This window comes from Salvia hispanica, chromosome 1, assembly GCF_029641045.1.
Source record: "Salvia hispanica isolate PSC_SH4W2 chromosome 1, Shi_PSC_v1, whole genome shotgun sequence".
Lineage (NCBI taxonomy): Eukaryota > Viridiplantae > Streptophyta > Magnoliopsida > Lamiales > Lamiaceae > Salvia > Salvia hispanica.
The window spans coordinates 62516457-62588545 of NC_142692.1; the positions used below are offsets into that span (position 1 = coordinate 62516457).

The following is a 72089-nucleotide window of genomic DNA, read 5'->3' on the forward strand; positions in this document are numbered from 1 at the left end:
CGAAAACTTATGATACGGTATTGTATTGTACCAAAAATTTTGGTATACCGAAAATTTGATATTTTTTAGTAAGATGCGATCGATAAACTGTCTTTCGGTTTATTTATCAAGCCCTAGATTCAAGGATAGGCACTTTAGAAACACTTGGAAGATCCCAGGGCTCTTGTTTTGGCACTATTGTAGTTGGCATGAATGCCACCATTTGTAGGTCAAGCTTAGTCATTGGAGACCCGACAAATTATCGTCCAACTATCTCTATTTTCTTTGTGTTTTTTTTTTATTTCAATTAAGTCAACATTATAATATCTATATTGTTTCTAGAGATTGTGTTTAGAGCATCCACAATAGTGGACTAGCGCCAACCCTAGCCACCGGCTAGCGGCTCAGGAGTGGCGTTAGTCCACTATTGCGTTAGGCTAACACGACAGACGAGCGGGCGACGAACGAGAGGTTGGGTGCGGACCTCGGGCGTTAGCCGATCGCTCGCCACCTATTGTACAACGAGCGATCGGCTAACGCCCGTAATTAATTTTTTTTATTTCACTTCATTTCATTCCGTATCACTTTTTTTAACGAGTATCTTTTCATTCTCTTTCATTATCTATAGAAAAAATGGATCAAGACAGTGACTATCCCATAATTGGCGAATCACAAACGCTAACGTCGTTCCCCTAGGGGAAACGGCGGCGACATGGCCAGTGGATGGGGAACTCTAGCAACATGGGAGGCTGGGGCAACATGGAACGCTAGGGGGAATTCTGGCAATACTCTGCGTAATATAATTAGAATTTAGAGATGGTAAAATCTGGAGTATAGGATTTTGGGCTGGGTATATCTAGGGGTGTAAGTTTGGGTACCCGCGGGTACCCAAACCCAAAAATTCGGATACCCGAATACGAAATCTCAAAAATATCATACCCGATACTCGACCCGTATGTGAATTCGGGTACCCTAATACCCGATGCGGGTACCCGAACCCAACTAATCGGGTACCCATAAACCCGAAATTATTATGTTTAAAATTTATTCTTTTATATAAATTAAATTGTGATGAGAATAGAAATTATTAAAATAGACCTTAGACAAATAGACACTACTTAATTTTAAAATAATTTTTTTTTGGTATAAATTGAAACATAAAAGGGATTATAAAAGAGATTAAAATAACTTTTTAAGACATTAAATGAACATGTAAATAAAATGGAGAAAGCATAACTAATTAACTATATATTTCAAAAGATAATAAGTAAGAACATAAATAATGCAACATGAACCGAACACGAATGTAAAGAAGAGAGCAAACGGCAAAAAGAGAGCAGCAGCAGCGGCGTGAAGGAAACTTGAAAAAGTGAGGCATACGAAAAATTTATAAATCTACATGTGATTAAATAAAGTTACCCTAGATTTACCTTACGGAGCATAGGCCCTATACTAAATAAAAATATTTATCACAAATACATAATTAATCGGGTTTAATCGAGTACCCTAATACGGGTTTCGGGTACCCTAAACCCGAAAAATCCTAACATTAACTATCCAAACCCGTACCTGAACCCATTATTTCGGGTTTCGGGTACCCATAACCCGTCGGGTATTGGGACTGGATCGGGAATACCCAGTGGCGTATCCAGGATTTTGGATTCGGGGGTACGAAAAAATATCTGAACTTTTTTTTATTGTCTTAAATACAAATGTCTTGTATAGACGCGAATATAACGACTAAACAAGAAATTATATAGTTTAGAAATAATTTTTTTGGACATAAAATATTTGAGTAACGTTTTAATCACTTTTTATAAGATAATAGTACTAGTTTTTAAAAGTGAACCTTGTGAAAATAAATACTTTAAGAAAAATATCTATTATTATAGAAAATAAAATATATAGATATTTTATTAGTTATAAATGTTTCGTATAGATATGAATATAATTGCTACACCATTTTTAAAATAGTTTATAAGTAATTTTTTTATTAGTTGAGAATTAAATTAAGAAGTATATAAACTTATTATTTCTGTTGATTTAGCAAAAAAAAAAAGTAGACATCTATTCTTTCAATTTTTGAAAAAAACTAAACCAAAAAAATAAATCCATTATTTTTAAAGTAAAAGGCTATAGAACTTTTTTTAATTGTTAGAATAAAAGAAAAAAGAATTGAGAAAATAAAAAGTATAGAAATGAAAGAATGAAGAAAAAAACAAAAGGTTAGGCAACAGAGAAGATTTGAACAAGATTTGAACTCTGACCCTAAGCTTTGAAAATGGGAAGCACAACCATTTGGCCAAATGAGCCTTTCAATAAAAGTATCTCAATACATGGTATTAGTATTCTAATTTGGGGGTACAGTTGTACCCCCTTGTTCCAAGGTACCCGAAACCCGCCGATTAAATTTTCAGGCCTAGGTATATCATTGGGCCGCTTGCAGTAAGAAGCTAATTCTGCGAATGATACCTTTATGTTTCTGTCCCAAAATCTCGTTAAGTGATTTTTAAAATTAATTCAGACATTTGCTGTTTCTTGAAATCAGAAATACCGATATTAAGTGATGCAAGATTTGGTAATTGTCGATGCACAACAATGCGATATAAATTAAATGTGGGTATGAATTAAAATGGGAAATACTATATGCATATAATTTGTTTTGCATTAAAGCAGCACAAATTGTTTAAAAAGACAAATCTAATCTCTAGCAAATGTAAATATTCACAAGTCAGAACTCACAGCCACATATGTCAAATTAATTACTTGCACATCATAAGGGAATACAACCACAAGGTAAAATCTAAGGATTAGAATATGATTTTGTGTAACATTATGAAAACTGGCCTGATTTGTACTATAATTTTGTTTCGTGAAATGGACTAGCCACATGGGAAAATGTTAAATTGTTCATTCGTTGAAGTAGTCGTATAAATACATCTAATATAAACTATGTAACTAATTAAATGAAAGAACGAAACAAGTCAAAATTGAAAAACCATTTTATTAAATTGCCGTCCGACCCGGCCAATGCAGTAGTAGAGACCATGTCGGCTTTTACAAATATATTTAAGGAAAATCATTATATTATAGTCGATTAATTTTGAATAAAGCCGGGGGGGGGGGGTTAAAAGGACAAAACCTCTTAATATAACACCATACCACCATTTATATCTAATAATTTGTACACGTGGACGAATAATCAGCTGCTATGTGGCAATCATAAAAAATGTTCAAGAGTAAATTTTCTCGGCCGACAATATACAATACACTAGACAACAATATCCAATACACTAGACAACAATTTACAGCAATTTTTTCTCGGCTAGCAATATCCATAGTAATGGAGGCGTTTCTTTTCGGCACGGAGATTAAGAAAAATTGTGTTAGGTGAGTTAAGTAAAGGGAGAGTAATGTGGAAAATGAAAAAGGTAGAGAGATAAATAGAGAATAAAGTAAGAGAGAGTAAAGTAGGTGTGGAAAAATGTGTTGACTTTTACTAAAAAGGGAAATGACTCTATTACTATGGAACGTACCAAAATGACAAAATGACTCTATTACTATGGAACGGAGGGAGTATTATTCGCCAAAACTTTTTCGCTGGTAGGAAATAACAAACTAAGGTAAAGTTCGTGACATTATTTGTCAATTTAAAAGTTAGTGAGAAAAACTCATTTTTTTGAAAATTTAATGATATTAGAGTCTAATATGTTGGAATCAAACATCACGTAAATCATACATGTCAGAATACGATTGATAAACATAAAGTGGAAGCGTACATGGATTCAGATTCATGATGTTGGTGATAATTCTGAAGTATGAAAATTAGTCTTTCAAGTGACAACGCTGTCTCACAGATTCTCTGTAATATGTAGAGTCTTGATATTATTTTTGATCAATAGGAATGAGAATCTATTTAACTATTTATAGGTTGCACTTGGGGACCATAGCCATGTATTTAGAGAACAAGTCCCTAACTTTATTATAATTTTAATTTCATCCATAACAAAATTAAAGTTATCCAAAGTAGTATCTGCACAATAGTCTTCATACTTTATTATCACGTACTCGTGTCAATCAATAAATAGCCATAAATATTATACAATCTTTCGACTATTATGTTGGACCATATTAAAATGTTCCAACATAATATCCCTTTTATTATTTGGATTCTAAACATAACTAATTAAAGACTTAAGCCTGTATTTGTTTTATAGTAGTGTAGGAGTGCTATTTATTTGGGGAAGAACTAGACGTCGCCAAACCGAACCGGCCCGGAACCGTCACCGGCGGTTCGGAACCGTGAACCGGAACCGCGGTGGCGGTTCGGAACCGGATAGGAGTCGGCGGTTTAGGCGGGCTGGTTCAGGTTCGCGAAAAATCAAGAACCGTAATCGGCGGTTCGTAACCGGCGGTTCCGGTAGCTTTTCAGTATTTAGGGTATAGGCATGCAGGCGTAGGCATGCCGACTAAGAGTATATATATATACTATCTATTTACATTTATAATTTATTGTTTTTTACTTCAACTTTTTTTATTTAAGTGTTTTGATTCTTATGTAATTTCAATTTTCAACATTTGTATTTGTAATATCGACATTCACATATCGTTCAAATTTGTATGATTGTATGATTGTTTCAATAAAATTCCAATTGTTCAAACTCCAATGTCGACTTCTACTCCATTTGTCATTTGTCATTCTTGTTTTATTTATTTATTCGATAGTACAAGACTACAACTACACCTACAACTCTACAATTAGTACTATACCGGAATAAAAAAAAAAAATTCGGCATTGAACCGGCGGTCCGAACCGGAACCGCCACGGAACCGGCCCGGAACCGTCTGGAAACCGCCGGTTTTGAATCGGCTTGGAACCGTGACTGAACCGGAACCGGAACCGCCTGACCCTGGGCGGGCCGGTTCAGGTTCCATATTTTTTTGAACCGGAACCGCCGGTTCCGAACCGGGAACCGGCGGTTCATGAACCGTGGTGACGTCTAGGAAGAACTATCGATTGGCTAATATGTTTGGAGAGAGATATATCATAAAAGATTGTTGTATTATTATAAAATATTAAAATCACTTGAGCAATTAACATGATTAATTAATTAATTAGTGATTATGTTGATGAGAGCATCCGCAGCGGTTGAAAAAAAGTCGTCCGTCCGTGCTGGCGGCATGGTGCTGCTCTTAGAACATGTACAACGGTATTACAGTATACAGTAAAAGTATGGTATACCGTAATACGGTATGGTATACCGCATTAATGGTATGATAATGGTATTGAAAATTATCATACCGAATTTTCGGTATACCAAACTTCGGTATACCGAAAATACGGTAAGGTATCGGTATAGAATTTTGTCATACCGCTACTTTCGATACGGTATGCGGTATGACACTCCCTGTACGGTATACCGTACCGATCCACCCCTAATTTTAACACAAATCTAAAAGATAAATATACATAAATCGTATATGTACATAATTCCCATAAACGTTAAATTCAAGTGAATTCTATAAGAATAACAAAGAAATGATATGAAAATTTATACAAATTTTAATGTAATTTTGAGTCTGATTCAAATAATTATATAATACTAATATTCAATAAAAATTTAATGTTTTCGTAGATATATAATTTAAAATTTTAATATGTGCCTAGATTGTGGCAATGATTAGTATGCCTGCTTATTCGGCCGGTTCCGGTTCTAATTGAACCGGTTGACCGGTTAACTGATTTTAAATTTTCATAAATCCTAGGACTGGAACCGGAACCGATCGGTTTCGGATTTGGAACCGGCCGGTTAAGAACCGGTGGATTCCGGTTCCGAACCGGAACCGATGTGTAATTCTAATCCGAATTAATTTACAACTTCAATACTAAAAAAATAATAATCCAACATCTAGAAATATAACAAATAATAACTAAAGTTCAAATAAATACAAGCCAACAATACAATAATATTCATATATGGATAAGAGTTATGTCAAGTGTAGTAGGTCAGACTAGTTTATGTTAGCAATTTTTTAATACAAAAATAGGAGTTCTAAACTTTAGCAATTTTAAAAAAAAATGAGTTTTAAAATTGAATTCCATTTTCCCTTTTTTGGCTAAACAAATATTCAATAGAATTTCCAATACTAATTAATCTTGTTGTAACTTTTTAGTTTATAACGGAACAGTTAATAAATTATTCATAAATAGGTTAAAATCGTATGTTAAACGAATTGTTACATAAATTTGTTATAAAGTTAAATTTCTATCATATGAAATGATATTGTATTTGTATAAGTTCTTTTGAAAATTAAAAACAAACTTATGATGTCTACTCATTGTAGTTAGTTCATCAAAAATAGATTGGGGAAATAATTGTAGATTCAAAGTATCACGGTTTAAACATTTTAAATACTTCAGAAAAGAGCTCACAAATCTAACACTGTTTAAATCTAAAAATCACTCAATGTTTCAAATTATTTTACTTTATTTCAAAATTAATTCAATTCAATTAAATTTATTAGTATATTAAATTATAAAAAAATAAAATTGAATAATAATCCGGTTCTCGGTTAAGAACCGATCGGTTCCGGTTCGAAATCGAAACCGGTTTTATTTAAAAAGTTGGAACCGGTACCGGAACCGAACCGATTTTTCCGGTTCCGGTTCCTCAATTAACCGGTCGGTTCCGGTTAACCGAGAACCGGAAGACCGTTTAAGCACCCCTAATGATTAGAATGTGTTAGAACAACATCGATGTCCATTCTTGTCAACGGATCACCGACCACGTCGTTTTATCTGCAGAGGGGCTTGAGTCAAGGAGATCCACTTTTGCCGTTTTTGTTTCTTCTGGTAGCAGAAGCCTTCAATAGATTGGTTATCAAAGGAAAAAACTCGGTGAGTTTGAAGGAATTTTAGTGGGGAGGAAACAAATTCCAATTACCCACCTCCAGTTTGCCGATGACACAATCCTTTTCACACCGGCCGACAAGAGAATTTTGGATAACTATAAGAAATTTCTTAAGTGCTTTGCTCTTCTGTCCGGGCTTAAGATAAACTACCAGAAGTCTACCCTCATTCCTTTGAACCGTGAAGATGGGTGGATTGAGCAAGTTCAAAGATCTCTTGGATGGTGTTTCAAAGCTTCTTATTACTTACCTTGGAATTCCTCTCGGTGCAGACCCACGCAAAGCTCAAACGTGGAAACCAGTCATCGATAAGGTGGAAAAGTGATTGTCACTTTGGAAGGCAAGAAGCCTATCAAAAGCTGGCAGATTGGTGCTTATCAAATCAGTTCTCAATAGCATCCCGATGTACTATCTCAGCTTGTTTCATATGCCCAAAAAGGTGGCCAATCGCATTATTCAACTGCAAAGAAGATTCTTTTGGGGTAAGAAAGAAGGAGAAAAAGGGGGCTGCCTCATTTCGTGGGAGACTATTCAAAAGCCGAGGAGCCAAGGAGGCTTGGGAGTAGACGATATCCTAATTAAGAATGCCTCTCTTCTTTTCAAATGGTGGTGGAGGTTTGCTGACAACCGAAGAACACTTTGGAAAGAGATTGTTGAATCTAATCATGATACCACACACCTTGAGGATTTTCTTAGAATGAATAACAAGAACCGATCATGTGTTTGGGGGCAGATCACCGACTTTAGAAGCTTTAGTAAGGAGGTACAAGAAGTGGCTTCGAAAGGCATTCGGATGAAGATCGACAATGGGGCTCACACGAGGTTTTGGCTTGATAATTGGGCAGGGTTGAATAGCCTTCGACTTAGCTTTCCCAGATTATTCATGTTGTCTACATAGAAACAAGATCTTGTTCGAGAACTGGGTATATGGGTGAATGGGGAGTGGAGATGGGCCTTCAATTGGAGGCGAAATCTTTTTGCGTGGGAAGAAGAATCTTTTAGAGACCTCATCAGCATCGTGAATCTTACAAAGCTGTATGAAAACGTAAATGACAGGAGGGTGTGGTCGAGTGACTTATCAAATTCCTTCTCGGTGTCTAACTTTGGTCTGCAGGTTACCAAGATCACGGAGGACGAGAGCTCACCACAAGCTCAAGGGAGGCTCACATGGAGAAATATTGCTCCTCCAAGAGCACAACTTCAAGTTTGGTTTCTCCTTCAAGGAAAAATCAACACTAAGGAGAGGCTTTTCAGATTGGGAGCAGCTAGAATTGAGGATGATCGATGCATTTTGTGCAAAGAAGAGACTTAAACTGTTGAACACCTGTTTTTTTGTTGCAAATCTTCGAGCAATCTCTGGTATCACAGCTACAAATGTTGGGATTTATCTTTTTGTTTTCTCAAAGATCCAAAGACATGTCTGCTTTTTTGGGTGGGTACTCCGTTCAAAAGATTTGATAAGCGTTTGTGGACCGCCATGTTTTATGTTGTCGCGTGGAAAATTTGGAATATTAGAAACAAAATGGCATTCCAAGATTTTAAACCTAACTGGGAGTTCGAGAAGAAGCGACTCTTTTGGCGCCTTGGAACTCGGGCAAAAGGATGGTGCCCGGATTTTCCCTTTGCACCGAGGTTGTTAGAGGATGACTTGAAGGCTGTCAGAGGCTGGGCAGGAGCTCCACGAAGGGGTAGGTTGTGCTGAATTTTTATGTTTCTGGGCTCTTGTTGTTTTTTCCTTCTTTTGTGGCTTTGTTATGGGTTTTGGCTCGGTGAGAGGACGGGTGGTTTGATGCTTTTTGGGGCTGCTTTGTTTGGTAGTTTTTGCTTGTTTTGGATCTCTTTTTTTGGGAGGTAGGGGGTTTCGCTTTTGTTGGTGGTCTCGCCATTGGGCTTGCCTCTTTGTAGCTCGCCGTATTGTGGCTCGAGCATTAGCTATTTATAAAAAAAATTAGTATGTAATGTATTTTAAATTAATGAGTAATTATATATTGATTTTTAATGTAAAATATTTAAAAATTTAACTATGCATGTACAATCTAGGTATATATCCGACATTTTATGGGACATGGGATTGTAGTACATGATTTTGTGATAGTTTTATGGCAATAAATCCTTAATACAAAATTCTAAGTATGAAGTAATTAAAGAGATACAGATGCAGTTTGATTTTCTGATAATTTTATGGCAACAAATCATTAATAAAAAATTATAGGTATGAAGAAATTAAAGAAATACAGATACAGTTGGAACCGAAGGTAACTTCTTGATAAGTTCTTCCCTCCAAAAAATTAGGTTGAGATTTCTCAATTCCACATGATATAACACTAGTTTTAAAAATAATTTTTTTGTACACTTTTAAAAGTTTTCATACACATATGACTTCCGAACTCATCTGCCAATTGTGTTATTGACCAACGCCAATTTCGTTGTGATTTGAGAAATCATACACCTTTTGTTGACTCTAAGCAATTTCATTTTCTCCTGCTATGTTGGCAAATTGAAATTAAAAAATAGTAATATTAGTACTATCTTACATCGATGTACAATGAAAACTGAAATTAGTATATAAGTCTCATGGGCCCTCCTCTTATCACTAATTGATTTTAGGATGAAACCTATGAATTTCTATCATGGTATCAGAGCGGGTCGCCCACTGTGGGTCAAATTTAACTGACCCAGTAGTATATCTAGGCCGAAACCGAAAAAAATGACTGACCCAGCAGTATATCAGGGCTTAAAATTTGGGCCAGTGGTCCAACCGATCGGAAAAAAAAATTGGGCCAATCGTCCAACCGATTAGAAAAAGTCCAACCCCTCCAAGGTTCACTTTGAAGGGTTTGAGGGAGGGTGTTGGCAATTGAAACTAAAAAATAGTAATATTAGAACTATCCCATATCGGTGTACAAAGAGAATTGAAATCAGTATATTAGTCCCATGGGCCGTCCTCCTATCACCAATTGGTTTTAGGATGGAACCCATGGATTTCTATCATGCTAAATATTCACATATTTAAAAAAATTAATTAGTTGTCACTTTTAAAGCATAATATTATGAGAACTGACCTCTAATATCATGGAACTTTCAAAAAGTTGGGTTTTTTCCACCAATTTTCAAATTGACAAATAATATCACAAACTGAATTTGTTATTTTCCACTAGTTAATAAATTTTGGCTATATTAATTGATTTAAAAACAATTTTGGAGGGTGTGCTTTAAGAAAAACTATTCAGAGATTGAAAAATTTAAAGCTCTTGAAGTTGTTGAGCAATTACGAAAAAAAATCCGCATCTTGATATTCCCTCCGTTCCATAGTAATGGAGGCGATTCTTTTCGGCACGGAGATTAAGAAAAATTGTGTTAGGTGAGTTAAGTAAAGGGAGAGTAATGTGGAAAATGAAAAAGGTAGAGAGATAAAGAGAGAATAAAGTAAGAGAGAGTAAAGTAGGTGTGGAAAAATGTGTTGACTTTTACTAAAAAAGGGAAATGACTCTATTACTATGGAACGTACCAAAATGACAAAATGACTCTATTACTATGGAACGGAGGGAGTATTATTCGCCAAAACTTTTTCGCTGGTAGGAAATAACAAAATAAGGTAAAGTTCGTGACATTATTTGCCATTTTAAAAGTTAGTGAGAAAAACTCAATTTTTTTAAAATTTAATGATATTAGAGTCTAATATGTTGGAATCAAATTAATGATTCACATAAATCATCACGTAAATCATACATGTCAGAATACGATTGATAAACATAAAGCGGAAGCGTACATGGATTCGGATTCATGATGTTGTTGATAATTCTGAAGTATGAAAATTAGTCTTTCAAGTGACAACGCTGTCTCACAGATTCTCTGTAATATGTAGAGTCTTGATATTACGTCTGATCAATAGGAATGAGAATCTATTGACCTATTTATAGGTTGCACTTGGGGACCATAGCCATGTATTTAGAGAGCAAGTTCCTAACTTTATTATAACTTTAATTTCATCCATAACAAAATTAAAGTTATCCAAAGTAGTATCTGCACAATAGGTCCTCATACTTTCATAGATAATTGTTTGACCCTATAAATTATAAACCTTAGTAGATCACGTACTCGTGTCAATCAATAAATAGCCATAAATATTATACAATCTTTCGACTATTATGTTGGACCATAATAAAATGTTCCAACATAATATCCCTTTTATTATTTGGATTCTAAACATAACTAAGAGCATCCACAATGGATGCCCGATCGCGCACCCGATCGGCCGAGATCGAGCTCGGGCGTGGTCGGGCATCCATTGCAGCCCTCGGTCACGCCCGAGCGCGACCGAAAGTTCGGTCGTGACCGATCCCGAGCCCGATCGATCGGGCGTGAGCTCGGGCGCCCATTGCAAAGGCGCGCCCGAGCCCGATCTAGAAAAAAAATTATAAAAAAATCAATTTTTAATTATAAAAACCGATTTTTAATCCTAAAAAATTATTTTTTAGAATTAGTGAGCAAGTTTTACATTTCTTGAGTAAACCTTTTATAGATAGGTTTTCAACTCTAACTTTCATTGTGACTTCGATGTGGGACAAATGGTAGTTTTATAGATAGGTTTTCAACTCCAAATTTCTTTGTGATTTCGATGTGGGACAATTAGTTTTACACTTAAAAGAGAGTTTTTTTTTGCTTTATGTAAAAATTTGTTTGATTTCATTACATAATCTAGGTTAAGCCTAATGGTAAATGTATCTTGTTAAATTAAAGAGTTTGTGTGTTCAAGCCCCAAACTCAACATATTTTTTTTATTATACTTTTCTCATTTTATTTGATTAATGTAAGTGTTTTATTTAAATTTATTGTGTTCTATAATAGTGTATTAATTTTTGCTATTTTTTATTTGATTAAAATTAAATATGAAATTTACAAAAAAAAAATTTAAAATTAAGTAATGCATGATTTTCATTTAATTTAGTATTTAATTTTTTTTATTTATAATATGTGAAAATATAAAAAAAAATATTAAACTTGAAATGAGAAATGGATAAGAGATAGGGCATCCACTAGGGCTCCACCATTGTAGAAAGATAGGGCATGCTGATATGGCAACCACTAGGGCTCTCACTAGGGCTTCCACTAGGGCATCCATTGTGGATGCTCTAATGAAAGACTTAAGCATGTATCTGTTTTATAGTAGTACTGTAGTAGTGTAGTAGTGCTATTTATTTGGGGAAGAACTATCGATTGGCTAATGTGTTTGGAGAGAGATATACCATAAAAGATTGTTGTATTATTTTAAAATATTAAAATCACTTGAGCAATTAACATGATTAATAAATTAATTAGTGATTATGTTGATGAGAGCATCCGCAGCGGTTGAAAAAAAGTCGTCCGTTCGTCCGTGCTAGTGGCAAGGACGAGCTCGTCCGCCGGTGCAAGTCGTCCGTCCGTGCTAGCGGCACAACGCTGCTCTTAGCTAAGAGCACGTCCGTGCCGCTGAGCACCCTTACGTGGCGTTGTCTGATTGGCCAACGGCTTAGCCGTTGGCATATTCAAATTTTTATTTTTTTTTATAAAAATTTGAAATTAGTTTAATAAAACATTTTTAAATAAAAAAATATTTTCCCACTTTCCAAAAAATTATATCCGTTTTCTACCCACTTTTAATTTATTTTAAAAAATTTTCCCCCCAAAATTCACATTTTCATCTATAAATACCTCCACTTCAACACAAAAAAAAAATCACATTTTAATTATGTATTTTTTATATTCTAGGATTTTGATTATGTAATTTTTATTTTTTAGGATTTTAATTATGTAATTTTTATTCTTTAGGATTTTAATTATGTAATTTTTATTTTTTAATGTATTTTTATAATGTAGAAATGGTTTTAGCAATTGGAGTATTTAAATTGAATAATAGAATGGTGGGACTAGTGCTGGGGAAAAATACCGAAAAAATGATATATCGCTCGTATCGTATTGAAAAATATCGAAAAATTATCGAATTTTCGGTATATCGTAATTTTCGATACGATACGGTATCGTATCGTATCGCGATATATAGTTTTATATCGAATATACGATTCATATCGATATTTTCGATATATCGTTTTATATCGAATATACAATATATATCGTATATATCGACACATATTGAAATTCAATACATATTGAAGTTTAAAATTATAAATATATATAAATCCATTTAATTCATTCATATATTTAGAAAATATATATGAAACCCTAATAAGAACACTATTTATATTATTGTGTTGAAGTTTTATTATTTTTTGTGTTATTTTTTAGTTTTGAAATTATATTTTTCGATATACAGGTATTCGATACGATAACGATATTTCGATATATCGTATCGATCTTACGATATATCAAAATATTGATACAATAACGATATTATCCATATCGAAAGTTTGATATATCGAAACTTTCGATACGATAACGATTCTTTCATATCGATATTTTCGAAACGAAACACGATACAATGTTTTCGATACGATATATCGTATCGACCCACCCCTAGGTGGGACCCTTGAGCTTGTCCTTGCGGAAGAGCACGAATATAGGTGTTGTGCTCTTAGCTAAGGACAAGGAGTAAAAGTGGGTTCGGGCCCACCTCCATGCTCTTATTTAAGAGCACGGATGGGGATGCTCGGATAGCTAATGTTATTCAGTGATTGATTCATCACTAGCTAGTTTGTAATCGATGTTTCAATTTGCAATGGCATTCTTGAATAAATATGATCTCCCTTTAGAGCTTACTTTAATTATAAGCAAAAAAGTAATAATGAAATGGGCTTTATGAGAATAGGTGAAAGAATTATAAACAAGGCGTGAGAGATTACTCTCAGAGTCTCAGTTGCTTCAAAGAAATAGGTTCACCGTTCACCCTTTTTCTAATAAAACATTATATGAGCATATCTCATAAGTTGACAATCTAATTATAGATTGTTACAGTTAATTCATTATATATTCTTTGTATAGATACAAATTATAAAGAAACCTACAATTGCTCTGTCAATATTATAACATAAGTACTAAACAAAGTACCAATGTTTGTATGTGATTCAGTTGCAAACAAATACTATATACAACTGGAACATTAGAAACACTATTTGTAATTTCCAAATTTGAAGGAGAGACTTATGTAAATTGGTGGATTTTATCGAATAAGTACTCTTGTTTCATTATAGTTGTAACGTAATTGAGAACTACTATTATATTGTAAGAATGATGACCATGTCATGTGTCAAGGTGGAATTAATTGACTTAGTGGAAAAAACGAAAGAATCAAAACCAATAATTGGGTTGGATAAATAAATTAATATGGTTTTTTTAATAATTAGAACAACAAAGGCTATCTTAGCAACCAATATATGCACATTCACAATATTCTTCTTCCAACTGTATTATTTTGTTTGTTTCCCAATTACACGTTTCTCATTTTCTTTACTCGTTTGCTGGAATCTTGCCTTTTCTTTCTCCATATCTTACATTCAAATTTATTTATTTTATTTTCATTTTTCCTTCCCCTTTTCATTTACTCGATGTTGTAGATGTGGTGTATACGATGTTGTGAGGGTGATGGCTTTCTGATTAATCATAATTATAAATTAATTACTTTTAATTACGTATTTAAGTATTTTATTATAAATTAATAGTAATATTCTAAAATTAGAACAATTAATTAATCCAGAATTGTGCATTCTCTATGCATATTTATCTTTTCTCATAATACTAGCATGATCTTTTTTCCACGAAAATACACCTATGTTTGACATGTACATAAACAACGCGTAATAAAATTCACCAAGTACTACTATATAATTCGAATGGATTCATTAATTATGGTTCGATATTTCTTTATATTTATGTGGCAAACTAAAGGGATAACATAAGGGTTTTTTATTCTTACTCCCTCCGTCCGCGAATAAGAGTCCCAGTTAAGTTGGGTGCGGATTTTAAGAAAAGTTTGAATGTAATAATTTAAGCGTGTGATAATGGAATGTGGGGCCCATTTATATTATTATTTGCAATCAAAGTGGATTAAAATTAATTGCAGCTTCTAAATTAAGGAAAAAGTCGGGTCATTTTTTATATTCCCAAGATAAAATGTCTAACCGGGACTCCTAATGGCGGACGGATGAAAATGGCCAACCGGGACTCCTATTCACGGACGGAGGGAGTATCTTTTATAGAACAGTAATCAATAACGATATCAATTAATTCAACTTGGAACATTTAGTTAAGTGAATTGCATTTTATTATTAAATTGAAATTATAAAATTTTGTAAAGATTATATTAAATAATTATCTTTCGTTAGTAAATTTGTGTTATGCAAAAGTTAGTTATAGAAATCTACAAATTTATAATAAACTAGTGTTTTAAGGTGTTTTGTTGTATAAATAGAGAAGAGATATATACTAATTATCCTTATGCAATCCAATCATTAAGAACTATTACAAATTTAATTATTGTTTTGACTACGATATATGCCATAATCATGATAATAATTACCAATATATTAGAAACAATAATGCATGTTTTGAAATATATAATCATCTTACCATTTTTATAAGCTCATTCGCTTTTAATTCCCGAATGTTTTTAAAAATAAAAATTAATGAATAATAGTTTCAAACTAAAATTACAATATTGTTAAAACTATAATATAAAAAAATATCAGAAAAGAAAGATTCTTTTTATAACAAGTTAATTAATCTGTATGAAAAGACAAGACCAAGTCGCATTAAAGCCAACATACAACACACGTCTGAAATGATTGCATGACATTCGGAGAAACACAATTTTCTCAACATGAGACAAGTTGAATAGATTTTCGTAGGATGTAATTTTTAATAAAATTCATATTTTAATTAAATAACTGGGATTTATTTGAAAGAAGAAAAAGCAAAAAAGTATAAGAAACGAAAAAGAGTAAAAGGGAATAGCATAAGGTTTGGGGTGAACGTAAAGTCTATCAATTGAAAATGAGAGGTACGCTCTATCTACTTTAGATAATAAATTCAATTACTATGATTTATATCCTTTTTTACTTATTGAAACTTTTATAAAAGTCGATTTTAATATTTAGACAAAACGAGAATGATTCCATCTTATTCTTTCTCTTTATTAATAGTTAGTGAAGAACATTTTATATTTATAAAGATGAAATTGCAATGAATTAACCCACCATAAACCAAATCAAATTTAGTTCAGAACCAGTCTTAACCAAATTTGGTAGTAGTGCATTACATTTTAAATTAAATAGAGAATAAGCGATTATATTAATCTAAATTAAAACCCACGTCTAAAATATATTCTTAGACCTATTCATGAATTCGGCAGAAAACTGAGAACATGTTTTGTAGAATTAGTAAACTTGTAAGTTGTAATCATCGTATAAAGATTTTGTCTATTTATATATACAGATAAGTATTTTATTTAGATAGCATCAATCATACATCAAATATCAATAATGTATCAAAAATATTAAATTCAATTAAAGAATTGGTTTCTTGGTTCCCAAAAAGAAAAGAAAAAGTTTGCCAACTGTTACAAGCTATTAAAGTTTACTAATATTAAACATAATTGAGTTGAATTGCTAAAATGAGAAGCACATTTTGGTTGTAAGCAACGACTCCCTTTTCTCTTCCCCCTCACAATGCCCGGCAGAGAGACCTTGCCGGCGGAATGCGGCACCACCGCCGCCCCGCTGCGCCTAGTCCGTGACCTTGCCCGGATATCTAGCGCCGGCTTCTCTGGTTTCTTCAAGAAAGACTGCTCCGACTTGGCCCGAAGAGTCTCACTCTTGGCTCATTTGGTCGAAGAAATTAGGGATTCCGCCGAAATTCGGGAAATTGGGGAAGGGGGATCTTCCTCCTGCTACTCCTTCCTCACTGATCTGACAATGGCGCTTCAGGCTGCTAAGAGGCTTGTTTTCGCCGCTAACAACTTCGACAATTCGAAGGTTTCTTCTGTAAGTGTGCTGGGAAATGATTTTTCCTTGATTTTTGGTTATATTCTGCTGTGTGTTGTGTTGTTGCATGAATCGCGCGTGCTGCATTTTTTGGAGATTGATTAAGATGAGTTTAGGTTGAAAATGGGATTAAGTTGCTAGTGATCTGGATTTACGGCAAATTGATTTGCGTCTGATCTGATTGTTCATGGAGTTGCTAATTCAATCATTAGATAAGGCAGAAACCGAAGCTGTTTTCCTACTGCATATAGCTAATTAGCCTGGTTTTTAGGAGTGGAGATCAATTTTTGTTGTATGCCTTACTGATTTGAATTCTCTCTTTGCCTGTGTTGTGGGATATCATTAGTCCGAGGTGAGAAAATTTAAGCTGTGTGGTAAAATCATGTATTGAAATTGACAGATCAACCCACTCCCCTCTCAAAAAAATTAGTAAATAAATAAAAACTTTTTAGAGAATTAGGTAGCTATACCATCACATGTAATGTACACCAAACAGAGCGTGTATAGCCGGAGATGAACTGTAGTTTTCAGGTGTTGCTTATGAGGTGGACATACAGACATATATGTCTGGGAATGGTACATCTTCCTGACTATAATAGGTTATACATTTCTTATTTGTTCTGTACAAGTCTGGTTATCTCCAGATTTTTGCAGATCCATTTGGCATATCTCTGGTCATAAGTCAATGTTAGTGCATCAGATTGATTAATAACGGTTAAACTTTATAAAAACTATTAGCAGAAAGTAGTACATCAGATTCCCTTGAAGATATTTCTGTTTGTTACCCAATTATTACCATGCAATGATCTTCTCTAAGTGTTGTGTTCCTCTGATAAAGTTTGCACTTTTCATTTGGTTCCAGGATGGGGCAACGAAGAAAATTTACTTCCAATTTCAGTGTGTGACATGGAAATTGGACAAAGCATTGATCGATTTACCTTATGATGATTTTAACATATCAGAAGAAGTGCAAGAACAGGTGAGTGTTAACTTTGAGCAACTTTATATTTCCGCTGGACTGGGTCAACATCTGACATAATCCTCTATCCCAGGTCGAATTAGTTAGGTCACAGTTGAGACGGGCGAGTGAAAGATACGGTGGGCCTCTTACATCAACCATACTGTATAGGGCACTGTCTCAGCCACTGGATAAAGAGATCGATCCATTTCAATCTGGCAGCAGGTCAATTGGTAGTTTACATGTGGAGAATACTGGGATCATTGATCATGAAGTAGGGCAAAAAGTGGAAGGCCTCTTGGAAGGAAGCAGTTTAGAAAACCATGCTACAGATATTGATGTCCAAAATGTACAAAGTTTGAGAGATTCGTCTGCATCACATGAGATCGGTGCCCCCAAGGATTCGGATTCTGTGAGGATTGAAAGCTCAACGTGCAGCAGAAGTGTCAACGAGAACAAGAAGCTTGAATCTCCTGTTATTCCAGTTGATTATTTGTGCCCTATATCCCTTGAACTTATGAAGGATCCGGTGATTGTTGCCACGGGGCAGGTAAGATTTATACCAACTGCCTTTCAATCTGTTCCCGTAGTGATTCTGATGAAATGAATTCTGAATCTCTGATCCGGTCATCTTTTATAATTTTCAGACCTATGAGAGATCATACATACAGAGGTGGATAGACGGTGGCAACACAACATGCCCAAAAACTCAGCAGAATCTCCGGCATCTAACTCTCACTCCAAATTATGTGTTGAGAAGTCTAATATCACAGTGGTGTCTGAAACACGGTGTGGAGCAGACGACACCACTGATGAATGGCAGGATAAAAAAGAGTGACGGGTCATTCCGTGATGTTACAGAGGACATAGCAGCCGTCAAGGCTCTTGTTCGTAAGCTCTCTGGAAGGTCCACCGAGGAATGTAGGGCTGCAGTGGCGGAAATACGGTCTTTATCCAAGAGAAGTACAGACAATAGAATCTTGCTTGCTGAAGCCGGAGCGATTCCAATTCTTGTCAAGCTATTAACAAGTGAGGATGCTCAGATTCAAGACAATGCAGTGACTTCTATTCTGAATCTCTCTATTTATGAGAACAACAAGGGGTTCATAATGCTTGCGAACGCAATCCCATCTATTGTTCAAGTCCTGAGAGCTGGAAGCATGGAGGCTAAAGAGAACGCGGCAGCCACCCTCTTCAGTCTGTCCCTGGCTGACGAAAACAAAATAATAATTGGTGCGTCGGGGGCCGTACCAGCTTTGGTTGATTTGCTTCAGGATGGAAGCCCAAGAGGGAAGAAAGATGCTGCAACTGCATTATTCAATCTGTGTATATACCATGGAAACAAGGGGCGTGCTGTTAGGGCCGGTATCATCACTGCGCTAGTGAAAATGCTGACAGATTCCAGCAGCTGTATGGTTGATGAAGCTCTGACAATTCTCTCAGTCCTCGCCAGCCACCAAGAGGCTAAGGCAGTCATCGTCAAAGCTAGCACGATACCTGTGTTGATAGACCTTCTGCGGACAGGTCTGCCTCGTAACAAGGAGAACGCATCCGCCATCTTACTCTCACTCTGCAAGCGAGATCACGAGAACCTTGCCTGTCTGAGTAGGCTTGGCGCGGTGATACCCCTATCAGAGCTCGCCAAGACGGGCACGGAGAGGGCAAAGAGGAAGGCTAACTCGTTGTTGGAGACCCTTCGCAAGTCACAACAGGTCTAACAGGTTTGCGACGTATACCCTCGGAGACTTATTTTATGTTCTTACCGTGGATTAATTTGATCTGACAGCCAACCCTTAGGATGTGCATCGAAATGAAAGAGACGGCTTACGCATGAGAAACTAAAGATATTTCTCATGCCTTCTTCCATTTTATTTATATAACTTGATTTTTGCACTTTCCCAATTGTACCGTGTTTATTTTTGTAATTCATGACTGAGAACAAAGCTGATCATTGATTTTATAATTGCTGAGATCAACAGCTGATCAAGTCTCTAAGGAGATGATATGTTTCTGAACATTCATGTAATAAAGGCGTTCAAATAATTGTTTGTATGCAAGGTTTTATTGCAGCATATTACTCCCTCTGTCTGTGTCCACTTTTGCCATTTTGAGTTGTCTCTTAATAAGTGTTCACTTTCACATTTACCATAAATGATAAGTGTCGGTCTCACGTTTTATTAATTCATTTCACTCACATTTTACTATAAAACTATTACTCATAAAAGTAGGAGCTCATATTCTACTAACATTCAATCCACTTTTCTTTATGGTCGTTTTTAATTTCGTACAAATTATAACTCTCAGGTTGCATCATTATGATATTACGTATGAATAACTTATTTTGAATGTGTTAATTCCCCTTGTCGTTTTTATTACATATTATACTCCCTCTGTCTGCGAATAAGAGTCTCGTTTTTTCCATTTTAGTCCGTCCACAAATAGGAGTCACGGTTCATAATTACTATAAACGGTGAAGAGGTCCCTCCACTAGCATATCATTTAAAACTAATATATACAAGTGAGACTCATATTCCACTAACTTTCTTCCATTCACTTTTCTTAAAACTCATGCCGAAAAGAAATGAGACTCATATTCGCGGACGGAAGGAGTAACTCCCATATTGCATCATTATGTCTTGGGTATTGCATTTTACTCATACGGGTTTTGCATACTCCCTCGGATCCCAAAGAATATGCACTTTAGGTTCGGCACGGTTTTACTGTAAAATTGGTAAAGTAAGAGAGAAGTAGAGAGAAAAAGTAATTAAAATATTGTCAGGGGAGAATGAGTCTCACCTCATTATGAGAGAATAGACTTTCCAAAATTAGAAAGTGCATATTTTTTGTGGGAAGGAATAAAAAGGAAAGAGTGCATATGCTTTTGAGACGAAGGGAGTATTACGTCTGAAATCAAATTTGAGTACATTGACATAATTCCCTCAAGCAATCAATTTCTTGAACATTACTCTCTTTGTCCCATAAAAATATGCACTCTTTCCTTTTTAGTCCGTCCCATAGGAATATGTATTTTCAAATTTTGGAAGTCTTTTCTCTCTAATGAGGTGGGACCTATCCTCCACTAACAATACTTTAATTAATTTTTTTCTCTACCGACACTCTTACTTTACCAATTTTACGTTAAAACATGTGTTGAACCCGAAGTGCATATCCTAAGATGAACTCCGAAGAGGGATCACCATTGTTAATGCTCTTAGGGGCCGTTTGGTAGCTATGTTTCGCCTAGATAAGAGATTAATCTGGGTTTATTTGTGTGTTTGGTAGTTATGTTACCAAATATAGTAGCCCGTGTTTTATTTCCGGCCCACACAAAGTCCACTGAAAATCTTATGTTTTAGTCATATTTGTAACTACCCAAAATCCTATGTTATTTATCATGGAAGCCTAATTAAGTTAGCAAAATACAATTTTACCCATCAAAATTTCTAACCCATCAATTTTACTTAGTTGTTGTATTGAAAGACGTCATTTTGCTATTAAATCATATTATGAATTTTGTTGATGTCAATTTGTTGTTCTAATTATATTACTTTATTATTTTATTTACATTATATTATATTATAATATTCTCATTATATTACTTTATGTTCTCATTATATTACTTTACATTAAATCGTATTATATTCTCAGGGCTTGATTGGTAGCCCTTAAAAAATATGAAAAAGTCGAAAAAGGTACTGTTCATCATCCTTCTACAATGTTTGGTAGCTCATTCCATTATCGGCCGGCCCGGTAGAAAATGGTCGGGTTTCCAGGGAAGTGAGATAATTTTCTGAGTTTGAGTGAAAACACTATCACGGGAATTTTGTGATATAAAGTTTCCTCCTTTTGTGAGAAATCTTGAAAACAAGATTTCTCCCGAAATTGCCCTCCCAATTCTCCAACTGCAATCACAGCTTCGCCGCACATCCACCCCAAAAACACCCAATGCTACTGTCGATCTGAACATTCTGATTTTTGTGATAAATCTTGTTTCCGAATTCGCCTTCCCATTTCTCTAACTGCAACACAGTTCCGCAGCGCATCCACTCCAAAAACACCCAATGGTACCGTCGATCTGAACATTCTGATATAGGTACGTCGGTGGCTTTTGACGCCTAAAATTATCCTCCAGATTTGATGTTCAATAATGTGTTTTGTTTGTTGTTGCATTTTTTATTAATTTTATTTGTTTATTTGTGTTGTGAAAGTTTAAGGAATTGGTCTGATTGTTCATCCACTGCGATGCGCTTCGAGCCCTACCTCAAGAGCGCCTGCAAGGGTTTCATCATGGAGCTCCGCCCTACCGTCATCGCCGACGACAATCCGAACAAGGACATCAATTTTGCCTTCTACAACCTCCCCTTGGTGAAGAAGCTCAGGGAATTGGCCACCGCCAAGATCGTCAAGCACGTGGCCGTCAGCGTCGTCGTCACATGCACCAGTGAGATCCGACCCGAGCTCCTCCAGGGCACTTTCAAGTGCTTGGAATGAGGAAGCGTTATTAAGAAGGTCGAGCAACAGTTCAAGTATACCGAGGTTTGTTTCGCACTCTGTCACTGGAATTGAACGGATGTATTTGCCTATATCTTGTTGTTTAATTGAGAATTTTATGAATTGAAACCATAAATTTAAGTATTTGATCTCTGTTTATATTGTTGCTTTTGTGCCTATGGTTTGTCTTGATTTCTCTAGCAGCTTTAACTCCATTTGCAACACAATGAATCATTTTGTAACTTTGGGAGATTGTGTGAATGATTAGATTGTGGCTCTGCAGTGTTGATAATGCATTTTTTTGGATTTGTTCTGCGATATGTCTAAGAATTTCTCAGGTAGTAACTATGGTTGTGTTCATTCTGGACTTATATCTTTCGGTTGTTGAGTCTAAAGTGTGTATTGATAATTTGAGCTGTTATTTGTCAAGTTCCGTACCCTTTTTTGTTGTTGTTTGTTCAAAGTGTTTGCTTGGAGCTGTGTTCTGTTCGTTTTTGTGGAAAAAATTAATATTGCAGTGATGATATTGTTGTTTTGCCATGAACTTTCATTGTTTTCAAATTATGTAGGATGGTTAACGAAAGTCAGCGAAAGAGGTCGGAGTCAGAGACAATTGTTATTATAATCGAGGTCATCGTCCGGACTCATATGAACGAGACGTTCTCAGATTTGAAAAACAAAAACTGAATACTCGACGGGCTGCCCTAGTATGTGAGTTTTTTCTTCGCATGTGTAGACATCGCAGCTGTATTGGATGGAGAAGATGTATTTTGTGGAATTGTGGTTGAATGAGGGTACCAAGAAGGTGTTTATATGCATGGAGAATGAGAGAAGGATGGCGCCAAAGTTAAAGAAAGTAGCCGCCATTTTACTTCCCTGTAGAATCAACATGTAGAGCTGCCCCATACTCAAGGATATTATTGACATTTCCCTTATTATCCACATGAGTGTAACTCTTAACCAATTTCTACCAAACATTTGATAGTGTGGTTTCTCAATTTGGAAAAAATGTACCAAACGCTGTTATACCATGGAAAACATTATCCGTAAAAGTAAGAAAAACTCTGTATACGTGAAACCTTGAAAACCCTTTTTTGCTACCAATCACACCCTCATTATATTACTTTATTTACATTATATTATATTATATTATATTATACTTATAATTACGTAATACTTGAAGGTAATTGCTTTTGTTTTAAATATAAATATACGATGTCGTTCAATCCACAAACGCTTTAAACTTCAAAAAAATTGAACATATAAAATTTGGCACTTGATAAAATATTTTCATATAGAATTTGTCCAAAATAATAATTGATTATTCATAAAATTTGTCCAAAATTATTAATGCTCACAAAAATATAATACCAAAATAAATTTAAGTTTTTTGATATAAAGATGCTAATTTTTGTAAGGAGTTTAGCTTGAAAAGACGCTAATTTTAAACAAACCGATTTTATAGGAATTATTAGGGCAAAATGATGATAGTTTAGTAATTAACTTAAACTAATGAGGATAATTTTGACAATCATAATTTTAATCATTACTTGTGACTTATTGTACCAAACACTACAATAAGATAACTCACAATTATCTTAATCTACCAAACACCCAATATATGTAAATTAACTAATCAAAACTATGATTACTATCATAATGGTATATATTATGTCTAGTCGAAACATGACATAGCTACCAAACGAGCCCTAATAGGCTAATGGTATTATGTCTTGGCTATTCCAGATTCTTCAACTAAGTCGTTGGAGATTTATTCTCAATAATAGGCTCTGAGATTGGCTTGCTAACCTGACTGGAGAAAATGGAGATAGGTCCTAAGAGCACTCCCAATGGAGTTCCCTAAAAACTCCCTTATTTCTCCCTAACTCCTGCCACATCAGCGCCACATCAGCACCAAAATTTATCCCCAGTTTTTAGCCAAGTGCTACATTGGTTTCTCCCTTATTTCTCCCTTATTTCTCCCTAACTCAACATTTCATTTTTACATCATTATTTTTTATATTATTTAATTTTCCCTACAAATGTATTTAATAAATAGACTAATAATGAACAATTCATCGTTGTATTAATCATTGGAAAATATAATACAACGAGAAAAAAAAAACTACAAATAAAAAACGCAAATAAACAAAGATTTAAAAAAAAAAAATCTAAGACGGAGGGGCCGGAGGGGCGTCGGGATCGAGCCCCAGCGTACTCTGCAGGTGTTGGATGCATTTCCAGAGGGCCGCCTTTTCTTCAGGGGTCCCGCCGCCGGTGAAGTACAGCGTGTACATCTGGGTCAGATTGGCGACATTGCTCGAATAAGTGGCTTTTTCTAAGTCGATGACGGATTCCGACGCGACTTCCGACGTTGCGCCCTTCCCCTTCCGCCTCCCCTTCGCCTTCTTCACTCCCTCCGGGCGCTCGTGCGGACCATCCCCACTCAAGTCGATGTGGGCCGCGCTCCCCTCGCTCTCCGAAACGCTAAGTCGCGAGCGCACCGATTTCCCGTGCAGCGCGTCGTGCATTCCCGTCCGGAATTTGGGGAGATCCTTCAGCTTATCGTAGATGTTCCAATACTTGAAGCCCTTCGTCGACAAGTACTGGCTACTATACATCCGGATGGCCTCATCTCGGACCATGTGCTCGTTCTGGCCACTCGTCATGTGAGTCATCAAGTTAGAATAAATACCGTTGAAGTGCCCGCAGTCCCTCATGAGGCGCTCCCAATGCCGACGGATCGCCTCGCTGCCATGGTCCTTCATTGAGGCAGTCTTGTGGCTCCTGTACTTCGCGGCAATCCGCTCCCAGAATATGATCTCAGTCTGGTAGTTGCTGCGCTCCGCGTCCTGTGACGTGTCCGCCCAGCAGTCGGCTATCAGCTCGGACTCTTGCAGAGTGTAAGTAGTCCTTACCCGCTTCGGCCTCTCATCGGAACCCGTATCAGTCGCAGCCGACGACGCCGGCGCCTTCCCCCTCCCGCTCCTAGAAGGCGGCTCGGTGGGCGTTTCTTCCACCTCGAAGTCCTCCGCGCTCAGTGTCGCGGCCTGAGATTCTTGGTCGCCTGGGGTTGATCCGGGGGTGTCGAACTGGGGCCGATACACATCGTCGGCTGGAAAGGGCATTCTGCCGGCAGAGTTGAAGTACGGAGAAAGTCTCCGCGCCGGAGGAGTCTGCAAAGGAGACGGACCCCCGTATGGAAGTTGGCCGGGAGGAGAACCCATCGCCAACAACGACTGCATCCACTGCTCGTTTGCTTCATCCGTGTTGGGAATTTGTGAACTCGACTCTTTCCCCTTACCCTTATCCTTACCCGATCGGGAACTTTTCTTCCAAAAGCTCATAATTTTGATGAAAATTGAAGATTGGGAGAAGAGATTGAAAATGGAGAGAATGAAGATTGTGGGTGATGAATGGAGGAAGTGGAGGAAATATTTATAGGGGTGGAATGTAAAATAGCCGTTGGGTTCAAAAAAAAAAAAAAAAAATTTTAATTATCGCCGATTATCGCCGAGCGTCGCCACAGTGGCCGGCGATCGCTCGGCGATAATCCGGCGTTAGAACGCCACTCGGCGAAGCAACGGCAACATTATCGCCGAATTATCGCCGACTTCGCCACAATGGCCGGCGATAATTCGGCGATAACCGGCGATTTATCGCCGAGAATTCGCCACCTCCATTGGGAATGCTCTAAGATGAACTCCGGAGAGGGATCACCATTACTAATACTCTCAGAGCATGTTCCCCTTTCTGGTTATAATCAGAATTTAATTCAATTTTTGGGTTTACTGGGTGTTCAAGGTTCTTGGTTTATTTGTGGGCAGCCCTAGAATTAAACCTGAGCCTGCACTGTTCATTATAGCAATAACCATAATTGAATTCTCAAACTTTTTGTGGTATTTGAATTTGCATCGATTTGTACACCAAGAAATGAAGACTAATTTCCCATTTCACCCATGGAAATTTCCTTTCCCGCCCAACATTGTAGCTGTTACCATCATGGGTACTTTATTAAAACCAATTATCATAAGTCAAATTCATTACTCCCTCCGACCGCTTTAGCAGTTCTATTGACTTTTCTGCTCTCTTTTTGTAAAACTGATAAAAAATAGTTAAAATGGAGAAATGATAAAATAAAAAAGACAATAATGTAGATAAAACTCTTCTCTATATTATTCTCTTTTAATTTATCATTTCTCTTTATTAACTATTTTTTATTATTTTTACAAAAAAGGGCAGAAAATCAATGGGACTGCTAAAGCGGGATGAAGGGAATATTTTAAATTGCAAACCAAGACCCACCCACACGCATTTTTTGCTCGCTGAACAACGAAATCAACTTTTCTAATTTTGGGCCAAACAATGCCAAATCCCATCAAGATTCAAAACTTAACAACCCACGTGAAGCAAAAGTGAACATGTCCTAAATTTAAATTTAACAAAATATTCAACTATCAGTGGGAGTCATGGGACAGATGCCAATTGTTATGGTAGGAGGTTATATAATCTAAATTTTATATGAAATAATCATTTTTCCTATATTTTCTTTTTTAGATAAGGGCTTTTACACTTCATTTTACACAAAATACTAACAAAATGATAATATTATATAACTAAAATAATAATTAAAAAATAATTTGAGAAGGGCTTAAGCCCCTCATTAAGCACATGTGTGGCTGCCCATAGATGCAGCCTATAAAAAAGTATAGCTCCAACTCACCGGTTAACGTCCTGTCATATATACTCCTTTATCGTTGCTTCGTCCCTTAAAAATAGACCATATTTGCTATTTTGGGATGTCATTTAAAAATATACCAATTTTATTTAACGAAACTTTTCTCACTCTAATGGGGTGGGTCCATTCTCTACTAACAATACTCCAATAACTTTTTCTTTCTATCTTTCTTTTCCTTTACCAATTATGCATTAAAATCTGTGTCATTTCAATTGTTGTCATTTTTTAAGAACGGAGAGAATATTTAGTAACTCCGGCGTTTAGAAACTTGAATCTCTTTAACCAATAACTTATATGGATGCATATTGTATTTATGTACATGCAATATTAGGCAAAGATAAGGTATCCAAATTTCAAACAACTCAATCAAGAAAGTTATATTGATATTAGACGATCCCGTGTGAGGAGATAACCGCAGTGTCTTATTTTGTCATCCAACAAAAATAGTACTCCATCCCTCCAGTACTAATTTGTTCGCGCGTGAATAATTAACTTATTTATTTTTTATTATAGTATTTGGTAATTGATTGCACATTCTGTAGACTCTATCTCACTAACTATTTCATACATTTTCTATAACATTTTTTAAAATTTGAATTGAGTCAAACCGAGCTAATTAATGGAGGAAGAAGGAAATGCTTCCTTTAACCACACTTTTTATATACTACTACTGCCACAACCCAATCAAACCTATCGCACTACAAACCATGGGCAACACTTTTGGAGGCAAAAAAAGAAGCGTCAAAATAATGAACATCAGCGGCGAAACGTTCAAGCTCAAGACTCCGGTCCAGGCCGGTTCAGTCCTCCAGAACCACCCGGGCCACATGCTGCTCGCCTCGGAGGCAGTCGCGCATTTCGGCGCCCGCGCCAAGCCGCTTGAACCGCACCACGAGCTCAAGCCGAGGCGCCTCTACTTCCTGATCGAGCAGCCGAAGCTTCCAGAAGGCCGCGGCGCCGGTATGATGCGAAGGGTGCGGTCGGGGGTCCACATGACAGCCAAGGACCGCCTCGAGAGCTTGATGCTGTCGCGGAGATCGGCCTCCGATATATCCGCCGTGAGATCGGCCGGAGTTAAGGTGAGGCTGCGGTTGCCGAAGGCGGAGGTGGAGAAGCTCATAGCTGAGAGTAAGGATGGAGCTGACGTGGCGGAGAAAATTGTTGGTCTCTTCATGAGCGGCGCCGACGTGCATTGTGGTGGTGGCGATCGTGGATTGGCCAGACAAGGCACCAACAAATCGCATCAGGTTTGTTTTTAATATTTTAATTGAATTTTAAAAACATAATTATTCCGTATTTTGTGGCATGTTCGTAGGTTTTGGTGTTTGATTTCATGTATTATTACCCACATGCCAATGTATTGTTTATAACTATAGTTTGTTATTTCAACAATGATTAGTTCATTTAAAAATAATGTGCACGGTCTTTCACGATCAGAGTTTCAAAATTCTATTTTCGCTTACTATAAGACCATCTTCAACCATACTCCATAAATAAATTTTGGTATGGAAATCTTTTTTAACCATACACCAAATAAACTTAAACTCATTTTTGGTTTTTTTTTGAAACAATACTAAATATGGTGTTACTGCAAAAATTTTGTTAGACAAAAACTCAAAAATAATGTAAATTTTGAATTTTGTGTAAATGGTTAGAGTAAAATTACTTTTTGGTGTGACATACTGACATATACTCAAAAATGGGTTTTGAGTTTAGTATAAATGGTTGGAGATGGTCTAATGCCGGATAGAGTTTGACAATTATTATGTCACACTATATTTTTAGAAAGGTCACATCTTTTGTTTAATTAAATATGGGGGTTGCTTTTTTGTTCCTAGTTTCAAACTTATTTGTATTTTTCTTATATTATTTTATAGATTCTGGTATGATTAAAATTAATAGATAGTAATTAATTTATTTGTATTTTTATTAAATTTTGTTCACATTTATTTTTTCATGGTTAATTTATGCAAATATTGTTAATTTAAGATTATAAAATAATGATGTTTATGATTTAAAAATAAAAATATTTAACCTCACAAATGTGTAAATTTATCATATTTTAAAGCTATGTTTTTTGTTTAAGAAATTATTCTTTAATTATTTTGACATCGACATTGTCGTCATATTCATCGTGTTGGAGTTTTTTTAGATATAATATGTGCCCCCACTATCAAATTCTTGGCTCCGCCACCGATGTCTATACAAATTTTTCTTTATATTCATAAAAAGTCAACACAAATTTGTGTTGACATACTCATATCATTGTGAACATTTTTATTATAATGTGTTATTTAGCTAACAAGTAGCACAAGATAGTTAGTATTTGATCATGTCTCATACGGTATATACTTATAACTTATAATCACACATGCGGTTATCATTGTAGCGCAAGTATAATAATATACATTCATGATATGAACTAATATTTCCTCCAAAAATATGTCAACTATGAGTAGGTGTACCTACACAAATACATCTAACTAAAATGTTGAACTTGAGTAGAACTGATCATAATCTCACAGTCTTCGTCTTCCAGTTGCGAAAATCACTCACCAAACTAATGTACTGTTGTTAATTTCCTATAATATTATTGTTTTAATCTTCAATTACTCCATGTTAATTAGATGATGCTTTTTGATGTGTATATACAAAATGCAGAAGCGCGTTGGATTTTCAGTAATCGAGGAAGGAGAAATCCAGCCTGCTGTGGCTTCTTAGATTATAATTTCGATAACCGATAATAAGAGCAAAATAGAGTTCTTTCTCTCCCAATTCTCAGTGATGTATATGTTTATTCCGGTGGAATGGTTGATTAGAGCTTAGAGACTTAGATTAGTTAACTACAAACATTGTAAGTGCAATTTTTGTATGAAGTAATTGCACTTTCGTGACCCTGTAATTGTCTTCTATTCCCTATATTATTCAAGAAAGAATACAATTTTTTTTAAAAAAGTTTGAATATATTCAACTCATTAGTTTTCTCTTTATCGTCGGACTTGTGACTAAAAGTCTAAATGAGTAGGTCGCTAACTTTCTCTTTGTCATCAGAATTGCGATTAAATATTAAGTTAAAATGAGTAGGTCCGTTGATCTCTACATAAATAACATGGTAAGTTAATAAAAATAATGTGGAATATCAAAATTTTAAAAATTAAAAAAGTTTAGGTTATAAATGGTTATACATGCAATTACAACCATCTCCTTAACAGATTAAATTCTTTTTTTTTTATTTAATTATAAACTTAACTGATTTTCACTATTTCCACTATTCTAAAAATTGAACTAAAACTATAATTTACCATTGAACTCAAAAATTTATTCAAATGGTCTCATTAAAAATGAAATATTTTTCTTTTTGGATTTTTACATTAAAAATGAAACGTTTCTAAAAGATGAAAACCATACTCTTTCTACTTTTTCACATGCCGAAAACCAAATATTTTATATTTAATGGGACGGAGGAAGTATATGATACAATTAAAAGTTGATATATTAAAAAAAATAGAAGTATGAGTAATATTACTGGATTGGAAAATTAAATCCACATATAGGAAAATTCTTTTGTTCTGTCATTCCAAAAGTAAAGCGCTAGCCATACAGCTACTCTCTTCCACTACTACTATATGTATGTTTTCCTAGACCCAAAGCAATAGAAATGGAATGTTATCTATTCATCTCCTTCTAAAGAAACGAAACCTCATCTTCTCTGCGTTTCTTCGGGGTAGCGCCGACAGTTAAGGACAAATACTTTGCAGTCAAAATCCACTAATCATTTCCCACACCAACTGCAAGAAAATTAAATGGGTGCAAAATAATTGCAACTTTGATCAAATACCACTTTTTCTAAAGTAAAAAGGCGGATTCCAAAACATTTGGGGCAACAATCGACGATCAATGATTTTTAAAGGGTCATTATCGAATATAGTCCTTCCGTTCTGAGGTAGTTGAAACATTTTCTTTAGTCACGAGATTTAAGAAATTGATATGGTAAAAGTTAAAATGAAGAGAGTAAAATAAGAGAAGAGATTGCATTTTTGCTAAAAAAAATAACTCAACTATCTTAATTGACAATCCAAAAACGAATACAATCAACTAACTTGCGACGGAGGTTACGGAATAAGTATATAATAAAATACAGGAGCCCAACATTGTGTGTGAGTTTTGTTTGTGGTTAAGCACAAGAGCGAGGGTTGGTGGATATATCATATTGATTACTCCTTCCGTCTAAAAAAATAAAACAATTTGTGTATGACACGGATTTTAATATAGAATTGGTAAAGTAAGAGAGAAGGAGAAAAAGTAAGTGAGAAATAGTGTCAATAATGTGTAAGGTTATTATTTGTTGAATTTTTTTTTTTTTTTTAAAGATGATCGTCAATGGTTCCTCATCTACCCCTGAAATGAGTTTGAATTATGACAAGCAAACTTAACCCCCACCACAGCTGGGTACAGACCCATAAGCTCGGCAGGCCCACACAAGCAAACTTAACCCCCCCACAGCTGGGTACAGGCCCATAAGCTAGTCAGGTCCACATAGGAAATTAATCCCAAATTGGGCTTCCTAGGGGTCGAACTCGTGACCTCTAGATTGCGCTTCCTAGGAGTTGAACTCGTGACCTCTAGGATATGGTGCCATATCCAAACACCCTTTACTGCTAGGCCAAAGGGCTTGGATTATTTATTTGTTGAAAACTTTCCATAAATGAATGTGCTCTATTTTTTGTGGAAGGCCAAAAATGATAATTGTATTCTATTTTTTATGAAAGGCCAAAAATAATAATTATGTTCTATTTTTTATGGACGAAGGGATATATGGTAACTAATATCTTTCATGATAACTAAATAACTCAATATGGACCACACAGTTATAATCTAGTGGTTAGAAATAGTCTCTTTTTTTCAATATTTAAATATGAACAGGGTATTTTGACCTTTGAATATAATCTATATGAAATTCACTTTTTTCTCTCCTAAAATGATTCAAAATTTTAAATTTAATATTCTCTTCGTTCCATAAAAGATGTCATATTTGTGGGACGGTATGAGATTTTAGAAGGTTTTATTTTGTGAGTTAAGTGGAAAAAAAATACTCCCTCTGTCCCATTAGAAATGAAACGTTTGTTTTTTCACACATGTTTTGAAAAAATAATAATAAATACTTAAAGTGGAGAAAAAATAAAGTAAAAAAGATAATAATATTAAGGGAACTCTCCTCTACATTATTCTCTCTCTTACTTTATTTTTTCACCACTTTAGTTATTTATTTTAATTTTTTCAAAACAAGTGCGCAAAAGTAAACGTTGCATTTTTAATGGGACGGAGGGAGTATAATATTTTTATTATTTTGAGATGGAACTTTTCCTGAAAATGAAAATGTGACATCTTTAGTGAGACAAATTAAAAAGGAAAGTGAGACATCTTTTATGGGACGAACGGAGTATAACTTTTTTAAATTAAAGAAAATTTTGTAGAGATTCCAACGAAATCCTAATTACATGTATTATATCAAAAACTGAAAAATATTGATATTATAATGCTTATAAATGATGTGGTGTTGTTCATGTTTGTTGTTATTGTCTTATTGAAAAATCTATATTTTTGGTGTATAAAATGATATGTAACGTTTATAAAACGATATGGGGTTGTTGATGTTTGTTGTTATTGTCTTCTTGGAAAAATAATATTTTTGGTGCATAAAATGATATTTTTTATGCATAAAGATATAATGTTTATGAAATGATTTTTTTCAGCCTTGTAATATCATTTTTTCAACCTTTGCTATAATATAATGCAATTAGGATTTCATTAAAATCCTTGTTAAATTATCTTTACAATGCTATTTTTTGAAAAAAAAATTTAATTGAGAGTTAATGTGATTAAAAGTTTTAAAATATTTTAGAGGAGAGAACGTGATTATGCAATGCTGTACACGTGAATTACCCACTCGTTTAACATTGACTAGAATATCCTTATAAAATTTTTAAAATGATGTAATTTTCTAACTAAAAATGATACTCTCTCCGTCTCATTTTAGGAGTCTCGATTGAGTCGGGTACATGTTTTAAGAAAAAAGTGTTTGAGTGTGTAATAAATAAATATTATAGTGGTGTTGGGACCCGCTTTTAATTGAGTGTCCAATAAATAAATGTTATAGTGGACATTGGGATCCACTTTTAACACTTTTTTATTAGTTGTAGTGGATGTTGAAACCCACTTTTAACACTTTGTAGGCATTTTTTATTAATTTATCTCAACCGCGACTCCTAAAGTGGGACGGAGGGAGTAGTTTTCTAAAAAATTGAATATGGACAACTGTTAACGTCTTTTCCCTTAACGGCGATTGGTGGCTGCCGCTCAGCGATCGAAATTGCTCCGGTGCCTTGGTACAGGGTCGGCGGATATAATAGTTTCAAGTTGTGCGCGGGTTCTTCCCCTCGGGCAACGCGATAACTACGCGGCTGATAGAATACTCCGGCGCCCAATTAGGATCGGCGGAGGGAATCCAAATTAGGATTGGAAAACACACGTTATATTTGAGAGAAATAATAATTCATTAATTGATTGAATGAATGAATACAAGATCTCCTATTTATAATACTTAGAATACTACTATCCTAACTTATTGAGCAAGAAACAAATATCTAAACAAATATGGAAAAAATATGTTAAAAATAATATGATATCCTATGATATAGAGGATCATATCAACTATCTATTTATTTTTTTTATTATATGGTCTAGATTGAGTTATATGGTTATCACTCTGACATTAGAATGCATCCCTATCATGATATATGAATTTTAAGTAATAACAGAAAAATATGATAACCTAATTACTTCCGAGGACAAAAATATATACTCCATTTCTCCTAATTGTATAACCTGGTTGTATTTTTCATAAATATATCAAACAAATTACTGATAAACAAATGAAACAATATATACAATAAATTTCTATTATGTATTATATTTATTTTGATAATGAATCAACGCTAAATAACTAAATAATGAGCTAAATATGAAAAACAATAAATAATTTCAAATAGGGTCATATTCTAATGCTTATAGCACCCTAATCTAAAATCAAGACTAAATCTCCACCCTTAGATTTTAAAATGAGTGGATGAGATTAAATCTTACGAATCTCAATAAATAGTATTCTATCCGTCCCAAGGAAGATGACCCCTTCCTTGGACGGCACAGGATTTTATGTAGCTTTATTTTGTGTGTTGAGTGTAGAGGGTAAAATAAGAGAGAATAAAGTAGAGATTAAAGGTGTTTCCATTTTTAGTAATGAGTCATCTTGAGTGGGACAAACTAAAAAGAAAAGTGTGTCATCTTCAATGGGACAGAGGGAGTAGACAAAATATCAACAAAATGGTAATATCGTCATTATGTTATCATATGATAATTTTCGTGAATGTTTTTTTATATCAACATAGTGTATTACAAATATCAACAATATGACATAAGAATATCAACACTAGTACAAGAAAATATCAACACATATTTATTGAGATTTTTACATGGTTTTATTGAGATTTTTTGATGTATTTGTTGATAAAAATCTGGTTATCAACATTTACGAAAACTAAAATAAAAAATATCAAATTTCATCATCCGAACGTCGTCGGAACATATGCAATTGAGATCTCTTTGGAATCCTTATAAAATTATCTTTAATTTGATATATTTTTTGTGAAAAAATAATTTAAATCGAAAGAGTTACATAAATTTAAAGTTTTAAGATGATTTTAATGAGAGGGATTTGACATTAATACCCTCTAATTTTATTTATTAATTTTCTTAATTAAAAATATAATTCACGTGGCATTATTTCAATCACTAAATCTTCTAATTTAATGGCTAAAATTTAGTCTTAGTTTGAGATTGCTAATTAGTTAGCAATGGATCACTTCCCATTTAAAATATACTTATATAGGGATGTACTAGTATAACAACTAATTTTAAAGTTACAACGTACATCCAATCTGGTGCTGCCATGTGGCACAAAAAATTCAATATTGTAAACACTGTAATGCAATATATATTTGTAGAAGCTATAAATGAATTTCGCCAGATTGCATTTTTGTTATATGCAAATTGCATTTTTTATTGTTGAGTTTTGCATTTTAGATATTGACTGTTTAAATTGCATTTTTGTTATATGCAGATTGCATTTTTATATGTGAAAATGCAAAACTTAACAATAAAAAATGCAATTTATGTGAAAATGCAAAACTCAATACTATAAAATGCAATTTATATACAACTAAAATGCAATATGCGAAAATGCATATACAACTAGATTGCATTTTTGTGTTTAAAATATTACATGTTTTGTGCCACATGGCAGCACCATATTGGATGTACGTTGTGACTCTGAATAAGGGGCACCCTAGTGCTCCCCTACTTATATATACAGCAAATCATTAAGGCTATATATGGAATAATTAAAATAAATTTAAGTTGTATGTTAAAAATTCTCGCCTTCGTAAAAAAGTGTGTTTTGCCAAAATTTTCTAAAATACTTGTTGCCATGCTGATTCAAAACTTGGAACTTAAATATTAGGTAGATTTAAATATTTTACCAATTAAATTTTTCTTATTGTAAACTGTACTTATTATTGGAGAAAATATTAGGTAGATTTAAATTTACTCACAAGTGGTCCTTTTCATGAGGCTTCTCATCAGTGGGAGTACTTTCCTGGAGCACTCTCACAGGTACTAAATTCACATTTTTTTTGGTACGATTTGAAATATAATATTAACACGCAAGAAAATGTTGGATTAAAGTATAACATTATCGTATTTGTGTCCTTATTGTATTTACCTAATAAGCACATTATATTTTAAATTGGTTTCACGTTGAGTTTAGATAGCTCAGTAATAATTAATTTTATTATAAGTAGTTATTTTTATTCCTTGCTTACCAGCATTTTTTATTATTATTTTTCATATGACGTGTGCATTACTTGCTTTCATGACCACAATCACCATATAGAAGTTTCAGACATAATTTCCGGTCATTAAAATAAGTAGAGAGTCTAATAACTAGGCGAATAACATTTGTACTCGTCAATATAAAAGGACATGCATGTTCAATAGATAAAATCCTTGGATCTACAATTTGGGTCTCACAATAATTAATAAAATAAGGGAAATATCGACATTTTATCTACAATTTGGGTCTCACAATAATTAATAAAATAAGGGAAATATCGACCTGTCAAGTAGATAACTTTTGGTTAAGAGTGAACTATATAAATGGTACCTGAACTTTTACTTTCGCACAAAAATGGTACCTGATTTTTATTTTATATTATTTTTGATACCCCATGACAAAAATAATTCTAGGTACTAAACATGTGATTTTTTTGTTATGGAGGATATTTTAGGAAATTTTAATTAAATAGAACCAAATTTGTGATTTTTTTCCTTCCTTTCTTATTTCTTTTTTTCTTCTTTAGTTTATTCTTCTTTCTTTTTTCTTCATTTTCTACTTTCTTTTTAGTATTTTATCTTCCTTTCTTCTTTCTTTTTTTTCCTTAGTTTATGTTTCCTCTTTTTTCTTTTCTCTTCTTTTTCTCCTTTCTTTTTAGTTTTTTATACATACATCTAATACATCTAATTGCATTCATAATATAAATTAATAACAAAACACCTAATTAAATTAATTATTTAAAGTAATTAAATCAATTGAAATTTTTTAATTAAATTATTTAAACTTATTTTAGGATTGAAACACCTAACTTAAAATATTCAACTCTTTATCATTATGAATACAATTCACAATTTTAGATTTTAAATTAAGACTCTATTGAATAGTTATTAATTTAATATAAAATAATACTTTATTATTATTTATTAATTACTACTCCTAGTTTTTACTATTATAACAATAATATTCTTATAATAATTAAATATAATTATAACTATAAAGATTAAATAAATTTAAATGATATTAAAAAATAAATTTTTATAACATCAAAATAATAATAATAATAATATTAATTAATAATAATAGTATAAAGAGTGAGAAGAATGAGAGAAGGTATTATAATATCTCTTTTGGTACTAGTTTTGTCAATGCCCAAAATACCCTTTATGACATAAATGGAAAAATGAATTTGTTTAGAGGGTATTTTGGGGTGAAAATTGCATCAGATACCAAAAATGTGATTAATAGGTACCAAAAACGATATAAAATAAAGATCAGGTACCATTTATATGCGAAAGTGAAAGATCAGGTACCATTTATGTAGTTCACTCTTTAGTTAAATAAGGGAAATATCGACCTGTCAAGTGCATAACTTTTAGTTTAGTTTGTCTTACTGGGCAAACTTATTTGGGTCCCTTCGTTCCATAGTAGTGTAGGCAGTTCTTTTCGTCATGCGAGTTAAGAAAAAATATGTTAAATGGGTTAAGTAAAGGAAGAATAAAGTAGGAAATAAAAAAGGAAGAGAGATGAAGAGAGAGTAAAGTATGTGAGATGAAATGTGTTGGCTTTTACTAAAAAGAGAAATGACTCTACTACTATGGAACGTACCAAAATGGCAAAATGACTCCACTACTATGTAACGGAGAGAGTACTAAAGACATGCTTTTCAAGTTCGGCTTTCCAGGTGTTAAAGATACTCTCTATAACTTTTGTAAGGAGCATCATGAAACTGTCGCCCACGTCATCTTCAGGTGTAAATTTTCATGTAGCTTGTGTTATTTTTGCTGCAGTTGTTGACATATTTTTTTGTGCTTGCTTCTGGATCTAGTATTATGCTTTCTATGCTTTCTATGATATTTTTAACACACCTTTTCTTCAGTTTGATAAAAAAAAAAATTGGACTTTGATGTTCTATGTTATTTCTTGGTCCATTTTGTCACGACCACAACTCCCTAGTGCTAGTGAGCGTAGCTATTTCGCGACTAAACAATTCTCAATAATCAAGGGACAACATAAAAAGGATGAAATCACTTAAATCAATAGTATCAAAGGCATATGGGTACATAGTCAAAACGTGTTCAGAGTATCAAGACTAAGTTCATAGCTTTCTAGCACATAACTCTAGATTTGCAGCGGAAGAGTCCAAGACAAAATAGCACGTATGAAGACATGCTACTTTGGGCTACCTAACTACTTATTTAAAATGCTTGTCCCAACACCTTCGCCTACTCGTCCACGTTCAACCTGCACATTTGAAAATAACATGCAAGGCTGAGTATTTGATATACTCAGTGGGCACATTGCCAAAAATAGTTCTATCTTTAATTGTCAATGCCACAGTTGAGTGATCACGGGGTTTTACTTAAAGGATCCGAGTCACTAAATACTTTTCCTTTAGTAAAGATTTTGATTGCGCAATCTCGTAACATAGATATACCATATCTGAAACTGATGTGAACCGGGAATGTGGCCACATTCCACGACGGTCACTGGACCGGCCAACTCCTTTGTTAGCTCACGGTCCCCTTATGTGTACACTAGTCCGAGTAGGGTTTGCGGCCCTACTGGGACCCGAATTCGATTTAACTTAAATTGGCATAGCCAAGCAGATAGGTAATCATAAAACAAAACATGGCATGACAACATACTTGAGCAAAGATTCACATTTTCATACTGAAATCACGTTTTGAAAGAAATGTCCACCTCAAAAGCTAAAGCTCCTTCCGAAATTTCCTTAACTTGGTCTTAGATGACGTTCGAAGACGTCCCTTTAGGAAATAAAATGATACTTAATTAGATTTTGAGATATCCGTTAAGCTTAAACATGGATGCATCCTAAGTGCGTGATCATTTTATTCCTTTTTCCCTAATTCATAAAAAGTCCTTGAGTACTAAATAAATCTTGCGATTTAGCTTGGTGTGGAGGTCTACCAATTATTCGTTTAACGAAAGAGCGTTACCTCCTATATATTTTATTCAAGCACTAAAATAGACTCGAGGTCTATTCATCGTTAGCGTATCGTAATTTCTTAAAATTAATCATTTGAGCACTCTTGCTAATTTCTGGAAAAATTAGACTTATCTTCGTAGAATTAATTTGCGGACTATTAATTATTAAGTCCATAACATCGAAGGGCCCATGATTTAATTAGGTTCTTCATACCTACTTCAATTTAATTAGAGGCTCAAATTAATACCTACATCACCAGCCCATCTTATTAATTTAATTGAGGCCCAAACAAAATAAAAGAAGAGAAGCCCAAAACTCTTCACATAACCCATCGACCCCTCCCTCATTCTCAAAACTATCGGCTCCCCCCTCCCCTCTCTCTAAAACTCATTCCCAAAATCAAAACCCTAGTTTGGAAGGGAAGACCGGCGGCGCCTCCCGTCATCCGCCGCTAGCTGCTCCGGTCGGCGCCTCCCTTGCGCCGCCGGAGAAATTGATGCCTCCCCCCCCCCCAAATCCATCGGTCTCTCTCTCTCTCCTTAAAACAAAATTCCCAAATCAACAGGAAACCATAGCCTCCTTCTCAAAATCTCTCGTCTCATCCCCACCGCCTTCCGAAACCGGCGTCGACACCGACCATGAGCTCAGCGTGGCGGAGCTGTCGTCGCGGCTCCGTGAGACACTCTCAATTTGAGTCGCGGCGGTGCCCTCGGCATCTCCGTCGCGCCCTCCCGTTCCATCGTCGTTTCATCCTTCACTGGCGGAGTCGCCGACAGGAAAGAGGCGTCGCCTCTCTCTCTCCCTGCCTCCGGCGTTCTCCTGGCTTTTTCCGACGAATCCTCTATCGCTGTCATCGCGGATCGCCGCTGCTGCCTCCCATCCTTTCACGGCGACTCAGCGCCGTCACTGCCATCTCTGGCTGAAGCTGACGCTGTTCGGCTCGCTTTGCAGACCAGCGCCGCCGCCGCCGCCGTCGGTCGGCCTTGAAGCTAAGTTCCTCTCTCTCTTTTTTTTTTTATTAGTCTAAAGCTTGGTCTATTTAGCTTGAGTTTTGGGGTAGTAGCTATGATAAGTTGTTGCTGATTTTTTTTGGATAGAGCTTATTAAATTGTTGGGCTGGGTTCGTGAACTACCATGAGTGAATGCTGTAGAAAGATGGCTATGATTTGCTATTGTTCTTGGTCTATGCGGCAGACTATGGTTCGCTTGCACTATTTGTTATGATGTGGAAATCCTAAAGCCCTAAGTTCTGGAGCATGAGGTTCTAATATGATGCACAGTGGAGTATTTTGATTACCTTGCCAGAGGATCCCTCTTGTTCTTGTTGAGATGCTCCTAGGCTCACTGTCACTCCCTTCACTCTCTTTGCTCCTTCGATATTTTTGGTGTTTAAAGGTGGTGTGGAGGGGGTTCATAAGTATTGTGGAGGGGCTTTTATAGGCAGAATTCTTGAGGTACTATGGGGGATTAATTGGGGCTGTTATACTATTTTGTTCCCATCTTGCAGAGAATCCCCTTTGACTATGATTCTGCAGCAAGATGTACTTGAGAGATGGCTCTATTTGAGTACTTAGTACATGGATATTAATTGACAATTGTTTGTTGTGGCTGGTGAGAAACAGGTGCTGCATTGGTGCTGCATTGGTGTGGAGGATTGCAGGCTGGACTGCCCCTTTTGGGTAAGTCTTTGGTCTCTCAACTAAAGAGATGTTGTCTCCTTCCTTATGGTAAGAGTTCCCTTTAGTTTTCTTTTGTTCTTTAGTAGCTAAAGCTGGTTTCTACTTGCAGGTTGGGAGAAGACTGGGCTGCCGAGCTGCTGTCCGGGGCGGATTGATGCCTCGGGCTCCACGGCTAATCGGCTACGGCCGCGAACTCTCGGCCCGGAGGAAGAGGCCCGAGGACGTTTGATTCATGCACATTCAATCTCTTCTTTTCTTGAAGCCTCGTTCCATACATTATGTATATATATATTTTTTTCTTAACTAGTTGTTCGCTTATTGCATAAGAAGTGTTATTCGAAAATTTTGATATTCTTCAATGTATTTCCAATACTTTTAGTTCATTTGATTATTTAGCTTTTACTTGAATTTAAAAGTTTAAAATTTCACAACAACAGGCTCGAGTTTCATTAATTCTTCATGAACGGAGAACTTCACATCCTTAGTTCGATATTTAAAAAAAAAAACGAAGGAAAAGAAAATAAAGGTGCGGGTATTAAACATTTGGTGCTTCCGAAACAAGGTAATTTTTCAAAAGATGTGGCTAAATTGGGATGTTGAGAAGAAGCTTATATTTTGGAGGTTGGGTAGCCGATTCGCGTCGCTAGCCGAACCATTGCAGCAGGCCAGCCCGAAATCGGCGAAAAAAGCGGCGTGGGCTAGCCGATCGCCTGACGCTGGCCGATGCGCTGGCCGCCATTGTGGCGTGCCGATCGGCCAGCGATCGGCCAACGCTATTTTTTAAATTTTTTTTAAAAAAAATTTGATGTATTTTTTCATGCAATTTTTTTTATTTATTGCATTTTTAATGTATTTTTTCATGATTTTTTTAATTATGTAATTTTTAAATAGGCACACAGACGACAGGCTAGACTCAATACAAAATTAAGACCTAAAATAGAAATATGTCATAGCGAGACCCCCGTTCAGCTAGCGGCAAACTATAACGGATTCAAGGCATACTAACATTTTTTAATGTATTTTTTTAATAAATTAGTGAGGAGTAGAGTGGGGCGGTGGCTCGTGTGTGGAAGCCCGATTTTTTTTTTATTATGTAATTTTTAGTTAATGTACTTTTTTTTATTTAAATAAAATTAACGAATTTTTCCCGTATATGGGTCATAAATTTAATTTCGTATTTTGTGTTTAATTCCGTAAATGTAGTATTTTTTGAATTATTTTTATTGTGGCTGGCCTATGGCTAGCCTAAATCTGATGTGGCAGGTGGATTTTTAGTACTGCTGACGTGGCAGAGAGAGAGAGTGGCCGGCCTATGGCTGGCCTATTTGCATTGGAGATGCTCTTAAAGCTTGGTGTCCGAAATTTTGATTTCTACTGAGTCAAGTGGGTGAAGAGCTTCCCAAAGTTAGAAGATGGCCAGGAAACAATCATCAAACCATCACTACTTAATGGTTGTTGCTAAGGTGACTCTTCCTTGTACTCTTGCCTCTTTGATTTGTTGCTTAAACGTTGGTCGTTGGAGCTTTGCGTGTTGCATTTGCTAGTGTTGTGCCCGGTCTTATTGGGTTGGGTGTATGTTTTAGTTTACATCTTGGTTTTTTTTTGCTTTTTGCTTCTTTAGCATGATTGGCTTTTTTCTCTTTGGTTGTTTGTACCTCGATTAGCTCACTTATTTTATATGTGGTTTAAGCCTTTATTTTATTGAATCGAAAAGGGAAATATAAAGTAACGATATATACTCCATTTATTTGATGTAATAATATAAATCATTTGTCCCACGTTACTTGAGTCATTTTTTTTTTGCCACTCGTTTTGGAAGAATGATAATAAATAGTTAAAGTGCATAGACAGTAAAGTAAGAGAGAGAACAATGTAGAGGAGAGTCTTCTCGTTCATATTTTCTCTCTTACTTTACTCTCTTTCCACTTGTACTGTTTATTACTCCATCCATCCCACAAAAATATGGACATTTGAGACGGCACCTGAATTGACGTATAATTGATAAAGTAAGGGAGAGGTAGAAAGAAAAAAAGTAATTAGAGTATTACTCCCTCCGTCCGCGAATAGGAGTCTCGTTTTTCCATTTTAGTCCGTCCGCGAATAGGAATCCCGGTTCACTTTTACCATAAATGGTAATAGAGTCTCACCTTCCACTAACTCATTCCACTCACATTTCATTTAAAACTAATATATACAAGTGAGACTCATATTCCACAAATTTTTTTCCACTCACTTTTCTTAACATTTCTTAAAACTCGTGCCGTCCATAAATGAGACTCCTAATAGCGGACGGAGGGAGTATTAGTGCAGGATAAGACCCACTTTATTAGAGATAAAGAAGTTATCAAAAATCGAAGAGGATATATCTGTGGGACATCCTAAAATGAAAAATATCCCTATTTTTATTGGATAAATAGAGTATAATTTTTTCAAAATGAGTGCAAAAAATAGTGACACAAGTAACATGGAACAAAGGGACAAGGAACAAAGGGAGTATATACATTCGTTCATAATAGTAGTATATCTTTTGCTTTTTACATCAAGAAATATATATACCCAATTATGAATTTTATTTAATAAATGTACGTGCAGAACTTTAAAAAAGATGCTAGAAAATTATTAAATGTGTTTCATAATTAAAATCACAAATTACTTTAATTTATTCTATATGAGGTGGTTGGTGGAGTTTTTTCATGGTTTGGTGGGAAAACAAAGAGTCTTGGTGGTAGTTGTAGATCTCCAAAGCATTATCCACCATGTGTTCTAACAACACACTTTAAAAAGCTTTGAAAGAATTCCTCTAATATTAATAGGAGTACATTTTCATATCTAGGGATGATAATGCTTGCAAAATTATTTTAAATTTTTTGTGTTGATACTAAATATTAGTATGAATTATGATACACATTACTTTTATAACTCCATATAGTGGTTCATTAATCAGTGAATAATCTTATAGTTAGTGGGGTGCAGCTAGCTTTCTTTTGCTTTCGTCAGTTATCATTCTTGAGATTTTGTTTTAATAATAATAATAATAATACTCCATTTTCCCCGATGAAGGCATGATTATTAATTTTGATATACATTGAATATACAATATTTTTAGGAATATATATGGTGACCTTGATATTTATTGGATAAATAATGCATGACATTCAAACAAAACAACATTAGCTAGGGTTGTGGGTAGGCCTTCCCCTAGTTGATATATATATGAGGCGCTTATTGATGGGTATTATTATAAGCATTATTGATGATTCTCCATCACATGGTCAGTTTCAGCTCACTAAATGATACTCCCGTAATCTAATGAATGTGTTTCTTTCTAAGCTGTCTGTCTCATTATAATTGATCTAGTAATTTACCTTTTTAGAGAATTCAAACACATTTCAATCTCTTATTTTATTCTTTCTCCTATTTTATCGTAGTACATAGATCTTACATTACTTATGTACTTTATTATTGCTTCTATTTAATTTATCTCATTTCACTTAATGAAATTATATAGTATTTCTTAATCTCTTTATAAATTAAAATAGGGGTGTAGTTACTTGTTTGGCTTATAAATTACTCCCTTCGTCCCCAATTAAGAGTCACATTTTAACCGGGCACGAGTTTTAAGAAATGTAAAAAAAAGTTGATTGAAAAAGTTATTGGAATGTGAGACCCATTTTTTTTATATTGGTTTTATAATAAAATGTGAGTGAATTGAGTTAGTGGAATGTGAGACCTACTTACTATTTATGGTAAAAACGAAGTGTGACTCTTAATTGGAGACAGACTGAAATGGAAAAGTGTGACTCTTAATCGGGGACGGAGGGAGTATATAGTAATTAAAATAGGGATTTAGTTACTTGTTTGGCTTGTAAATTCCGGATAGTATATTAGTTTTGAGAGTGAACGGTTTCGCCAAGATTAAACCCCACCCGTCAGTCAAATTCAATTTTCGCTCGTGCGAACTCATTTGCATTCAATTTAATAGCGCTGTAGCTCGCACGTGCCAAAGATAATTAACATAGTAATATGATTGATTTCTAGCCTATAAAATCTGCCATTGATCCACCCTTTTATGTAACCAACATCACCTCTTTCATTTATCAACCGCTTTCCCCTTGATTTTACATTTTCAAATATCCGAAAGATTATAGATTACTATTAGATCTACAATAATTTCTTATACGCATCAATGAATAAAACCGTACATACATGTTTCGGAGAATTCTAGAAAGCGGCTGGGAAGTGAAGATTGATAGGGTGAGTGGTGTCCATGCTAAGCTTGTCAACTGAGTAGTCTCCGTTGCTGTTATCTTTTGTTTCGTTGTCTGTTCGACCTTATAATTTGCTTGTGAAAACCCTAGTTTTACTCTCCTGGTTTATTTTTTGAAAAATCTTTTACAAAGCCAAATTTTCTTTTTATATGGTTTGTTTAGAGCCATGATATGAAGCTAATTAATACTATAATCGAGATGCAGGGCATATATATGAAAGAGTGAAATATGTGTACTAACTACTGAATTATTAATTTTGTTTTGTTTTACATCATCATGATTTAGTTTCCTAAATCTGTTTATATGAAAAGTATTGATATAGAAAAACGTTGAATAACTATTTTTACAGTATAATGATGAATGATTCCACAATACTTTCAAATTAGTTTGCAAACGAGCCTATGAATAGCTATGATATTTTTGCTCCCTTGAAAACAAAATTAGGTAAAATAAATGTTTTTATTGGCCCTAAAAGCAGATTATACAAAAGTATAATCAAATTTATGGAGTATCATGTTTAACATATTATAAGGTCGAATAGACAATGAACCAAAAGCATAACAAGGCAAGGACTACTAATTTGCCAAGACTTTGCATGGAATTCAACACCTTAATTCAGCAATGCAAGGAAGGTATATATCTAAAGCTTCAACAGTCAAGATTGCGCAGTTTCTGCTTGATTAATCAACTGCGGAGATTGTACAAAATGACCAACTCAATAGTGCTCGTTCGCACAACTGAACTCAACTCAATAGTGAGTAGAAATCAAGGTGATCTTAAATATCCCTACAAACCCTACAAGATATAATGCATTTCAATCAGACTTCATTTGTTGAATTTTATCGTTTTTTTTTAAGTCATGATAAGTAATGTTCTGGAGTGTGTTGTGCCTTTCATATCAATTGCAAAAGTTAAGAAGAGACAATGTGGTTGTGTACTTTTTGTTAAACAAGGGAATAAACATTACCAAATATTATAGGAAATTAGGTAGAATCTTTTACCTTAATCAGATTGATGTAATTTAGGCATATTATTCTTTCTTTTGTAGAGACTCCATGGGTGGAGAATGCATGTAACAGTAATTTAGAATATAAATGAAAACAAAAACAAATCTCAAATTACAACACTTTTGCTTCAAATTCAGACAGGCAATTATGTATGTAATTAAAGTAGGGTTCATAGTGGTGCCATTATTGAGACAAGACAAGCATAAGGTCATGTCGAATACACGTGAATGTGGTAGCGACCATTGAGCTACAGAGGTGGTTTACTTGATAAGAAAAGACTTATATGGCTGTTTGCTTCGTAGATTAGAATTTGGTGTCCACTCTACCCCTCAAATTAATTAAGAGCCAGGTGAATGAAGAATGTATTTCAACAATTATTAGAGTGAGGATTGATGGGCACGTGATATTGTGAGATGGTGATACATCGAATTCAGCCCAAAAGACTAGTTTGTTAGGAGAAAGAACTCATTTAATCCATGTATCCACCAGTTGTTCTCACAACCAATATGGGGTATTGAGTCCGTAATATTCAACCCTCCTTTAAGGATCAACGTCCTCGTTGGTCACGACTGGTTCTTTGCCAGGTCACCACTTCGCGGGCCACCACTTCAAGTTCTCGTTGGTGACGGCCACGTTGGTCATGGCAGATTCTTTGCCCAGCCACCACTCTGTGAGTCACCACACAGAGTCAGCCCAAACGTACTCGTTGGTCACGACGAGTTCTTTGCCCGACATTACTTTGAATCGTTTGGGCTCTCAATAAAAACACCAATGGTATAGATTAAACATGAGAACTCGGTCCAAAAGACTAGCATTTTGGACACAATAAGTTCTTTGTTTTTTTCGACACTTCTATTTGCGTCATCTAATTTTAGTTGAGAACCAACAATAAGAACACAATTTGATGCGCTAGTAGTACATTTTGAAACACAAATTAGATTAAGGTTTAAAACAAAAATTAGCTTCCTTAATCGTATTTAAAAATGTGTTTAATGGTTTTTTTCCCCTTAGTCTTTCAAAGTTAATTCAAATCAACCAAACTTAGTAGTACTAGCTCGTAGTACTAAACTTGTACTACTTCATGAAATTTAATCAGGGACCTATATATGCAAGTACTTATTACTCCACTCACGAACATGGGAAAACTAAATGTGGTTGAAGTTGTAGTTGTAGTTGTAGTTGTAGGTGAGACTCAAATAGTGTTAGATGGGATACCTTATATGATGTGATAATACATTGGGTCCAATGTCCAAACCAAATTAACTGCCCACCAAGTTATAATCAGAAATATAAATTATTCTCAACGTTTCTTAAAATTTGGCACCATTTAATTCGACGCAGATTTTAAGAAATGTAATAGAAATATAGTAAAGTGAAAGATGATAAATTTTTAGGGAAGGACGAAAAAAAAAAAATTTACAAATTTTCAGGACCAGAGAGAATATAATTTATTTGTAACTTTATGTGTGAGGTTGTCACTTTTGTCATTTAACTGAACCTCCACTTGTATGCCAAAAACTCTTTCTGGTCCTCACACTTTTCTATATTCGCCTCGCCTCTCTTTTGATACTAAAATTAGTATTTTCTCTCTTTATCCATCCCCCAAAATTAAATTAATTACTCAAAAACTTCTATTTATAGTAGTTATTTGATTTGTTGGATCTGGAGCACATCTTACCTATTTACATAGTTCAACATGTTACTTTAAAAGGAAGCCGATATAAATAAATTTTCATCCATCCTATAATAGATGTCACACTTTTTTTTTTAATTTATTCCATGCAAGATGTGATATTACTTTTTTAGAAAAAATTCTCTCTCACACATTAGTATAAATATTCTATTTTTTTCTTTCCACCTAACATACAAAATAACATCTCCTAAAATCTCGTAACATTCCTCAACTATGCAGGGACGGAGGGAATAGTGTAATAATAAAATGGTAAGATCACTTAAGTTCGGTTCATATCTTCTATGCTGAAAATTAGTAGTAATCTAATTCTACTCCTGTTAGATTGAGTCAATAAAATCCCAATTATGAATGAATAAAATTGTAATAAAAAAATTAATAAAGCAAAATATATATCGGAGGGTGTGCGGTGTGGCATTTGTAAGTAAGTAGGTGAGCTTGTAACCTAGATGGTTCTGGTGCCCTCCCATTCATCTCAACCGTCGGTCAAACTCTTACTTTATAAATCTGCTCAAACAATCCCACATTCATCATGTCTTCTCTTTTTCTCTTCTTTATTTCACTCTTTTTTACTTTTCTTGGCTAAATTTTATCTGCATTATTTTTCTTGCATTTGGTGGAGAAGATGATGATGAGGTGAGTGGTTTCCGTGCTGTGCTTGTCCAGTGAGCAGTCTTCGCTGCAGTTAACCATTGGTTCGTTGTCTGTTCGACCTTGAATTAATTTGGAGTATCGCTTAACTTATTACTTACTCCCTTTATTATGGGACGGAGTTATTATTTGTGAAGTTATTATCTTTCTTCTTCTTTTTTCCAAAAATATTAGTATTAAATAAAATCTGACAATGTGGATTATCAAGTTGAAATAGTCTTACATTGTCTTGAAAATTGTGGAGTATATAGGCTAACGGAATTAGTAAACCGTAAAACTTTTGAGGTGTATTGGCATATTCACATAGAGACACACATCCTCTATTGATACTCCATCCGTCCCAAGATAAGTGACCTACTTCTTTTGGGTAAAGGATTTAAGGAATGATATTTAAATAAGTTAAAGTGGAGAGAGTAAAGTATGAGAAAGGGAAAAGTAGAGGAGAGAAGAGAGAATAAAGTAGGTGGAGAATAAAGTAAGAGAGATGACTTTTTGCTAAAAATGAAAATAGGTCACTTATAGTGGGACACCTCAAAAAGGAATACAAGTCACTTATTTTGGGACGGGGGGAGTATAATCCAGTCAGATGCACCTATTATTAGTTTAGTTATAAATCTAAATTAAGTAATTCAATCATTCAAGTCCACTGTCCTAATTAGTAAACATTTTTTACAGTTAGTGCTGTTGAATATATATGGTAGTATCAATTTATTTTTTATTCAAGCATTAACCTTTCAAAACTTTATAAATTTGGGTCCAATTTTTGAGTAATTATGGCAAGAATCTTAACGGCTTTTTATCTTGTTTTCCTCTTTTTGGGTAATACGTCGTTGTCTCATACCTACTTTCCTGGTAAATCAAAAATAAATTGTGTGTGGCAATAACTTTTTTGTTCGTAAACAAACAAACAAACCAAAAATATTGCAATGAAAAGGTTAGATGTGAATGGGATGTGGTTTCCAAATTGGGAGTGCAATCACATGAGAATTACTACTATTAGTAATTTAATATTAGAGAATATTGTTTTGAGATAGTTTTCAAGGTGGAACAGACAACGCATGAATGGTACAACGAGCATTGACTGATGATTGGCCAAGACTCTGCATGTAAATCAACACCTTTTACAACCTAGGATACTATATTTGTTTTCCTTGTTATGGATCCAGTTCAGTTGCAGGTGAGAAGTTAAGGATGATAAATCTTTTGGGCTTTGTTTTGTTAGTTATTTGGACTTTTGTTTATTCGAAATGCGAGCCCAAGCACTTCGGCTTTGTTTTAGCATTAGTTTTTTGTCTTTCTTTTATTAGCTCATAAACCCATTTCCATTTATATGTTATATTTTGACCTGACTGGAAATTAGCACGCATCTATCTTTCGTTATATCTATTTCAAATAAATGAAATTCATATTTTTACTTTTTTTAGACTAGTTCAATTAGAGTTCCAAGTTATAATCAATGTCTCGAATTATTTATTTTCATAAATATATAACGAAATAGATGTATTCTAAATATATGAAATTTTAAGTATGAATCATTATATTTCAGCTTTGATATTTCAAATCTTGGACTAAATTTATAGTAGTATTACTTAAAACACACATATACATGTAAGAGGGAAAGGAAAAATATAAAATTTTCTTCCCATAATATGGAGCAAGATTCAAATAGTTTTCGGACTATATCAGGATGACATTTAAACTTTCTGAAGATTATCATTGGTTTCTTCTTCGAAAAAGCTTCAGATGAGTACCTTGCACACCTCAATCGTAGTTCGTTCGAGTGAATTATGGCTAATTTAGGAAAGTCTCACATTGAACCGTTCAATGGGGCAACATAGCCTTCAAGCGGGCTGGGTGGCCTCCAAATTATTTCACTTGGGCCTGGTCAACTCAGTAATGTCTTCATCTTCGAAAATGCTTTGCGTGAATTATGGAGAGAGTTATGGTCATTCTATGAAAGTCGCACATTGAAGCGTCCAAGCCTGGGTCCAATCTACGAGGCGTGCACGAGTCTAGAGGGGCCGAATGGGCCGGGTGGCTATCTTCTTAAGGCCACCCGGTCTGGATGAGGAGTCAGCCATGGCGTGCCGAGTCTAGACGTGTCAAGCGGGCTAGGTGGCACCCATGTCTAGGCCACCCAGTGATAGGGACTAGACTTTTAATTATACTCCCCCCATTTCACAAGAATATGCACTATTTTCTTTTTAGTCCATTCCATAAGAATATGCACTTTTTATATTTGAAAACTTTTTTTCTCTAAAGAGTTGGACTTATTCTCCACTAAGAATACTTTAATTTCTTTTTTTATATTTTCTACTTTTTTCTTACTTTACCAATTACTCTTTCCGTCCGCCATTAGGAGTCCAGGTCATTTTGCGCACTCATTTTATTAAAATGAAAATAAATAGTTAAAGTAGAAAAATGGTAATATAAGAGAAATAATAATGTTGAGGAGAGTCTTCTTAACAATATTCTCTCTCTTACTTTACTATTTCTCCACTTTAACTATTTATTATATCATTTTTATAAAACGATTGCGCAAAAGTTATCGGAACTCCTATTGGCGAATGGAGGGAGTATATATTAAACTTATGGTCAATCAAAAGTGCTTTTTTTTTTAGGACGGAAAGAATACTTGTTTTTTATGGTTTCATAATGTAATTATTACCTTGAGATAAAAAAAAAATTATAATATCTAAAATTCCAATTTCCCGTCTTGAATTGGACCAACGTAGATTGGACATGGGCCAAATACCTCGATGCATGGATAATGATCAAACTTTTATTTTGAACCTGATTTGGGCCATGAGGCAAGAATACATATGTACATGGGATCCACCTTAATTACACCAATCACGAACTCACATGTTTGATGTTTCTATTATTCTTTAAAGAGGAAAAAAGGAACATATACGAAGAGGAGTAAAATCATTTAGGTGTACTGTGTAGTAATATTTTCGTTATTTCAATCAAACACAATTATAAAGTTATTTCTCAACTCTCTCTTCCCTTTTATATGGACACGCAAAAATGAATTTTTTAGAAACTATACTAGTACTCCCTTGTGTTAGGTGAGTTGTAAAAGGAAATAATGTGGAAAATGAAAAAGATAGAGAGTTGAAGAGAGAAAAAAATTAGAGAGAGTAAAGTAGGTATGCAAAAATGTATTGACTTTTATTAAAAAGGAAAATGATTCTATTACTGTGGAATGTATAAAAATGGCAAAATGACCTATTATTAGGAACAGATCGAGTATTATTTTATCCAACCGACAATTAAGAGTGCAACAAATATTTTTGGTATCCCCATGCAAATCACGTGACAGTGCATCAATATAACCGCAAAATAAATTTTTAAATTTTTTTCGAAGATGTGGATTCATAAATATTAGATAAACCAAAGTATATCGACTTTTGAAGATTTGTTGTACAAGTTGAGTGATATTTTACCTATATATCGTGGCATTGAATGGACAGTCACACCATCTCGACCTCGAGTCTTCCTTCACTCTCAAACTATTTTATTACATCATTATTAATTTATTGTTACCACTTACCATGGCTGTCGATTCAACCATTTATAATAACCTTTAGAGAAGTCGAAATATGACAGAAACGATAAAACTTTGCGAGCTTGTTAAAATGAACGAGTCAAATGTGATTTGATGCTATATTGCTATTCATTTTGTTAGTTATGTTAAGTACAAACTCATCTCACATCGGAAATTTGAGGGAAGTAGGAAGGTCCATATAATTCATGTCCAACACCGATTAGTTTGAGGTTTTTTAGAAGTGATCCAAAAACAAATTCGTGAAGGTTTGACTTAAAACGAATAATATCAAACGTATGTTGCAGTCGACAATCCAAACAAAATATTTGTTGTAAAAAATAGTTTATGTAGGAGTAGTTTAAAAGGTTATTAATATTATGAGTATTTCGATAAATGTTATTAATATTATGAGTGTTTCGGTCTAAATCTAGATTATTAAATTTGTGAATGTTGTTCAGTTTTGCCATTTTAGTTAGTCCACGAAATGTTGTTCATTTTTGTTTGTTTTTTTCCATTTTTGATAAATAGTCGTCACTTTCCACTAACTAATTACACTCACATTCTATTATGAAACCAATATATAAATGTGGGATCTACAACCCACTAACTTTTTTCACTCAATTTTCTTCGCATCTTAAAATTTGTGTAAGTCAAATATGGACAACATTTTGCGGACGAAGAGAGTATCTACTGAAATATTGATCTCAACTCCGAAGAAAAACAAGTCAACTTTAAAGCAGTAGCACTCGGACTATTTAAGTTTGAATATTAATAGCATGAGAGAAATGCGATAATATTATGAGTATTTTTTATGTTTTTAATTGGAACATTTAAAGATTAAAAAACGAAGAAAGAGGGGTATGATATAGTAACAGAGCACGTTTATTCAATGGAATCTCACAGCATACCGCCTCTTTAATTGAGTTCACCTAATCACTCTCGCAGGCAGCCGTTGCAAAATGTCGTTGTCCACATTGAAGCCAGTTTCCTGCTGCATCCCTCCGGCCGCCGGGGCAAATGATCCGCTCTCCAAAGTGTCTACAAACACAATGATCAATACACGAGCTCAACCTCCTCAGGTTCTATTTTCCACTACTAGCTCAACTTTCCCTATTTTTCTACATTTTTAAATCCTAATTTGAGTTATTTCTACTTAACGATCATGATCGCCACTTCTAGTTTTGTTTGTTTTGTATTTAATTGTGCGAATGTGGATGTTAAAGCCATAGATTAGGTTGTTGCAATTAAATGACTGTTTATTTTGTTATAGTAGATGAGTAATTGAAGAAATGGTGAGCTTGCTTCAGCATCAAAAGTAAACTATGGATTATTATTAATCAATCCTATTGCTAAAAGTAAACGACCTAGGGATACTGGATCTATTGTGGTTCATCTCATATAGTTACTAGATCTAGATAGACCTAATTCTGCCATTCTTCACATTTGGAGCATGAAAGGTTTCTGAAGAAATTGTATGTAGTGGTTTCCTTATTAGAGAGTAGCACTGAGAGGAATCCATGTTGTGCACGTGAACCTAGGTTTCAAGATTAGCAATTTTATAAAATATGTTGACTGAGATGATGAACAGAAAAAACTTGAGAGTTTATGTGTTGAAACAGGGGAAAATGTTGAGCTTTTGAGAGTGGATGACCTATTCAGATTATTGTTATGGTTCTTGTCTCTTCTTGTATGTTTCTATTTCAAGTTATTGGCCATGTTAAAAGACTGCAAATATGATAGTTCATTACAAGTAAAAGTGAGGCTCATTACATAGCCTTGACACCACTTGCCTTCACACGGCTCTTAAACTGTGGCCACTTCTCTTTTAGAGCCCTAGAAGTCCATCCATACTTTGAACATCTTTTTCACTGGCAAAACGTGCTAGTTTTTACACAATTATATGTATGTTGTAGTGTTTCATTTCGACTACATTTATAGACCTCTGGCTTCGACCAATGTTAGACCAAATGATCATTGCAGTTTACCAACTTCCATGATTGAATAATTATTTGACTTAAAATGTGTTTCTTGTGTTATATGGTTATAGATGATTAAAATCATAAATTTAACATGATATTCCTTAGTGTTTTCCAGTGCAAGTTGTTTGTCATCCAATAGTAACTAGACAATTATCTTTTCCAGAGTGAACTATCTAAGTTCTAACCAAAAATTTATCAATCAAGGTTAACTTACCGGCTCTTGAGTCTTTGTTGTTATGAGAAATTGGAAGTAATCATCAGAAAATATGTAATGTGTGTTCATGGTTGTTGTCTGCACAGGTTACCTGCTTATCAGTCTGCATGTGTCTTTGCCATTGCCAGTAAAAGTATGGAATATGGATCAACTTCTAAATTATATATCTTCTAGATATATGATAGTACTACTAAATTATACTCCATACTACTCTTAACTCAAAAAATATGGTGCTTTGGATCTACTTTTGTCTCATGTCCTCGGCATATATGTCATATCTTTGATGTAGTCTGGCTGGCTGATGGCTTCTGGCTCTATCTCTTTCTCATCTTATGTCATATTAAGGCTGTCGCATGTAAAGTTCTTGTATCATTTGAGAGAGAGCCAATACTAGTAGTACTTTTTTTCCTTTGAATGGTAGACTTGCTTGAGTTGAGGGGATGTTTTAGCATGTCGATCTAAGATACTATCATCTCTATTACTATCATTTTGATTGTTGAATGATGTTGTCTGTCTTATCTATCTTGCTCGTTCATAGGTGAAGGGAAAGGAAAAATTACTCTTACGGAAAAGCTTATCTGCTACATCTAGACGAGAAATGATGCAGTTAACAGCTGCGTCTGTAGGTCTTCTCTCTCTTGTGCTACCGCCATCTGCTGAAGCTGACACTGGAAATGCGATCATGGATATATTTGGAGAGCTGGGGCGAAAGATTGGTCTGATAAAGCCAAAAGATGAAGGTAAAGAAGAGAAACCAAAAGATGAGTCTGAAGGCAAGTCAAAGGTACAGAGCGGCAGCACAAAAGAAGCAAAACTGAAACCAAAGGATGGGAGCGAAGCCAAACCAAAGGCACACGACGGTGGCAAGGAATCCCAGGCAGAGATAAAAGATGGAAAGGAGCAGCCAAGCACACCTCAAGAGTCCAAAGTAGCTCCAAGTGAAGGGCCAGTGATCCCGGCACTTCCCGGTATCATAAATGGTAAAGCTATCGAAACTGCTCTCCCATGATTCTATTTCAGAAATCCTAGATTTACCATTGTTGTATCAGTAGCATTATGTGTATGCTGACATTTTGTCTCACCACTGGATCGCCAATTTCGTCATAAAGACATTCTATTGCTTCTTCTTTGGCAATCCATTAATAAAGACATTCTGTTTCTTTCTTCTCCTTTTGGTAAACCCCTTTATGTTTCGTTTTGTTTTGCTTACATTGATGATAACACGAGTTTTGTTATTATTAATTCCTTCTACAAAAACAAAAACTCAATTCAAATTAACGAATAAACAAAAAAATCAAGCATGTTTCTTGTCCATATTGTGCACAAGCTGGCGCATTTGGAATCTCCAAATCAGGAAATAGGCAAATCCCAAACCAATCAACACGAAAATCCACAAATTCTCCTCTTTACCCTCAGCTTCGGATTCAACTTCCACAATGCTAAACTCCTCTCTCTCCGATTTCCCGATTATACCCTCGTCGCCATTCCCATATAACACGTATACCCTACTATCCGCCCCAACGGCCACAGCGGTGACGTGTTTCTCCTCAGCGAGGGCAATTTCGTCAAACACGGATCCCTGGCTCCAGCTGTCGTCGCTCTTGATGAAATACAGCTTATGCTTCGACGCCACCAAAACGACGCCGTCTCTTCTAACGGCGATGCCGTCGGCCGCCGTCAGATCCTTATTCAGAATCACGCGCATCGCCGATCCGTTATCGGTGAGGACTTTGAAGAGCTTCCCCGTGTTTGACTGAGTCACCAACAGATAGCCTCTGGTGTCGTAAACGACGCCGTTGAGACCGCCGTCGACGGCGATTGCGTCGGATTTGAAGAGATCGGAACTGGAGAGAATCGACGCCTCGCCTTGGTCGGTGATTTTGAAGACGACGCCGTTCGCCGAGTCGGTGACGTAGGCGTTGCCGGAGTAATCGGCGGCGACGTCGTTGGCGGCGACGGCGGAGGGGAGGAGATCGTCGAGCGGGGTGAGGAAGAGCTGGCGGAGGGTGCGGAGGTCGTAGGTGGCTAGGGCGGAGAAGGGAGGGGAGAGGCGGCGGACGACGGCGAGGAGGCGGCGGTGGCGGGGATCGAGCGAGATGGCGAGGAAGAAGGAGTCCGGGGGGAGGGAATCGTCGGAGAGGAGTGAGGAGACGACGCCGGCGTCGGAGACGGAGGTGATCTGGCGGTGGCGGAGGGAGCCGAGGAGGAAGTGGTCGGATTTGGGATCCCAAGCGAAGGAGGCCGGATAGAGGTTAGGCCACCGGAAGTTGATGAGGTGGGGGTTCCGGCAGTGGATTGGGGCGGCGAGAGATACTAGAAGAAGGATTACCTGAAACTGTTTGAACATGGTTAGGATCTAGGGTTTTGTTCCAAATGGAGATCGGCGATGGAGTATTGAAATCGAGATTCAAATTTTAGAAATGGTTATGGTTCGTCAAAAAATAAAGGAAAAGGAAATTGGGTTGGTCAAGGATTCACGCTTATATTTTGGTAGTATTATTAATTAAGATTATTGAAATATAAAATATAATAGAATAAAATAAAATAAGATGAATTTTGTTTATGATTAGTTAGATTTTGACTTAATTATAGCTATATAGTGGGATTTCCAATTATTTATTTGGATAAATCTACAATTGTAATGGTTTCACTTTCGTATATACTCCTATGTTTTTCTGTGATAATCGAACATAAATTAAATTTTATTTTAAACAACTAAGTGATAATCGTGATGGTATTTTCAAAATCTTATTTTAGTTTTAAAATACGTCTCAACAAATTGGTTTATTGTGAAGTGATTCTCATGGGATTACCGGACCACATTGTGGCAGTTAGGCATGAGGAATTTCAAGTTGACTGATCAAGTGTGAATAATGAAATCTTGTTGAGTGATATGCGACTTAGAGATGTCAAGTGGGCCGGGCCAGCCCAGCCCAGCCCGGTGTGGGCCCACTTGACACGTATACGACTTTCTGCTTTGTCAGGCTTAGCATCTTTGGCCCAATCTGCTTCAAATAGGGCTCGCTATTTGGGCTACGTCTTTTATATATCAGTCTTGCTTGTGAGTCCGAGACTTAGCATCTTTAGCCCAACCATACACCAAAACTTATTTTTAATGTAGGTAATTTCTCCAACCATACACAAAACTCAAATTCATATTTGGATTTTTCAATGGAATAACATCAAATATGATGTATACTGTAAAATATTTGTGAGACAAATACTCAAAAATGGTGTAAAACTTAAATATGGTATAAATGATTGGATTGAAACTATTTTTTGGTACTAAAAATGAATTTAAATTTGGCGTAAATAATTAGAGATGGCCTAATGCTTCTAATTCTAATGAATGATATAATTTGAAATGCGATAAATTCGTAGGATACTATTTTGATTAATTTCGTAATTTGTGTGAATAATATACAGTCATAGGATACGATGATTCTTTGATGCAATGGAGAGTTGAAGAACCCTACAACGAGCCCACCCTCAAGACCCATAATCAGTAGCGGACGCAGAAATGAACGTGAGTAGGGGCTAAATTTTCAAAATTTACCTTAAAAATAAATTTGTATGTAGTTTGGATTATTAATATGTGCTTTTATATAATATGTAGTATAAAATATGAATAAGTTTTAGAATTTTATAGTAGAAAAAAGTTTAAAAAATGAATTCATTAGGGGCTAAAGTCCCCCCCATTGTATGTAGGTCTGCCAGTGCCCATAATGGGCTTGAAAAATGTTACTCTAATACTACACGCTGCGAGACTCGAACCTTGCTTGTTTGGGCAAATCTATCCCTCTGAAATCAACTGGGCTATACCCCGCGGGCCCGTCTATCATTTTATTACTATTTTATACGACTACTCTGATGATATACGTTATCCTTTAATGGGGGTAATGACATATTTTGCTGTAATTCATAAATCATGATTGTGAACATGAATTTTTATTTTTTTTTAAATCGGATCCTGTGAACTTTTAATCGTTCACTTTAGTTCTTAAACTGTGAATTATATAAGTACATAACCTTAGGCAATCCTAAGACCATCTCGAAGAATACTCTAAAATCTAAAATTGGATAGGTATTTAGCTCCAATAGTACTCAAAAACCAATCCCATTTTTGGTTTTTGAGAAAAAAATACATATCTTTAGGTCTACACTAAACCAAAACCTAAAAGTTTTTCAAATTTTGTAAGTAAAAAAGGCATAATTTAGAGAATATTCTTTTAAGTTTGAGTTTAGTGTAAATAGTTGGAGTAAAATCAATATTTAGTGTGACATTTACACTAAAATGAGTTTGAGCTTAGTGGAATGGTTGGAGATGCTCTAATCAAACAATAGTTTAACTTGACACGACTATATTACACTACACAACTAAAAAGCAATTAGTAGTAGTATTATTTTAATTTTATTGAAGAAATTTCTTGTTTTCTCAAGAAAAGCTTACACCTAAGATGAGTTGTCTAAATTTGTTTACTTAAAAACATTTATGAATTCATCATTCATATATCTTTGCATGATTCCCTGAAAATTTGCTTTTCAATCAAGCTCCAATAATAGATACATATACATCCTCCACCTATTCCTCTATGTGATGCATGCAACGTTGATTGAACATGGCCCTTTAACTTTTTTAATCCATCAAAATTTCGATTAATACAATTATTTCAAATTTTAAACTCACAACTTAACTTAGTGTATTGCACATTTATTGCATGCATAGTTACAAAATACTACTCCTACAACTTATTTTATTCTTCTAAGTCGCGCCACCGACTAACTGATTTACAGATATAGTCTCCTGTCTCTTCTTCTTCAACCTAATTTATTAGTCAATTCTCTTCTTCAACTTAATTTATTTTGTCAATTGACAAAATAAATCCAAATGAGATTGCGGTTTATGTTTATATCCTCTAATAAAATCTCATGAATAGTGAGAAAGCAATTGTATTATAGGAAAAAGTATACAATTATTGGAATTAGCTGTAGAATGCCTATAAAGTGGACCATCCACATGCAAATAGTGAATTGCCTATAGTTTAAGCCAAACCCCTCAATAGATACAAAGAAAAATTATAATTCAAGCCAAAACCATTCCAATTCCCTAATAAATCCCCCCTATTATTTCTCCAAAATTTCCCCTCCCCTTTTCCAATGCTTCCATGCACCTAACAGAGCACCTTTCCAACACACTCCTACAAATACACACATTTATCAATCACAAACCCAAACTTCATGATCACTCAAACCATGATAGCTAGGTTCGAAATCTCTCACTTCATCATTTTTCTTGCCATGATCTCAATTTTAGTGGAATCCCAACAACCAACAAATTCAAAAAAGCTTCTTGATGAAACCCCTCCTGAGTTGGAGAACAAATGCGGTGGCTGCCCTTGCAACAACCCTTGCAATCCGCCACCGTCTCCTCCTCCTCCGCCTCCACCCAAGAAGCAGCCGCCACAGAGCAACTACTGCCCGCCTCCTCCTAGCGGCGGCGGCCAGAACCCGCCTTACATATACATAAACGGTCCGCCCGGGAACCTGTACCCGGTCGACCCGTACTACTCCGGTTCGGCTCGGAGCTTTTCCTCCGGTTTGATGCCATTCTTAATAAGCGCCGTTATAGGGATGCTAGCTTTCTCGTGAAAATTTGAAAAAGATTTACTATATTCTTAGGAGGTGAAAAATAATTCCTAGGAAATTTTCGTTAAATTTGGTGATCGTCAATGACTCACTACTTGCTATAATGCTTATGATTTTCTCTTATTTCAATGCTATTGAATAATTATAGCTGTCCATTTTTTTTTGTTTAATTAATGGATGTAATTTTTCATATTCAGCCGGACTTTAGTTTATGATTATTGATTAAATTTTTAAGAAAAATAGTGCATGATTTAAAATTTTAAGGGTGAATCCGTTGTTCATGGACGTTACGCATTATCCACCAGCTTGTGTTTCGAGTTTCCACTAATCTCTAATAAGTATGTAAAATAAATTAAACTTTGTTTTTATGGACTTTTTGGACCCACCATTACACAATTAGTTGGGTTTAGGCTTGGTGTCTTTATTAACATGCATTATTTTCATATACTGTATTTATCATTGCAATTGATTTTTTAATAATGATATTTAATTTCCATTCTTCTATTAATTCTTGTAGAGGAATAACTAACTAAATGGAATTGGTTGAGTTTTTTATTTGTTCAATATGAACATAACTAAATGCTAAATGGAACTAATTAAAACATACTAATGGGAACTAATTAAAACATACTAAATGGAACTAATTAAAACATACTAATGGGAATTATTGGATCTTGCAAAAAAATTAAAAGAATATAAATTACAGATTTTGTGCATTCGGGAAGAGAGAGGCGTATACTTCAAGTAAAATCAATTCCCAGTTTTTTATTTGTTCAATATGAACATAACTAACTATTATTCAAGTAAAACACATTTATTTTTAATTTTTCAACAAATTATGGGCTCCCTTTGATTAAAAAATATGCTTGCATGTATTGAGGCGTGAGGAACATGCGTTTGAAAAGTTTTTTGCTTTTTATCAAACTTCGAAGTTTATTCCTTCATTATTGAATTGTGGGTGGATTGGGGATGTGATATTCTATAAATCTTTGGTTTAATCATTCTTATGGAGTTTGTTGGCAATTCATTGGTAAAAAAAATTAACTATTATATATTGTACTATTAAAAAATAAAAGTTGAACCAAAATTCATAATTTTGGTATTACGAGAGATCCAATTTAATTTGAATTTCTTAATTTATTCTAGAAATTCGATGACCATTTCGACTATAAAAAGTGTTGAAAAACCCCTATTTCAAAAACTTATTCGAACATCTCTTAATCCCATAAATAAAAATATTAGACATGCGTAAATTGAAGATCTATAAATAAAAGACCAACTTGTTTCATATTTCTAAAAAATGTGAAATATAAAAATGGTCTTGAGATTTTGCCGCTTGCACGGTTCTTGTACTTTAAAAAATATCATTTGTTGTTTCTAAATTTTGATGTTTACATGCATTTTATCTTGTTGCACTTTTTAAATTTTTTTACAGACTGAAATGCCCTCTAAACCGTGAAGAAAGTTTTTTTTTTTTTCTTTTATCAACTCATTTACGTGGACATACTTTAATTTCTCTCTCCCTCTTATCTCTCTATTTTGCATTTAAATAACTTTATTTTTCGATTCATTTACTAATTCATCCATCATCAACACTAAAGGACCATTTTTATAGTTCACTTTTCTAAAGAAAATTTAGAACATTTCTTTAGATACAAATACTTCAGCTGAATTTTTCTTTAGAACATTTCTTTAGATACAAATACTTCAGCTGAATTTAGTCAAAACATTTCTTAACGTACACATACTTCAATTGAAGAACCTATTAATAAATAACAGACCTACTTGCCCATGTCCCGAACTATCCCATCACTATATTTAATTTTTAAAAATAGCACAAAAAGTCTCCAAAACTTGATTGATCAATTCAACGTTTCATAGAAAGTGCATTAGCTTAGTGCTTACGATTCGATTGTTGTCTCATTTTTATTGTTTATCGGTGGGAAAGTGAATAGAAAGTTCAGCTACTTATTCCTTTTCCGGATTATTATTATTTATTGAAATGTGTGGCTTTAACTAATTAGGTTTAAGGAAATTAATGACATCTTAAGGGCCTTTAACTAATTAGGTTTAAGAAAATTATTATAACATGACGTTTGGCAGTTATGTTACAATAAGTTATTAGCTCTTCTCCATCCCAATTAAGATAACTCATTTTTCGCACGTGTTTTGAAAAAATTATACTAATAAATAATTAAAGTGAACAGAAAGTAAAGTAAAAGAGAATTTCTCAATTAAGATAACTCATTTCTCTTTCGCACGTGTTTTGAAAAAATTATACTAATAAATAATTAAAGTGAAGAGAAAGTAAAGTAATAGAGAGATTTTATTAATCTATATTTTAACTATTTATTATTATTTTTTAAAAATAAGTGCGTACAAGAAAGAGGATGAATTGAGACAGAGGGAGTGCTCGTGCTGTTTTAATGGTATGAGGAAACCCATCTTGAAGCTTTTGTTTCACCTAGATTATTAACTCACAATTTTTGTGGGTTAGTTAATAGTTTTAGAAATTGAACCAAGATAATGAAACAAAATTACTATTTTCGTCCTTCAACTTTTCAATTCTCAATTTATGCATATATATAAATTAAAGAGTAAAGGCCAAATGTGGTCCCTAACATATGGTCGTTTTATCAATTTGGTCCTTAACATTATCATCTTGATTATTTGATCCCTCACAAATGAATTCGGACCCGAATCGGTCCTCACTTAACAGAACCGTCAAAAAAATAGACGGTGATTGCAATTTGACTATATTAAATTACTAATGGTAATCAATTATACCTAATTTTAATTCTTAATTCCTATTAAATTACAAATTATTCATTTCATTTTGCAACTGATACTATCTTTTTTCCAATTTTACTAATAGTAAAAGAATTATAATTAGGTATAATTAATTACCATTAGTAATTTAATATAGTCAAATTACGGCCATCGTCTATTTTTTGACGGTTCTGTTAAGTGAGGACCGATTCGGGTCCGAGTTTATTTGTGAGGGACCAAATAATAAAAAAGATAATATTAAGGACCAAATTGATAAAACGGCCATATATTAAAGACATGTTTGACCTTTACTCTAAATTAAATTATTTGCTGTCAAGTGCTAGTTTATACGTCTGTGTTTGTGTGTGCGCGAAAATGGGAATAGAGATAGTAATGATGAAGCAAAATGAGCATTGGATCAGACAAATTATAGTGGAATATTTCATACCCAAGAAATCAAGATCCAATGAAAGGATTTTATATTCGGATTAGTACCATAAATTTCGGATTTGGGCTCTTCTTGGTCAGAATAGGAAAATATAAAACACATTGCAAATTCGAGGATCTAGATTTCATGTTTATGAGTCACGACTAAAGTTCTACAATTAAAACTCCAAAATAATTTTTACTATCCCTTATATTTATTTCCACTCAAAACTACTATTTATTTACTCCTTTCATAATGAACTTTTGAATAGACACAAGTTTAATACTCCCTCCGTTCCATAGTAATACAGGCATTTCATTTTGCACACTCGTTTTGAAAAAATAATTATAAATAGTTAAAGTGGAGAAAAAGTAAAGTAAAAGAAAGAATAATATAGAGAAGAGTCGTATCTATAATATTCTCTCTTACTTTACTTTTTCTCCACTTTAACTATTTATAATTATTTTTTTCAAAACGAGTGCACAAAATGAAATGTCTCTATTACTATGGAACGCAAGGAGTACTACATAATCGGTAAAGTAAAAAAAACGTAAAAAGAAAAAATAGTTAAATTATTTTGAATTGGGAATAAGTCTTACCTTACTACAAGAGAAAGAATTCATAAAATAGAGAGTTTATAATATTCAAGAATGGATTAAAATTAAAATAGTTCATAGTATTTTAAAGGAACAGAGAGTAATTTTTATTAAACTTGATGTTCATAAACAATAAGCACACTGAAGAATAGGACGAAGGGAACCTATTTTTGAAGTGTTGGAGTAATTAATTTAATGCGCTTGTATTCTCTCTAATAGTGGTTCTCAATCAACCATGTGATATCAAATTATCAACCATTTGTGATCCAAAATATTTTGCTCTGTTATTTTGTATATTGATAGGCTCGGTCAGTTATGCAGGCATTTTAATACGGAGTACTTTTTATGCTTGTGTGTGCCTGCTCGAAGCGAACATGCATTTTGCGATGATCTTTGAGAATGTTGATTTGCTATCAAGCTTTATGCAGTTGAGACTAATCTAAGTGTACTGAAATGAAAATAGGGAACACAACTAAACTGACCAAGAGGTCGGGTTCTAATCAAGATGTGTCATAACATAAAGAAGACATGCGATAATAAATGAAACTTAACTATCAGTGCACCTGAAACAAACAGACATAAAACAAGGCTTACTAAAACTAGACTAGATAAAAGGTAAAAGGAACGAGGACCACTGATCCTAACTAACTACCTTTAGCAGAAAATCTGAAAAAGCGACAAGTAAAAAAGCATAAAGCATATTTTGGTCCCATTCATGGATCTGGGTATTTTCTTCTTCAACAAGCAAAACTAATAGAAATCAACAAATTCCATGGATGAATCTTAAAGCTTGAGAACGTAAATGCAAGATTTAAATCGGAAAACACAAATGTAAGCAGAACAGACTGTGAACTAGCTAACAAGCAAGGGTGACGGAAATAGAACACAACCAAAAACATGCATAACTTGTTACTACGGCGACTGGAACATGTAAAACACCAAGAAACATTCATATCTACTTTAACTAAACGAAATCGAAACAAACAACTATATCTAGGCTAGCTACGAAAACAACAAACAACTAAATCAAAACAAACAAACAAACAACTAAGAAAGGAACGAAACAAACATGATCCAACAAACAAAATAAGGTTGATCCAGGTCTTAGCTACGGAAATCTGAGAAACTAAGCTAGAACAAAAACTAAGACTGAAAGTGAAAATTGAAAGCAAGTAAACAGAATATTTTTGCTTTTGAATGGTGGAACTGCTGCTGGAATGGCTACGCAGGTTGGAATGCAAGTGCTAACTGACATCTCCTTCGGCAGGTGGCCGAAGACTTGGGTTTGGAACTCGAGACATGGCGGAAAAGGAAGGTGATGGAACTGAGAACTGTGAGTGAGTGATGAATAATTGATGATGATCTTCATGTTAAGGGGGCGTTCACTTTCTTGAAAATACCAAGATTTGGGTCCAATTCTAGGTGAATTATGTTGTTCACCTTTTTTGTTTCAATTCTCATGGGCCTAGAAAAATTAGTTGGCCCGCATGGTTGTTGTCAGAATTGTCAACAATTGAAAATTGATTTCAACGTGGTTTTAAATTCCGGAATCGGGGAGAAGGTCTAGAACTGGTAGCAAGATTACGCTTCTACCCTCCGCATTTGACATCCACCCCGAAGAATCACATTCCCCAAATTTTGTCGAGCGCAAAATCCACCAAATTCTAGTGACGACAGTTCTCGGCTTTGCACAACAAGACCACCCAATTAACTCAATCATCTTCTCAGTTTAGGTGAATATTGTAACCGATTAGCAATACGCTCCTTTTGTATAGGCTTCTGGGTTAGCGTTTCGTGTGTGTCGTGTTTGTTGAACGAAAAATATGGACTTCGTTGATGTGTGATTCTTAACGACTGAGTACATATTTGTTGGGGTTCGACTTCTAATTGTTTGTATTTCGTTTTTGTCGGAATCTACGACTTCAACTCAGCGTGGATACGGTGTATTCGTGTGATTGGTGTACACACCCCGATACACTGGAATTAGCGTTTGGGACGGTGTTACTATGTTGCAGAGGTGAAAGTTTTCTTCTTCAGTCGAAATTTTGGTGTCTGTACTCAGAAAAGTAAGTTGTTGTTATTTCCTAAGCCATTAATTTGTTTTGTGGTTGGTTGTTATGGGTTGTGAGACATTTATGTGTATTCCATTGTTGAATCATTCATATATTTGGCTGCATTGGTTAGCCACACTTGTTATCTACATCTTCACTAGTTTAAAACCACCTTGTGTTGGCGATATTCTCTTGTTTGTGTGGAAAATTTAGTTTCAAGGTCTGAGCCATTGCTAGGATGTCGAGCTCTACCACGAACGATGTACGCATCTACATGATGTTGGAAGACATGCTATCCGTGTTTCGTTTGGAAACTAATGTGCTCATGACTCGGTTTCAGAACACACGAATTGAATTGTGAAATCGGCGAATACTAGAGTATGCCCGCAAAATACAGTGTTCTGAACAACATTCTGGATTAGATCGAACACTTGGATCGGCTCGTGCATGTCACAGACACTACTTGCCTTGCAAACCTACGAATGGACCGCAACACGTTTGGAAAATTATGTCGTATTCTAACTTAACGCGAGGGTCTAAAGGTTGCTAAATGCTTGGGCATTGAAGCACAAGTAGCAATATTCTTGGGTGTTCTTGCACAACACAACAAAAACAGAGCCCAACAACACTTATTTTGGAGGTCTGGTGTAACATTTTCGTTCTATGTGAACAAAGGTGTAGGTGCGGCTCTCATTCTACATGTTGACCTTCTAACTCCTCTGATTCCTGTAGACGACGACTGTATCGATCACTTATGGAAGTGGTTTAAGGTATTATACTAATTAACACCTCTGCATATATGGTTCCACATGCTTTCTTCATGTTTATGACTGGTGCAATATATTTGGATTCAGGGTTGCCTAGGGGCTCTCGACGGCACACGCATCAATGTATTGGTTAGGTCCGCCGACAAACTAAGGTATCGAACGCGAAAAGGCCAGATTGCTACCAACACTTTGGCGGTGTGCGATCGCAATATGCAATTCGTGTACTTTTTACCGGGATGGGAGGGATCCGCTGGCAACTCACGTGTACTCCGTGATGCCGCCGCTAAACAAAATGGCTTTAAGGTCCCAGTAGCGTAGTTGTGAAATTGCTAACAACTTTCAATCAATTGTTAAATTTATTTGTAGCTGATTTGGTAATTGGTAGCCATAGTTATATATTTTTTGCTTTTCTACAGGCTCTTATTACTTGTGCGATAATGCATATGCAAACAGCAACGCCTTCCTCACTCCGTATAAAGGGGTCCGATACCACCTTAAGGAGTGGGGGTCGGGGATGGCAGCCCCTCAAAACCGTAAAGAACTGTTCAACATGAGACACACCAAAACAAGAAACGCTATTGAACATGCTTTTGCGGTGCTAAAAATGCGTTGGAGCATCCTGCGTTGCGCGTCATTCTCTCCAATCAAGACTCAAAAATTCGACTAATAATGGCGTGCTTCCTCTTACACAACTTTATCAGATATGAAATGAGAGTCGACCCTACTGAAGTCGAGTTGAACGTAACGAAACGAACCCTCCTATTGCAGTGGCTGAAGACATTGGCGTCTACCCATATGTAAACTATGTTGAACCGACCGCTGAGTGGACATCGTTCCGTGACAATTTGACTTTGAATATGTTGAACAACTTCTTGTGTTGTTAGGTGTCTTGTAGTTGTTATGAATCTGATGTCTATTTTAGTTCAAGATGATTGTTCTATGCTGCACATCTATCCTTGAAGTTGTGTTTGTATTTTTCTATTTTGTGAGCAACGTTGTGAAACGATGACTCTGAGATTTTAATTCTCACATTTGTTGCCTCCGGCACAACTTCCATACTGTTTGTAGCTTACAAATTGGGTAGTCTAACGTCTTTGTTTTGGTTCCAGTTTATTTTGGTAACGCTTTGCATTCCCGACGACCCACTGTAGTAGGCATCTAAGAATGTGCTTGCGGCGCTAGAAAAATGGAGCTACGCTGCGCTGGTAAGGAGGCTAGAAACCCAAGTCGATACTACTTTAAATGCCCACACAACCGCAAGCATGCCGGGTCATTTCTGTGGTACGATGACTATGAACTGTAGTACGGGAGTCCATGGTTTGTTTACCATTATGACAACGTTGGTCAGGATCGGCCTACGCGTGAATGGACAGCGCAAGATCAATATGGCGAAGCAAGCAGCTACAACAGTTCTCTTGCTGAAACGCATAATGACTTCAAGTCCCAACTCGTCATCGGGAGCATAATCGGTGTGGTCATGTTCATGTTTGGTTATGCGTGGGCAAAGTAATTTAGGTCCATGTCTATATTGTGTTACAAAGACAATGGGGTTGATGTTGACTATGTACTAAGGGCTAAATTCTATAAATATGGTTGTCTGGAAAAATGCTTCCATCAATAGGTGGTATTTTTTTTTTTTTTTTTTCTGTAAATGGGTGTTGCGCATTCTTAGAATGCGTGTTTAAATACGCATTCTCATGCGTATTTAAACACGCATTCTAAGAATGCGCAACTAAGTGATTTCGGCAGTCAAACATTAAGTTAAAAATTCAAACTTAAAAACGCATTCTAAGAATGCGTATTTGACCTGAATAAAATTGGGCATTCCAGAACAGAATCACAGACTGCTTCTCTCCCTCCGTTCCAAACGCGTTTTTCTGCCGCCGCCCGTCGCCCTGCTTTCGCCGCTCCCGTCGATCTGCCGCCGCCGACGTTCCGCCTCCCCCCACGGTATTTATATCTCTCTCTCTATCCATGTTTCCCCTTTGCCCTAGGGTTTGTATATAATTGGGTTTTTTTGCAAGAATTGAAACAAGAAAGTGTGCATTCTTAGAATGCGTATTGCAAATTTGGTGGCATGTACCGATGTGGTTGAAATTCTTATTGGGGCATTGAACTTGTATTATGTCTTTGTATATATGAATTGATTCTTTAATTGAGATTTGAATAGCAAATAGAACAATGGTGGAATTGGAAAGAGTAAAAAAAACAAGCTTTGGGTTTCATTGTTTGAATTGGGGAGAAAAAATTCAATAGATTAAATGAGTTTACCTTTGACCCTATGCAATCCGTCAACAAATTTATAGTTTAGATTTGCATAAATTTACTTATTTCAATTTAGATTTGCCTAGTAGTATGTCTCTGTGCATGTTCAATGCTAACAAAATTTAATTAATGTATATATAGAAATGGCATCATCATCAACTGGGGAGTATTCTTTGTATTGTGGTTCCAAAGACCCGAGCATACTTTACTTGCAACCGTATCACATAACAGAAAGCATAATCTCTGGGAATGATACGGACACCTTCCAACCACGCAAGTTGGATAATAACAGAAAGCATAATCTTTTGTGGATGACTCCAAATGCCACAAAGTAACAACAGTCTTCAATTTGTAGCTTGGTATCAAATTTGGTTCCTAACCCAATCCGTGTAGGATTCTTCTCATCCCAAAACCAACTGCTACATTCAGAATCATCATGGTTACTTTCATAGTAATTACCTTCTGTCGTCGGTAGAGTACGAAAATAAGGTAACCCTGGATGCTCATACTCCTGCTCACTTTGCGGGACTATTGGGACATACCTACGAGGCACATTCAATGTTTCATCATCAGATGCATCTTGGGTTGCTTCTGATTCTTCACTCAATTCAGGTGAGGTTGTTGATTTTTCTAACACAGAGTCTTCAGATTCAGAATCGTCACTAACTTCATTATGGGGAGATAGTCCACCATCCCCAAAACCAGACCCATCATCCCCAAAACCAGGCCCATCATCCCCAAAATTAGCCGGCTCGTGACTAACTTCATTATGTCCAGATGGCCCATCATCATATTGTACTCTATCTTGAAGTTGTCGTTGTCCCCTTCTAGATTGATAGACAACTACCGTATGTGGAGTACGTTGTTGTGCTAACTTAGCTTGATAGTCAACAAATAACTCAATTTGACCTGAATGAATAGCTGTTGCAAACATATCCCTCATATATGCATCGCAAAGTCGAACGCCAACAAAGTTATATCCATGACCCACTTGAATTGCACGCTTCCATGTCAAACTAATCATATACTCATTAACATTGATTCCAATGCAATCACATATTCTGTTAACCAACTCATTGTATGCAACAAACTTATCTAACACAAGGTATGCACTTGCCACGGGTGGCTCATAAGACAAACCAATTCCTCCAATTTGTACTATTCTTCCATCCCAATATAAAAGGACACAAATAGATTCTGTGTCCATAATCCTGCAATACATACACAATTTTATCTCAAAATTTAAATAATTCAAAATAACTTATATACCAAATCTTTAGAAATTAATAATTTAAAAGACACTACATACCAAATCCTAGTAGCTAATAACACACATTGAACATACAATTTATACCAATAGCATAAAATTTAAATTTTTAACTACAAAACCTAAAATTACAATTTTCACCATAAACTATAAATATATATGCTAAATGAAGAAGAAAAGCATGTAACTTACCTTGAGGGAGAAACAATTAGACGAAATTGGGCGATTTATGCAAGAATCGGACGACAAGGTAGCATATTGGAAGGGTTTCGCGAGGACAGTGGAGTGAAGAAGTAGTCTGAAATTCTGTTCTGGAATGCCCAATTTTATTCAGGTCAAATACGCATTCTTAGAATGCATTTTTAAGTTTGAATTTTTGACTTAATGTTTGACTGCCGAAATCACTTAGTTGCGCATTCTTAGAATGCGTGTTTAAATACGCATTCTCTAAATACGCATTCTGAGAATGCGTATTTAAACACGCATTCTAAGAATGCGCAACACTCATTTACAGAAAAAAAAAATACCACCTATTGATGGAAGCATTTTTCCAGACAACCCTATTTATAGAATTTAGCCATGTACTAAGTTCAGTTATCAAATTTAGTTATCTAATTTGGTTTAAGAAATTGAATTTACTATGTTTTGTGCAAAGTTCATACAAGTTATTTTGGTATCAATTCTATATAGTCTTTTGAAACCTAAATTGGATCAGTTTTGCTGATTCATTTTTTTTTATCTTTGCATCAAATTATCAATAAACAATAAATAGTTGTATGTTTAAATGCCTATAAATATATGTACTCACAATTTTTGTTATACATAATTTGGTTTAATTTTTTATATTTTTTTTATTTACCTTCTATTCTTAAAATTCATTTTGTAAGAAACTATATTCAATTTTTGTAGAAAAATATATGAAAACAAAACCATCAAAAGCTTTACCTTTTAATAATCATGTCAATAATATATTTTGGGTACTAGTGGATGTCATTTTTTCTTGAATTGGGCAAATAATGAGTAGATTTTGTAGGAGCAATTAAATCAAGTGCAAGCTTTACATCTCAGTTGCTTATCTCAAATGTTTTGTGCATATCTAAAAATAGTGCAAAAGTACCTCAAATGAAATTTAGTGTTTGTCAAGATACCTCTGATGATATATGTTTTTATTATTACCAGAAATATGCAAATAGCATTTTCTAGAGTTTACTGGATTAGTTATGTTATATTAATGAGTAAAGGTCAATTTTGGTCCTAAACATATGACCAAAACACCAATTTGGTCTAAAACATTCACTTTTTGAAAACACAGGTCCATAAAAAATGAAATTCTTGTCATAGTGGTCCTTTTCTTATGATTATGTCAAAACTGGCGGTTAACTCCTGATTAATGATATTTTGACTGTATTAGTGGATTTTAATTAGTACAAACCATCTTTCTTTCTCCTTATCATTCATCTCAAGAACCCTAATTTTCTCTGCAAGAACACACCTCAACTCCCAGAAATCTCTTCCAATTCTCTATTGAAAACCCTGTGAAGAAATCGCCCAAGAAAAACCACCCTTCAAAGCTGAACACCCATTTTCTGACTCCCATGAGTCTCGATTGCTGAGTTAACAATCATTATTAGACGACGGTGGAAGCAACCCAGTTTGGAGGAGCTGCTCGACGGTGAGCTGCGAATCTTCATGGAAGCAACAGCTCCACATCGGCTAATCGTCACGAAGAGAGAGCGAGCTTGGAAGTGGTCAAGCTGATTGCACAGGGGCATGACCGAGAGGGTGTAGCGTGAGCAAGGAAACGAACGAGAAAGACAAGGGAAAGCCGTAACGGAAAGAGAGAAATAGAGGGAGGCAGCTCTGGAAAAGTGTGAGGGTGACGGTAAGGCGTCATCACACGTTGGCTATGACGGAGGAAAAGAGCAGGCAGGGGATTGACAGAGGTGGCCGCTGGAATTGAGACAGAAAATAGAGTGAATTGGTTGAGATTGAGGAGATACGGAGGATAAGCGTGAGAAAGAGAACCGGTGGCGCCGCAACGGTAGCGGTGGAGGGGCTGAATTTCGCCCGTGGGGAGAGATTTTAACGAAGGAGAAGGAGAGAGAGATGGGGGTCGTGAATTTGGACTGTCTCTGATTTTTAGAGACGGAGTCGAAAAGTGAGAGGATTAAGCACCACGCCGGCGAAGACAGCGGCGGGCGCTGCATATCCGTTTCCGAAAGGGGTGTACCCTGATTATGCCGGCGATTTTTTAATTTTTAATTTTATTTTTTTACTTAATTATAGATTATTATTCTGATTAGGTCAAAATGTGGTTAAATAG

At 35.1% G+C, this 72089-nt stretch overlaps 4 protein-coding genes and 1 long non-coding RNA gene across 6 annotated transcripts; 4 read left to right on the forward strand and 1 right to left on the reverse strand.

Moving 5' to 3' along the window:
* The first annotated feature begins 16472 nt into the window (after positions 1 to 16472).
* On the forward strand, positions 16473 to 19894 carry LOC125217895 (U-box domain-containing protein 10-like). Its single transcript, XM_048119466.2, has 4 exons — positions 16473 to 16859; positions 17722 to 17838; positions 17912 to 18367; positions 18465 to 19894. The coding sequence occupies exons 1-4, from the start codon at positions 16545 to 16547 to the stop codon at positions 19533 to 19535; spliced, it is 1959 nt and encodes a 652-aa protein (XP_047975423.1). The 5' UTR covers positions 16473 to 16544; the 3' UTR covers positions 19536 to 19894.
* Positions 19895 to 27516: 7622 nt separating this feature from the next.
* LOC125224570 (uncharacterized protein At1g66480-like) lies at positions 27517 to 29984 on the forward strand. Its single transcript, XM_048127988.2, has 2 exons — positions 27517 to 28293; positions 29708 to 29984. Exons 1-2 carry the CDS (start codon positions 27682 to 27684, stop codon positions 29765 to 29767), a joined length of 672 nt encoding a protein of 223 aa, XP_047983945.2. The 5' UTR covers positions 27517 to 27681; the 3' UTR covers positions 29768 to 29984.
* Positions 29985 to 39934: 9950 nt separating this feature from the next.
* Positions 39935 to 41002, forward strand: LOC125219400 (uncharacterized). Of its 2 annotated transcripts, none has more exons than XR_007176126.2 (2): positions 39935 to 40667; positions 40729 to 41002. It is a non-coding gene; the product is annotated as an uncharacterized LOC125219400 (long non-coding RNA). The 2 variants fall into 2 exon arrangements; XR_007176127.2 differs by having other exon boundaries at positions 39935 to 40619.
* An 11653-nt stretch (positions 41003 to 52655) lies between these two features.
* On the forward strand, positions 52656 to 55143 carry LOC125222837 (uncharacterized). Its single transcript, XM_048125674.2, has 2 exons — positions 52656 to 52864; positions 54517 to 55143. Exons 1-2 carry the CDS (start codon positions 52745 to 52747, stop codon positions 54985 to 54987), a joined length of 591 nt encoding a protein of 196 aa, XP_047981631.1. The 5' UTR covers positions 52656 to 52744; the 3' UTR covers positions 54988 to 55143.
* A 109-nt stretch (positions 55144 to 55252) lies between these two features.
* Positions 55253 to 56427, reverse strand: LOC125222835 (uncharacterized). Its single transcript, XM_048125673.2, has one exon. It carries the CDS (start codon positions 56323 to 56325, stop codon positions 55273 to 55275), a length of 1053 nt encoding a protein of 350 aa, XP_047981630.1. The 5' UTR covers positions 56326 to 56427; the 3' UTR covers positions 55253 to 55272.
* Between the last annotated feature and the right edge of the window lie 15662 nt (positions 56428 to 72089).

Bases quoted from the DNA above. Each gene is read 5' to 3' on its own strand.
- LOC125217895 (XM_048119466.2), top strand. From the start codon at position 16,545: ATGCCCGGCAGAGAGACCTTGCCGGCGGAATGCGGCACCACCGCCGCC. The intron at 17,839-17,911 runs GTGAGTGTTAAC...CCTCTATCCCAG, and splicing joins CAGAAGAAGTGCAAGAACAG to GTCGAATTAGTTAGGTCACA. The intron at 18,368-18,464 runs GTAAGATTTATA...TATAATTTTCAG, and splicing joins TGATTGTTGCCACGGGGCAG to ACCTATGAGAGATCATACAT.
- LOC125222835 (XM_048125673.2), bottom strand. From the start codon at position 56,325: ATGTTCAAACAGTTTCAGGTAATCCTTCTTCTAGTATCTCTCGCCGCC.
- LOC125224570 (XM_048127988.2), top strand. From the start codon at position 27,682: ATGCTTCCTTTAACCACACTTTTTATATACTACTACTGCCACAACCCA. The intron at 28,294-29,707 runs GTTTGTTTTTAA...TACAAAATGCAG, and splicing joins GCACCAACAAATCGCATCAG to AAGCGCGTTGGATTTTCAGT.
- LOC125222837 (XM_048125674.2), top strand. From the start codon at position 52,745: ATGTCGTTGTCCACATTGAAGCCAGTTTCCTGCTGCATCCCTCCGGCC. The intron at 52,865-54,516 runs GTTCTATTTTCC...GCTCGTTCATAG, and splicing joins CACGAGCTCAACCTCCTCAG to GTGAAGGGAAAGGAAAAATT.